This window comes from Tursiops truncatus, chromosome 10 (genome assembly GCF_011762595.2).
Source record: "Tursiops truncatus isolate mTurTru1 chromosome 10, mTurTru1.mat.Y, whole genome shotgun sequence".
Lineage (NCBI taxonomy): Eukaryota > Metazoa > Chordata > Mammalia > Artiodactyla > Delphinidae > Tursiops > Tursiops truncatus.
In genome coordinates, this window is record NC_047043.1 from 46,777,507 (window position 1) to 46,849,595 (window position 72,089).

Consider the following 72,089-nt stretch of genomic DNA (forward strand, 5'->3'; position numbering starts at 1 on the left):
ACAATGTGGTAATTTTTTGTTGTTTTTTTAAATTAATTTTTATTGGAGTATAGTTGCTTTACAATGTTGTGTTAGTTTCTACTGTACTGCAAAGTGAATCAGCTATACTTATACGTATATCCCCTCTTTTTTGGATTTCCTTCTCATTTAGGTCACCACAGAGCACTGAGTAGATTTCCCTGAGCTATACTGTAGGTTTTCATTATCTATTTTATATATAGTATTAATAATGTATATATGTCAATCCCAATCTCCCAATTCATCCCAAACCACCCCCCCTTCCTCCCTTGGTGTCCACACATTTGTTTTCTATGTCTGTGTCTCTATTTCTGCTTTGCCAATAAGATGATCTATACCATTTTTCTAGATTCCACATATATGCATTAATTTATGATATTTGTTTTTCTCTTTCTGACTTCTTCACTCTGTATGACAGTCTCTAGGTCCACCAACATCTCTGCAAATGACCCAGTTTTGTTCCCTTTTATGGCTGAGTAATATTCCATTGTATATATGTACCACGTCTTCTTTATCCATTCCTCTGTTGATGGACATTTAGGTTGCTTCCATGTCCTGGCTATTGTAAATAGTGCTGCAGTGAACATTGGTATGCATGTCTTTTTGAATTATGGTTTTCTCTGGGTATATGCACAGGAGTGGGATTCCTGGGTCATATGGTAGTTCTATTTTTAGTTCTTTAAGGAACCCTCATACTGTTCTCCATAGCGGCTGTATCAATTTACATTTCCACCAATGGTGCAAGAGGATTCCCTTTTCTCCACACCCTCTTTAGCATTTGTTATTTATACATTTTTTTATACACTTTTTAATGATGGCCATTCTGACCCATGTGAGGTGATACCTCATTGTAGTTTTGATTTGCATTTCTCTGATAATTAGTGATGTTGAGCATCTTTCCATGTGTTTGATGGCCATCTGTATGTTTGGAGAAATGTCTGTTTAGATCTTCTGCCCAGTTTTTGATTGGGTTGTGTGTTTTTTTTCCTGTCTTTTTTTTTTTTTTTTTTAACGTGCAGGCTCGGCAGCCATGGCTCACGGGCCCAGCTGCTCCGCGGCATGTGGGATCTTCCCAGACTGGGGCACGAACCCGTGTCCCCTGCATCGGCAGGCAGACTCTCAACCACTGCACCACCAGGGAAGCCCGGGTTGTGTGTTTTTTTAATAAATTTGTTTATTTTATTTATTTATTTTTGACTGCTCTGGGTCTTCATTGCTGTGTGTGGGCTTTCTTTAGTTGCGGTGAGTGGGGGTTACTCTTTGTTGTGGTGCGCAGGCTTCTCATTGCAGTGGCTTCTCTTGTTGTGGAGCACGGGCTCTAGGCACACAGGCTTCAGTAGTTGTGGTTCATGGGCTCAGTAGTTGTGGCTCGCGGGCTCTAGAGTGCAGACTCAGTAGTTGTGGTACATGGGCTTTGTTGCTCCATGGCATGTGGGATCTTCCCAGACCAGGGCTCAAACCCATGCCCCCTGCATTGACAGGTGGATTCTTAACCACTGTGCCACCAGGGAAGTCCAAGGTTGTGTGTTTTTTGATATTGAGCTTCATGAGCTGTTTGTATATTTTGGAGATTAATCCTTTGTCAGTTGCTTTGTTTGCAAATATTTTCTCCCATTCTGAGATTGTCTTTTCATCTTGTTTATGGTTTTGCTGTGCAAAAGCTTTTAAGTTTAATTAGGTCCCATTTGTTTATATTTGTTTTTATTTTCATTACTCTAGGAGGTGGGTCAAAAAGGATCTTGCTACAATTTATGTCAAAGAGTACTTTTCCTACATTTCCTCTAAGAGTTTTATAGTGTCTGGTCTTACATTCAGATATTAATCCATTTTGGGTTTATTTTTGTATATGGTGTTAGGGAGTGTTCTAATTTCATTCTTTTATATGTAGCTGTACAGTTTTCCCAGCACCACTTATTGAAGAGGCTGTCTTTTCTCCATTGTATATTCTTGCCTCCTTTGTCATAGATTAGGTGACCATAGGTGCATAAGTTTATATCTGGGCTTTCTATCCTGTTCCATTGGTCTATATTTCTGTTTTTGTGCTAGTATAATACTGTTTTGATGGCTGTAGCTTTGTAGTATAGTCTGAAGTCAGGGAGCCTGATTCCTCCAGCTCCTTTTTTCTTTTTCAAGATTGCTTTGGCTATTCGGGGTCTTTTGTGTTTCCATACAAACTGTAAAATTTTCTGTTCTAGTTCTGTGAAAAATTCCATTGAATTTGATAAGGATTGCATTGAGTCTGTTTACACATGACAACAACAACAACAACAAAGCAAAAGTGATTTACCAGTTGAATTTAGGGAAAATTAGAGTAGGTAAATTGAAATACTAGAGAAAAGTTAAAGTAAGATTTAAAAAGTTGGAATCTCAAATGCATTGTGTAAGAATTGTATTCTATACAGATGTATGGTCATAAATTTAGATCTACTCTGATTAGTAACAGAGAATAAGATTTGTCCCATGATTCACAGCACAAATACCATAAAAGCAAAAGAACTGCTTAGAAGAATCAAAACTTCTTGGTACTGAGATATAGGACAAATTTCTTCACTGAGTCCCTTGAGGAAATAACAAAGTTGGTGTTAATATAAGTAAATGTTCATTTCTATTGTCAGAATTATCACCTGTAGTAACTTGAATACAGGAGGTTTGTAAAGAGAACACTTATGAGTATCCTTGTTTTCTGTTGTTCTCTGATAATGCCATGTGTCCCCATATGGCAGACTTATCTAGATGCTTTACCAGTAAAGATGGGGAGTGTGGCTTCTTGAAAGCACCAGAAGACACGTAAGAGCTTCCCAACATCCAGCCTGGTCTCAGGAGGTCTGGTTGTAGGAGAGAGCTCTGACCAGTGCTCTTCTTGCCAGGCCCCAGGGATGGAGTCATTTGGTGGCAGTACTGAAGGTGACCCAACTTGTCCTGGCCAGTACACTGCAGACCTCTTACACTCAAGGAGCCACCTCTCCTACTGTCTGCTGTTCCTGACAATCTGCTTAGGCCTTGGTTTCCATGATATCATCCATTCTAATGGTCCTTAAAATTTCTTCTTTGTCCTCCACCTCGTTCATCCATTTTGACTGACAGTCATTGGCTTGTGGCCCATCAAAATCTCCCATGAGTCATGGGATGAAGGGTCTCCTCTCTTCCAGGCTAAGTTCTGAAATAAAGCCAGAAACAAATGGCTTGGTGCTTCCAGTTTCCTGAAGACCCACTAGTGTGCTTTTTCACCAGTGAGTTAGAAAGGCTGTGAAGTCCCTTTCTTCTTAGAAACCTGCCCCCAAATTCTCCCAAGACTCATCCAGAACCCAGTTTAGTTGAAGGGACTGTTCTGCATGTAAACTATTCCTTTCCCCAAAGCTCAGTCAAGACTATTATATAACTCAAGGACCCTGCCCCTCTCCTCCTGGGGCCAAGGGCTATAACCATGGCTTCCTCTCATCTGTTTGGGGGTCTTATCCCAATAGCTTTTACCATCACTCCTAACTAATTCAGTTATCTCATATCTAAGGAGATTTATCAAGCCCACATCTCAATAAAATCATAGCTAGCCCACCTCATCTGCCCACCAAAGTACAGCGGAACATGCTCAAATTCAACTAACTGGGCAGCCAGTAAATATTTTTAGTCTTCTACATGCCAGGCAAAACAGTGATGAAGTACCTTAGTCTCTTCCTTTAGAAGTTATATTTGAGTAACACTTCCAGTGGGTAAACAGGTTAGACTCTTTGAGACCACACTAGATGCAGAGTTTCAGGATGGAAAATTCTTCTACTGTTCCTGTAGTCTCTGAATTGGGCAAGTTCACCTGATTGATTGTAATTAGAGAGAAGTACTTAATATCTCTTTAAATATTGCAGCAAATATGTGATAGCTCCATTACAGTAGCATTTCTACTCCTTGTTAAGTCTTACTGATGGTGGGTTTTTCTATTCAACTTATATCCCTTCTCATTCCTGATGCTTTTTCCTTTCAGTCTGGCTGGGTAAATGAGGATGATAAGCCAGCATCCTTTACAGAGAGCCATGGTTAAGAACATGTGTGCATTGTAGCCAGAATTAGATTCCCAGCACTGGAAATATCCGCAGCAGTTTATTCATCCATACTACGACTTCGTTTCCTCATGTGTACGATGGGAGGAAGTAATTGCACCTCTCTCCCTTGTGAGACGAAAGCAGTGAATGAATGATTTCCATTATTATTACGTAATAACAATCACAGCATTCTAAAACTAAAATGGATCTTAGAAATCATCTATTTTAAACTAGTTGATAGGATTTTTTGACATAAAATTTCCTCCAGACTAAACAAAAGGTTTCCAACTGCACTTTGCATCTTGACCTGACTGTACAAATTGCCTTGAATATTTCAGGTTGAAGAATATTGATGACCTAAACAGGTTAAAAATAAGCTTGAACTTAGTGCCTATTAAAATAATGTTTCCTGACAAGGCTCTAATAGAAGTAAAAATAACCACAGAAGAGTCCTTTATACCAAGCTGATTCATATCCTACTTAAAAAGTGATCACCATATTTATGCCAGTCATTTACCAGATTTCCATTTCAGACAGGAAATGGCTTGAGTAAGGAATATTCTTCTCACTTGGCACTGCATAGGGTATTACAAGGCTGGCTTGGGACTGTGCCGGGGGTCCTAGAGAAAAGATAGGTTGGCATCTAATTCAGACTGAGGAGTTTTTGGGGGGTGGTCAGTAGGAGTCCAAATGGAAGATACCAGAGACTAGGGGCTTGGTTATAGAATATAGATGAAGTTAGGGAGCCAAGTATCTTAGCCCATTCATACTGCTATAACGAAAATACCAGAGATTGGTTAGCTTAAACAACATTCATTTCTCACAGTTCTTAGGCAGGGAGTCTTAAGATCAAGGTGCTGGAAGATTCTGTGTGTGAGGAGGTCCTGTTTCCTGGTTTGTAGACAGCTGTCTTCTTGCTGTGTCCTTACGTAGAGAAGGAGTGTGGGAGCTCTCCAGGGTCTCTGTTATAAGGGCACTAACCCCGTTCACTGAGAGCTCCATCCTAGCCACCCAGTTCCCTCCCAATGACCCTGACTCCAAATACCATCACATTAGGGATTAGGTTTCAACATGGGAATTTTGGGGTAACAAACATTCAGTCTATAGCAGCAAGTCTCTAAGAAAACAAGCAGGCTAACAGGCATCCATGAAGTTGGTCTGTTTCCGTCAGAGTTTATTCTTAACCATGGCATATGTCATCTCAAGGCTATTTTTGTTTGCTGGATCATGGCTGTAAATGATCTGAAAGGACCACCTAGCTTCCAGACCTTCCTATGGAAGGGGAAACACTTTCAAAAAGGCACTTTGAATAGTCCAGGGATAATCAATGTCCATATTCAGTTCAAGATTCAACTGTGAAGAAAAACCTACTAGAATTATAGATTCAAAAGGAAGTTCAGTTTTCCTATCTCTGAAGCATCCTTCAAAAAACACAAAAATCAAAACGGTCAGTGTCCAGAAGGCCATTTTGCTATTATTCAGTTCATGTAAAGATACTTTTGGGAATTCCCTGGTGGCGCAGTGGTTAAGAATCCTCCTGCCAATGAGGGGGACACGGGTTTGAGCCCTGGTCCAGGAAGATCCCCCATGCCACGGAACAACTAAGCCTATGCGCCATAACTAATGAACCTGCGTGCTAGAGCCCACGAGCCACAACTACTGAGCTTGTGTGTTGCAACTACTGAAGCCCGCACGCCTAGAGCCCATGATCCACAACAAGAGAAGCCACTACAATGAGAAGCCTGCACACCACAATGAAGAGTAGCCCCTGCTAACCACAATTAGAGAAAGCCCGTGTGCAGCCACAAAGACCCAATGCAGCCAAAAAAAAAAAAAAAAAAAAAAAAGATACTTCCTTACACTAACTTGAAATCTGCTTCCTTGCGACTTCTGTATACCCAGTGATTCTGTTTTTTTGTGGGTGGAGTGGGTAGGTAACTTCTCTGATGCTTAGCAAAGGAACATATCCTGCTTGGAAACATTCTGCTATTTATATTCTCCTTTCTCTCCAGAGCCTACCTGGCACCTCCTGAAAGAACTCTGAAGGTTGAGACAGGAGGAGATACCATATTTTATACAAAGTTTTGCACTGATGGCTGGTTTATTTCTGCCTTTTTTTTTATTCTAGTAAAATACACATAACATAAAATTTACCATCTTAACCATTTTAAAGTGTGCAGTTTAGTGGTATTCAGCACATTTAAATTGTTGTGCAGCCATCCATCTCCAGAACTCTTTTCGTCTTGCAAAACTGAAACTCTGTACCTGTTAAACAATAACTTCCCCTGTCCCTCCACCCCCTACCTTCCCCTGGTCCCTGACAGCCATCATTCTGTTCTTTGTCTCCATGACTTTGGCTACTTTAAGTACCTTATATAAGTGGAATAATACAGTATTTGTTTTTTTGTGACGGGCTTATTTCACTTAGCATAATATCCTCAAATTTCATGCATGGTATAACAGGTCATAATTTCCTTCTTCTTAAGAGCTGAATACTATTCCATTGCATGTATATAACATATTTTGCTTTTGCATGTTTCTTAAAAATTCCATACCAGAAATGGAAGAATCAGAGAACTCAGAAGACTAGATGGAACTTCAAGGTATGATCTAAATGTGTAAAAAAAAAACAGAAGAAACTTCATGAAAATGGCATTCACAAAACCACAATGACATACAGATACACACTCACTAGATTTGCTAAAATTTAAAAAGGTTGACATCACCAAGTACTGGCAAAGATGTAGATCAATGGGAACTCTGATTTGTTGCTGTTGGTTGCTGTTGCTGTTGTAATTTGGTAAAATTGATTTGGAAAACAGTTTAACAGTAGGCAATATAGCTGAACATAAAACTTCTGACAACGATTTGTCTCCTAGGTATATATCTAAAAAAGTTGTACACGTGTGCACCAAAAACATTTATGAGAATATTCATAGACCTACTATTCATAATAGTCCCAAACTGGAAAGTAGCAAAATGCCCAACTGTGGAATAGATGAACAAATTACTGGTATGTTGATACAAAGGAATGACTTATGGGAGTGAAAATGAACAAACTACTGCCACATGCAGTAGCACAAATAAATCTCACAAACATAATGTTGAGTGAGAAGCCAGATAGAAAAGCATGCCTACTGCATGATTCCATCTACCTGGAGGCCAAACTTGATCCATAGTAAGAGGAGTCAGGATCCTAGCTAACTTTGGGGAATTGGGTAACTATTGAGAGAGGAAATGAGGAGGGCTTTTGGGTTTTGGTAATGTTTTGTTTGACCTGGATGATCATTACGTGGGTACGTTTACATCTTGAAAATTCATTGAGATACATACTTGTGTGCTGTATTCTGTATGTGTGTTCCTTAAAATAAAGATATATACTTCAAAGATGATGACCATTAATTTTAAACACCATGTATGTTATATATGAATATTTATAGAACATGTGTAATTATGTCTGTATTCTTTGAGTGATAGGATTTTTTACTGTTTTTCTATTTGTGACACTGTTTTCATAATATTATTTATGAAACAGGTAATTAAATTCAAGAAGAGACTAATTAATATACTCTTTGCTTCCCAATGGATCCAAATTTCCCAAAAGATACCTTAGATAGTAGAATAGAAAAGGAACAACCATCGACAGATGAATGGATAAAGAAGATGTGGTACATATATACAATGGAATATTACTCAGCCATAAAAAAGAATGAAATAATGCCATTTACAGCAACATGGACAGACCTAGAGATTATCATACTAAGTGAAGTAAGTCAGACAAAGAAAGACAAATATCATATGATATCACTTACGTGTGGAATCTTAAAAAAATGATACTAATGAACTTACTTACAAAACAGAAACAGACTCATAGACATAGAAAACAAACTTATGGTTACCAAAGGGGAAAGGTTGGGGGGAGGGATAAATTGGGAGTTTGGGATTGACATATACACACTACTATATTTAAAATAGATAACCTGTATAGCACAGGGAATTCTGCTCAATATTCTGTAATAACCTAGATGGGAAAAGAATTTGATAAAGAATAGATACATGTATATGTATAACTGAATCACTTTGCTGTACACCTGAAACTAACACAACATTGTAAATCAACTGTAGTCTAATATAAAATAAACTTTTTTAAAATAAATAAATTAAAATTGAAAAGCAAAATGAAAAAAAAAGAAAAGGAACAAGCTAGCTGTGGGTGATGACCAGAGCAGAAGATAATGGAAAACATAACAATATCCATTTTTTAATACAAAAACATATCTTATGTTTACTTGTTGAGCCACTGATGGGAATGCTGCTATTGGGGAATCGCAGGACATTTGTCACGGAAAGGGCCTTAGAGATGACTGAGGCCACCTCCTTCATCTTACAGAGAAGATGAGAGCAAAGTCTCAGGGTCTCGCCATCTGATGATGGAAGTCAGGACAAGAATCCAGCCCTCCTGATTCTTAGGTCAGGGCTCTCCTTTCAAATCAGCCCCTTGTTGCCTCTGTGGGTCCCTGCAAAGCTGTGGCACAGACAAGGGTCAAGTGATGAAAAGTCTCACTGCGTAGACCGTTTGAAAGAGTTAACAGTTCTTGACACCTCTCTGAAGTCACACCACTTTGCAGTGTGACTTTGCAACATCTCCTTTCAAGAGGTGGCGTACCTTCCTGACTCCTTATAATGGCTTTAACATTGGGACCTACTCTGACTAGTAGAATAAGACAGAGACCATGGAGTGTCAGCTGGGAGCTGGGCCTTCAGAAGCTCTGAGCAGTTCAGCTTTGTGTCTGGAATCCTGCCTGCCATCGGGTCAGCGACCTCTGGTCAGTGACCTTGGATAAGTGACCTCAGCCAGCATGTTGGAGGATGAGAGCCCTCGAGGAGCAGAGGTGAGCTGTTCCTTCCATAGTAGGTTCAGCAGCTGACCATGGACTTCACAGCCCAGCCTCCACCAGACCTTCGCAGCTGAGCCTGGCCAAAGTGCTGACCCACAAAATTGTGGGTTAAATTAGTGTGTCTTAAGCCACTAAGTTTTAGGGTGGTTTATCCCACATCAAAAGTGAATGGACACATCACATCAACCACCATGAAGCCATGTCTCATTCATCAGTGACATTGCAAACTGGTGTCCTTTTTCTCCCATTTTATTTTTTAATTTTTAAAATTTAAACGTTTTTACTTATTCATTTTCTTTCCTCCCATTTGCAATGAGGAAACCTCTTAGAATGAAAGATACAAATTCTAAGGCGGCAAAGGAGAATTGGCATTTACGGCGTCTTGTCAAATAAGGCCTGGACACGGGCCCCTGCCCTGGAAGACCTCTGGAGAGTTGGCATCATGTGACACTCTGATGCCCATTCATTCCTGCTTTCCTTCTCCCTCAAGATAAGCAGATCCAGATATTATACACAACCTACCACTTTCCCTTTCTCCTTTATCAGCCCTCAGAGATGAGATGGCCCTTTCCCCTTAAGACCCCCTTTTATTAGGGCTGTTAGTCATTATAAAGGAGGGTCACTTTTGACCGACTCTAGTCGTGGTTAGAAGTTCAACATCCCACGCTCAGGACCCTCAGGAGCACTTGCTGGTTTGACAAATCCCTTGCAGAGATGTCCTCTGTTCTGTGGACAAGTAATTGAGCTAAGGTATAATTCTTTCAAGAGAAGTAAGTATTCATTCTGACCTTTTCTTGCTATTCTGCCTACTCCTAGTGCACAGTGTGCTCTGATGGCCGCTGTGGCCCCAAGCCAGAGGGAGGGAAGTCTCACCATATTGTTGTCAGAGCAGATAAGCAGTGGGGCACATGAAAGGGAAGCGCTCCAGGATCGCGGGCTGCCTAGGCTCAGACGCTCTCCCGATGCAGCTAACGGGGCTCATGGAAGCAGTAAAAGCAACACTCATCAGGGAATCTCAGGCTCCAGCACCCTGGTGGGAGGGTGGCTGAGCAACCAGCCAGCTGCAGCGGCCTCTAGTTCCTTAGTTCCTTCTTTAAAACACACACACGTACACACACACACAACATTGTCTCCTTCCAAGATGAGACACCTTTCAGGAGTAGGGCTGCTGCTATATAAGATTAATGAAAAATGGTTACCAGTGGCTTTGGTCTCATAATTTTTTGTTAGTTTTTTCATCTTCATGGCTGCTTCCTGCCTTTATTTTCACTGCACAGGACATTGCAGAACACCTCACAGGTGCAAGGCAATGTGCTTAGCATTACCATGAGGGCACAAAGGGAACAATGAACAGCCTTCACAGTGGTGAGCATCCGTTAAACAGCAGAGCAATATGTCTGAGCAAAGAAATGAATTATAAAGGTTGCTATTCAAAGGGGAAATGTCGAGGTGGGGCCAGAGTGCTTCTTCTCATGGAAAATCCTTATTCTGGAGAACATTTGGAGTCTCCATTCTCTTCTTGATTATAAAGGTTTTTCTCCATACTTATAGCTTGGAAACATCATTCTCTGAGAATCAACTCTGACACCAATAGATGGGCCCAACAGGGCTGGACACTGCCAGAGGCAGGGCCCCACTGGACTAGGTGGTGCCAGGAGGAAAGAGGTGTGATGAGAACAAGAGGGTGAATGCAAGCACTGCCCGAGAGACAATGAAGGAAGGAAACCTGAGAGACAGAGTTGGTTGTCTGGCATATATTCTGCATGGACAGACTTGTCACCTAGCCTATACTCTGCACAGATGCACTTACAATTTGTCTTTGCTGCTTTCCCCTTCATACCTTTCACTCTTCAGTTACTTTCTCTTTCTCATGCTGAAGGGGTGACAATCTGGCTCCTGTTCATGAGGTATAATGCTCTGGATGCTCCCTCCTCTTCTCATTTGCCAAGTTATCTTAGAAATCTCCTTGAAAAAACTCTGGGACTGGCTCAGCCCCAGGTAGGTCAGGATGAATTAGAAAACAGGACAAAAAAACAGACTTATTTTAACATCCCATTTTTCTGCCCAACCCGCTCTCCCCTCCTCCCACCAAGGAAAGGCTAAATTCAGGTTTCTGGTGATCCGCTGAAGGTGATTAGAACACGGGGTTGGTAGGTGAGTTTTATGAGAGGAAAGGCAAGGAGCTATGAAGGAGAGGTCTTACAAGCTCTGCCGAGCTTCCCCCAAACTGGGAAGGAGATGATGTGGAGCCCAGTGCTCCAGGGAGAGGGAAGGATTTCAGAGGGAAATGGCCAGCTCGACCATGATCTCAGTAGCTTCCAAAATTGGCAGAAGTTCCCATGCCACAGCTTTGCCAAGCAGCACTGAGGTGCCATGTCTCTTCTGAACATTTCCAAGGGAGCTGTTTATATTCTGGTCCATGGTGAATGGCACCCTCTGGAGCTGTTACCATAGCAGCTCCATAGGGACTGCCCAGATGATGAGCATGTTGTAGAAACCAGTACAAGGGACTAATGCTCCAGGATGCCTCCTCCACAGGTGGTGGTGGGGAGGGTGGGTGTGGGTGGGAGGGTGAACACTAGTAAACACTAAGAATCGATTTCTCTGCAACCCAAAAGGATGGGCATTCAAAGCCCATAAAATTTTTCCTTTTAAGTTTTTCAACTGAACAAAATTCACAACTACCCCACAGGTTTTCCTTGATGGGAATTCCAAATGATTCTTTTGTGTCCATTTTTGCTGCTGATTCAGAGCAGGTGCCCATTGGCTAATGACTATCCTTTCTCAGAGTCACAAAAAGAAACATGGACCATTTGGGGAAAATGAGGTCTCAAAAAACCAAAAACATGGCTTCTAGAACTGGATCCACATTTTTTTCCAGGATATAATATATTATCCATGTTATCACTGCTCCTAGTTTTCAGATATTCTTTTCTATAGTCAAAAATATATATTGAAAAACCTTACTGGAGCCAAGAGTATGAAGAATGTATTTGCCAAGGGTGCTGTAATTTAGGGTAGGTGTCAATTACAACAACAGCAGCAGAAGCAATGGCTACAACAAAGCAGTAGGTTAACCGTACAATTTAGTTTTAACTTCCTTTTGTAGTTTAAGCCACCTGTTTAACAACTTTCTCCATTTATTTCTGATTATTTCACCTTCCTAAACACAGAGGGGCAGCATAGATGATATCTATTCATCTCTTTGATTTTGTTAAGCACTCAAGCTAGTTATTATAGAATTGGGTCTCAGCCACCCTCAAGCTAGTTGTGCCATTTAATCCTTCAGGTCAGCATGAAATAAACACTTATCTCAGCTACCCATGGCAGGGGTAGGGGGAGAAGAGATTTCTGCAAGCAGATATCCCTTGCCCTAGAGGCTGCCCAACAAGCCAACAATGAAAACCAATATAGGTGATCCCTGTGTCCTGATGGTATGCAAAAGAGGCCAGCTGCCATGCAGAGAAGGGCTGAAGGGTTTAGTGAGGTGGGCAGGAGCTGGACCCGGCAGATTCTTCTACAGCCAGGTTTCTCAAGCTCAACACTATCACCATTTGGGGCAAGATAATTCTTTGACTGTGGCCCTGTCCTGTGTATTGTAAGATTTTTTTTATTTTTATAAGAGTAACCAGTTCTTTTTTTTTTTAATAAATTTATTTATTTTAGGCTGTGTTGGGTCTTTGTTGCTGCTCTTGGGCTTTCTCTAGTTGTGGTGAGCGGGGGCTACTCTTCGTTGCAGTGTCAGGGCTTCTCACTGAGGTGGCTTCTCTTGTTGCGGAGCACAGGCTCTAGGTGCACGGGCTTCAGTAGTTGTGGCACGCGGGCTCAGTAGTTGTGGCTCGCAGGCTGTAGAGCACAGGCTCGGTAGTTGTGGTGCACAGGCTTAGTTGCTCGGCGGCATGTGGGATCTTCCTGGACCAGGGATCGAACCTGTGTCCCCTGCACTGGCAGGTGGATTCTCAACCACTGTGCCACCAGGGAAGCCCAACTGTAAGATTTTTAACAGCACCCCTGGATTCTGCCCACTAGATGCCCATAAGCAGCATCCCCAGTTGTTTCAACAAAAATGTCTCCAGACATATTCTGGGGGTCAAAATCACCCCCGGTTAAGAAGCACTGTTTTACAGCAAGACTCTTAATCCCAAAATCAGTTGGGAGCTATGTTGTCAATGCTAATAAAGTGATAAAATTTGCAAATAATGCTGATTTTATAAACTAGACCAAATTTCTGTTTATCCCTCTAAAAATGTTACTGGTCATTATTGACCAAGATGTTTCTTAAATGGAGGAGACAGTGGTGATGTAACAGTTGTGAGGCATAAATGTGTGCTGAGATGCCTTTTCTCTGCTCCAGCCTGCAGTGTGCTACCAGAGAGGGACCGATCACTGTTGTGACATTTATGGGTAAATGCAGTAAATGCAAATTCTGAAGATTTGTCAAGATCTGGCCATACCACTCAACCACATTGTTTTCCTGTGGATCCATTACCTGAGTAGCAGCAAAAATAAGAAAGGTTGAGTAAAGACCGTTTCACAGCCAAAACAGTTCTTAGTTTGGCACTGTCAACTACAATGGAGAACTTTTCTGCTTCTTCACCTACCTTTGTCCTAACTGGCAGAAGAAAGCCATTTCTCACGGGAGGAATATGTTTTGCTGATCATTTCAGCTGAAGGTATCCCACAAAGAATATTTAGTAACTAGCCTTATAGAGTTAAGCAGATTGGGGATGTTAGTTAGAAAAGCTGAAATTGAGTGTCCTCCACCACACTCCAATAAAAAGAAAGTATTTAAAAATTTTTAATCTATATTTATGCTCGTGTCTCTGCTGTGACAATTGCTCAAAGAAACAGCAAATTCAATCTCTTTGGAATACACCGGTATGCTAGTGATGAGTGTCTGGCAAAAATAAATAAGATTAAAAAGAAAGCTGAGAGAAGAGCTTATCCCAACGGACAGTTCTGATGATGCCCTTTCCTGAGGACTAAATGGAGTGAGTTTCAAAGGAGCAGTTGGGTTCTTGTTCTGTCTTTGACCTTGAGTCCCCCTAGAGCCGTCACTAGCCCCACACCCAGTCTCTGAGGTTCTGTGGAGGCAGGTCTGGACCAATGGCTCCCAGGCCTGGCTGAGCATTTATTCACCTTGGGAACTTCAGAAGTTCTCAGAAATTCTAATGTGGTTTTGAGTGTGGGATCTGTGAATACGTATTTTTAAGAATTTCCTCGGGTTACTCTGACATGCAACCTACTTTGGGGTCATCTAGAATAGCCAGAGATGCTGCTGCTGATGGTGATAAAGATGATGATATCTACCCTGCATGGAGCACCTAGTGTGTACTAAATACTTTCACGCAGTGGCCCATTTTATCTTCGCAATAATCCCTGTGACTTACTATTATTGTTTCCATTTGAGGATGTGGGAACTGAGGCTCAAGGTGTTTAATTACTTGCCCAAGTTCATGCAAATGGTCCTGGAATTTTTAACCATCATGTCATTTTTCCTCCCTACCATATATTGAACTGGAAGCAGGGAGTGGGTATGAAATTATCAAGAAACATACAGATGCATGGGGAGGAGGTTTCACCAAGAACATTTGGAATTTCTCTAGAACTCTGAGTCCAGGCCTGTTTCTCAGAGTTGAGGAATGGGCAGGCTGACAGGAGCATTTTGGTGTCAAGTGAGTCTTTGCCATGTCTCAGCCAAGGCGTCTTACAGCTCCATAAACATGGAATGGAAGCTACAGAACTGCCTGGGGGAGAATGTTCATAAAAATGATATTTTTACTGAGCACCAGAAAGAACATTTTTGTCTTTAAATATGCAGAAACACTACAGCAAGTATCACAAATTCATTCTGGTGATGCAACCAACAACACTTAATTATCAGCTCCACAAGCAAATTAGGTGAGAAAAGTACTTGTCTTCTTATATTTATTTTATTCCTAAAAGAATTCAAAGAAGATAATGATTTAACTACCGCAGCATATTACTTCTTTCCTCCATCTGTTTTTTTTTTTTTTTCTCTCTCTCTCTCTCTCCCTTTTCTTTAGCCACAGGTACACCAGTTCTTTTACTTTGTTTTTGGCGTGGTCATCTGTAGAGGAGCTTGGATGCTGTGCCTTGAGGACTCCACTGGACCTCCTGGAAAACCAAGCAGAGCTAGTCCTTGAGAGAGGGTTAGGTGGCAGGACAGGGGGTGGGTTCCCAGGTGCCGCCTTGATGTGTCTATTCAGGATACAGGGGCTCCTTTCCTGAGACCTTGTGCAGGCTGCTCTCACTGTTCACAGAGGTGGCTTTGGGACACTGTGGCACTGAGGCCAATGTGTCATCTCCAAATCCTAGCTGCATACTCACCTTTTCTGGTGAGACCCTGTTTTGCGGTGAAGAGGCCTTAGAGAGCCTGCAGAATGAATCCCCTGGGTGACAGGCAGAACAGAGGGCCCACCATTGCCCCATTAAAGCCATGTTCCCCTTTACCTTCTCACTCATCACTTAGCTCTGTTCCAAAGGAATCAGTCGGAGATGCTTCTGGAAGGGAAGCTATGGCCTCCTCCTTAATATTTTCTGAAAGCAATGAAGTTTCAGCTATTTTACTAAATATGCGGGAAACAGTTCTTCTTTGTCTGTTTTCCCCATTTTACAAATCTCTGAGTTCAGTCTGTCACTGTGTGGCAGTGACAGATGGGAGGAGGCTGGCTTACGACTTTGGGGCCCTTCAAGGGACCCAGTGTATAAACCCAGTAAACCACTATAAACCACTGCTATAAACCTATAGCACTATAAACCACTGCTGGTTTATAGGTTTTCCTATAAACCACTGCCGGCCCTACCAGCAGTTATACCCTCCACAACTTTGGTTCTCCAGCTCCCAAAATTGGAACAACCAGCAATTCTAGAGTTTGTCTAGTCTAGTGTTTCTAGAATCAAATGCCAGGAATGAGTGGGCAGCACACACAGGTGTGGTGAGTCAGGAGATGACAGTGTGAGCTGGACAGCATGTGTCCCATCAACAAGGGAGCCAGCCTCAGCTCCATCACACTGCTGACATGTGGCAACAGGGACCCAGGTTGCCAGATCTTTCCATAAAATTTCAGCAATCTGGATTTTTTAGGAGAAATTTTATGAACAGTTAACGTTAGCAAATAAGTCAAGTTTCAGAAAAACATATTTTGTGGGCCAACAAAACATGTCTAGAGGCCAGATATAGTCCAAGGGCCACCAATATGCAACTTCTGCTCTAGTTCAACTTCACCTTTTTGAGGATGGATCACCCAGAGGGTACAAGCTGACTCAACCAGGTGCAGAGCCGAGGTCTGGTGTCTGAACCACGGGCAAGCTTCCTTTCCTTTATGTTTTACCCTTAATTCTCATAATTTTTATCAATTCAAAGATTTACTTCAATTAGTGGTAATTGGACACATTCCATGTGCAAAGAACTGTGCTAAATGTTTGAAATTACTGGAAAATTAAATAACTTCCCTTCCCTCAAAAGATTGATACTTCTCCCAAGAAAGGGCAGAAAAGTGGGTTTTATAATGTGTCTCCTCTGTGCCAGGCATTTCATACCCAACGTTTCAAGGAATCTTCAAAAATTCCTAAAAGGGGGCTTCCCTGGTGGCGCAGTGGTTGGGAGTCCGCCTGCCGATGCAGGGGACACGGGTTCGTGCCCCGGTCCGGGAGGATCCCACATGCCGCGGAGCGGCTGGGCCCGTGAGCCATGGCCGCTGGGCCTGCGCATCCGGAGCCTGTGCTCCGCAGCGGGAGAGGCCACAACGGTGAGAGGCCCACATACCGCAAAAAAAAAAAAAAAAAAAAAAAAAATTCTTAAAAGGTCAGCATTATTCACCATCTTCTTCCAACTGAGGTATTACAGGTCAGTGAGATTAAGTGACTCACCCAGGGTCACGCAGCTAGAACGATAAAAAGCTGAGATTCAAACTCACAGCCTCTGACGCCAGTGTCCATGCTTTTCTTTTCTTATTTTTTGCTTATCAAAATTGTGAGTATTCAATAATGAAATATTGGAACATACAGAAACAGTATTATTTAACACACGCTTTTTCTACTGGACCATACAATAATCCAGGCACCAAAACACAGCATTCACTGACGCCAGCGAGAAGAGGGTAAGAAATAAAATGTGAAGAGCATGCAAAGTTGCTGAAATGACACAGAGGCACCAGGGTGAGAGCTGGTTGGTTAAAGGCAGCTTCTTGGAGGAGGTGAGCTGTCGGCTGGAGCTGGGTGTGGACCCCTGAAAGGTAGGGCACTGAGCTTGGGTGTTCTCAGCCCCTGAACAGGTCCTGTAAAGGAAATCTGTTTTGCCTACTGTTTAAAACAGTTCGTGATGACTCAGAAACTAGGGGTGGTGGTGGCAGAAGCAGTTGAAGCCAGCTGGTCCCCTGGGAGAGGGTGCGAGAGCCTGCAGGGATTCGAGGACCCACTCAGGGTCATGTAGACCAGAGGCTCTGGCTCTGAGCTCCCCAACCCTCCTGCTCCTGGGCCCTGGCTGTCTCACACCCATCCAAGGCTCAGGCTCCACCTCAAATTACTTCGTTCCTCTATAAGCATCAAACATTTGACATTAATCATAAAAGGTCTGAACTATTCATCTGACAATTAAACATCCTCTGGGGGTATGCTGAAGGCTCGATATTTATGTTTGTGCTTTTATTTTTTCTCTTTAGTAACCCTTTCTTTGTCTCAGTGTTTTAAAATACATCAGTAAAATGTCTGCTTTCCTACCTACTGGCTCAGGCCATGGGAAAGATTAGTTCACGGAAGAAGACCTATTTATTTTATTCTCATTAAAACTACCTATGCTACAGTATCGTTTCTTCACTTTTTCCAGAGTTACAACACTTGGGAGATAGCTGTTAGGATCATCTTTATTTTTTTTCTCTCTCCTACATTTATAATGTTTGTATATATATATTTTTTCTAGGAAGCATAGTGTCTTTAGCTAATAGCCCTTGATTCCACAGCTTCTACTTATGGTGACTTGACAGATTGGTAGCATATCCAGGGTTAGGCACTGGGGAGCAATTCCCTGACAGCTGGTAAAGGGAATCAGGGCTCCCATCCGATGTGTTACGTAAAGCTTTTTAGATAAGGAATTCAAGGTGAATATATTTCTTTATGCCAGTTAGGCAGAAAACCAGGTTTACATTAAGAGGTGAATGACAATCATCGAAGATTTGTGAAAAAGCATGTGACGGTAGATAGGAATTTTCAGTTTGATTGAACTTGCTTTAAATTTTATGTTAGAGATCAGCAGTTGGTTTAAGTGATGGTTTTATTAGGAAGTTATATTTTCAATAGAAAAAACATACAATCCATTTTTAATTCAGCTGCCTCGCCTAAGGGAAGGCCACATGTTTTAGGGAACAAGGATTGCCTTTGCTTTCCTGTGTCCTGGAGGCAGCTGCCTTCATAAAGTCTTGGTTCTAGGAAGAAATAAACAACCTCTAGAGGATCAGCCTTGAAAAAGGGCTTAAGTGATCGCGGGTAGCAGATCCACCTTCCTTCATGGTGTCATTTTTGATTTATTTTTAAAAATAAAGTGATGATATCCCAACTTCAAAGGATATAAACTCCATGAAGGCTGAGCTCTTTCTCTGCTTTGTTCACTGCTGTATCTCAGGTGCCTGGACCATGCCTGGCACGCAGCGACTCTCACAGACAACCAGCAGCTGAGAGCAAGAAAATATTTGAAATTTTTTCTATTGAAAATCTCACTGTCAGATTTCTTTCTTCCTTCCTTCCTTCCTTCCTTCCTTCCTTCCTTTCCTTCTTTCTTTCTTTCTTTCTTTCTTTCTTTCTTTCTTTCTTTCTTTCTTTCTTTCTTTCTTTCTTTCTTTCTTTCTTTCTTTCTTTCTTTCTTTCTCCTTCTTTCCTTTCTTTCCTTCCTCCCTCCCTCCCTTCTTTCTTTTTCTTCTTTTTTGCTTTTGCTGAAAATTTTTCCCTTAGAGCTGCATAAATTACATATGTCCTGAATATTAATCTTGGTCTGTGCTGCCCATTTCATACTGTGGTTTCCTAAGGTGAAGTACATGATTTGCTCAGCTTACACTATAAAGTGCTTACCACAGGATAAAGGGATGTGGATGTATAATAAATTTCACTTCATAAAATAATAACATTAAAATGAAATCCTGAGTAAAATAATAAAATTAAGTCCTGATATAAAAAAAAATTAGAGAAACACAGCACTGCCTACAGGAACATATTAGGACTTCCTGGCTCATTATCATCAGTTGTGAGATATTTCCCAAGTAATTTATTGCCAACAATAAATATAGCAAACGTTTATTAATTTTTACTGCCACACATATAGCACTAAGAATCAGTGATATTTATTTATTTAGTGATTTTCTTGGTTGTATGGCTTTTTTTAAATTTCTTTTTTCTTTTTTTTAAATTGAAATATAGTTATTTACAATGTTGTGTTAATTTCTGGAACAGCAAAGTGATTCAGTTATACATATATATATACTTTTTTTTATATTCTTTTCCATTATGGTTTATCACAGGATATTAAATATAGTTCTCTGTGCTATATAGTAGGACCTTGTTGTTTATCAAGGGGGAGGCGGTTGGAGGGAGGGGTGGAGTGGGAGACTGGGGTTAGCAGATAAAAGCTATTATATATGGAATGGATACACATAACTTTTAAAAACTGCACAGCAGCCCTGTTGGAGATGAGGAGATATAGACTTTAGAGGTTAGGTAACCACCCAATGTTACCTGACTAGGAAGGGCTGGAGTCAAGATTCAGGCTCAGTCAATCTGGCTCCAAAACCAATTCTAAACCAAGGTGCTACACAGCTTTACATGTTTCTCAATGTGGTTAAAATACTAACCTCTGTAAATAAGATGCTATTATTATAAATGAGAGCAGAGTCAGGGATTTTCCTAGATTCCTGTCTCTCTCAGTCACGTACTCTTTGATTTGCCTTCTTGAGCAAGAGAAGAAGGTGGTGTGGGACCCCTGTCGTCCATCCACTGAGGGTCCTGAGTAGCTAGTGCTATCTGTACACTATCAAGGCTTTAATGATTCTAATTCTTTTTTTGGGGGGGGATCATCTAAGATGGCCTGAGACATTCTGGGTATCTCTTTCTCAGTGTTTTTTTTTTAGTTGAAGTATAGTTGATTTACAATGTTGTATTAATTACTGCTGTACAGCAACATGATTCAATTTATCATAGGATATTGAATATAATAGTTCTTTGTGTAGGACCTTGTTGTTTATCCATCCTATATATAAAAACTTACATCTACTAATCCCAACCTCTCACTCCATTCCTCCCCTAACCTCCTCCCCCTTGGCAACCACCAGTCTGTCCTCTATGTCCGTGATTCTGTGTCTGTTTCATAGATAGGTCCATTTGTGTCATATTTTAGATTCCACATATAAATGATATCATAAGGTATTTGTTAGTGATTCTCATTCTTGAAATATTGTACTTAAACCCTGGGGATGGGAGGTACATCCTGAATGACTAGAGGTCTTTTTTTCCCTCTCCAGTGTTGGTACTCATATTGGTACTCATGTTGGTACTCTGGGGATTGGTATTCTAACATGAGTACCAATCCCTAGAGTCTTAAATAAAACATGTTTCCTGAATTCTCTAGAAGAGGTAACAAAGTGAGAAATCTGCCTTCCAACTCTCACAGCAAAAATTGAAAAAGTTCTTTTGGGGTGTTTCTCTCCTTGAAGTTCCCCCAGCCTGAGTAGCCCCCATCTCTCTCTCTCCCTCCAAGTCCTGCCTGGCTTTCCCAGGCCTCTCTCCTAGGAATGGTTCCATGGTCTTTTTTTTTTTAATAGAAATCAACCTTCCAGTTTTCCCAGCTTCTCAGTTCTGTGGCTCAGCCCCACTCTGTCCCTGATCCTCACACCAAGTCCTGTCCCTGGTGACCACTGGTGACCAGGCCCTGGACTGCCTGGAGGCCGTGCCAGAGGAGAGGTTATGAATAGTTAGATGCAAGAATGTTTGTTTGTGTAGTAAAGGTATTTTTTCCCTCCAAATGTGGATATCTCCAAAAAACTGTGATAATTGTGTCACATTTATCCTGGGTTAAAGGTTGAAAACCATGTATATATAAATTATTGAATTAAAATACATTATATTGAATTAAAAATACTAAACCCCCCCCCCCGAAAACCTGATATTTGGAGCCATCATGCCAAGATAATAGTCTATCTACCGCCTCACTTTTCAGTGCGTTTGGTGTTAAGCTGTAGACATACTTCTAAGTCTCAAAGAGTGGTTTCCTTATAGGACCCAGGCCCGGTTAACCTTTTCTGCATGTTTTCCCCACCCTTCCTCCACAAAGGCCACATTAAAAACCACAACTATAACTCATCCATATGTACCCATGAGCATAAAGTACATGAACAAGTTTACAAACTTTTGAACAATGTTCATATTTACTCCACTTTTGGGTCCCTGGAATCCAATTCCACAAATAATATCACCCTGGTTCCAGAGGGTTCCGGTGTGGCTTAGCAGTCAGGGCTGTGGTAGTCTGTGACCCTCTACCGCCTGGAGGGCCGTGAGGCTGAGTCAAGCATGCTGCCTACACGCCACATGTCAAGGGTGATATGTCAACCCATTACCCATGAAAACATTCAGGGCTTGTGAGACAAATGGGTGCACAAGTGCTTTGCTGAGCTGGGCTGTTTTGTTTTTGTTGTTGTTGTTTTTGAGAGAAAAAAAGAAGTGTTTAATTTAAATTAAAATGGTTTTATTACTGATATGAAATTAGCAAAGCCCAAATCAAGTGATGGAAATATTGAATTCATTCCCTAAACAGAACCAAAATTTCTTAAACATTACCAAAATAGTTCCACTAAAGCAAAGTAGATTTACATTTCTTAATATGAGAAAACAACAAGGTAGGTTAGGTTCGTATAACAAACAATACATTCTCTATAAAGTCTCAGGAATACCCAAATGTGTTCTGGTTTGGATATGAAAGAGGGCACCACATCTAACTGGCAATGAGGTGTGTAGCAAACAAAAGCTGTTACTAAAAACAACTCAACAGCAGGCCATACGAGTATGAGGCCATCACTGTCAAAATCTTCAACTGTGACCGGCAGGACCATCATGAGGGTGGTGGTGGCGGGGGCGCGCAGATGTGGTCATGTCCAGCGATATAACGTGAGGGGGAACGCCAAAGGAAGTGAAAGCAACTAGCAGCAGGTGAAGGGTGTCCACTCTTCAGCTGTGCTGTATCAGACACAATCCTAAGAGCCAGACCCTTCTCTGCCTTTAAGATGACACTACAGTCATCCCTAAGCCAGGTTCTCTCTTGGTTCTTCTCTTCCTGTAATACATTGCCTCTCTGGTTTATGGGGGAGGCTCTCTAGGTAAACATTATACCAGATAGAAGATGAAAGAAAATCAGGACCAAGAAGACATGCTTTGGGTAACTCAGGAAAGCAGCAGTAGGAGTTGCCAGAGTGAAAAGTTAAAAGCACTGGAAACGAAAACGAAAACCAAACTCACCACTACTACCTAGCCTTCCTCTCAGGGCTGAGGTGTAGCAGGTGAGGCTTGATTACAGATCAACACAAGTCATAGGTTGAATAAATTAAGACAACTTTCAAATAAAAATCCCAAATTAATACTGAATGATATAGGCTTATGGGAATTCTTTTTTTAAGCCAAGGAATATTGAGCTGGGCTGTTTTGAAGCTGCATTTGAGGAGGGCAGCTTAGAACAACCCAGCAATTAGCCACAAATCAAAAACATTCAATAGATTCACAACCAAAAAGAAGAGAACATAAGTATAATACAAAAGGAAGTCATCAAAACACAAAAGAAAAAATACAATGGAATATTACTCAGCCATAAAAAGAAATGAAATTGAGTTATTTGTAGTGAGGTGGATGGACCTAGAGTCTGTCATACAGAGTGAAGTAAGTCAGAAAGAGAAAAACAAAAACAAATACTGTATGCTAACACATATATATGGAATCTAAAGAAAAAATTAAAAGGTCATGAAGAACCTAGGGGTAAGACGGGAATAAAGACACAGACCTACTAGAGAATGGACTTGAGGATATGGGGAGGGGGAAGGGTAAGCTGGGACAAAGTGAGAGAGTGGCATGGACATATATACACTACCAAACGTAAAATAGATAGCTAGTGGGAAGCAGCCGCATAGCACAGGGAGATCAGCTCGGTGCTTGTGACCACCTAGAGGGGTGGGATAGGGAGGGTGGGAGGGAGGGAGACGCAAGAGGGAAGAGATATGGGGACATATGTATAAGTATAAATGATTCATTTTTTTATAAAGCAGAAACTAACACACCATTGTAAAGCAATTATGCTCCAATAAAGATGTTTAAAAAAAGAAAAAGGGACAAAGAAGAAATATAAAATCAACAGGAAAACAAAGTTTAAAATGGCAATAAATACATATCTATCAATAATTACCTTAAATGTCAATGGACTAAATGCTCCAATCAAAAGACACAGAGTGGCAGATTGGATATAAAAAACAAGAGCCTATAATATGCTGCCTACAAGATACCCACTTTAGGGCAAAGGACACACATAGCTTGAAAGTGAGGGGATGGAAAAAGATATTTCATGCAAATGGAAATGAAAAGAAAGCAGGGGTCACAACACTCATATCAGACAAAATGGACTTTAAAATAAAGCCCATAAAGAAAGAACAACCCAGCATTAACTAAATTATGTCTTCACTTCTAAGTTAAAAGACAGAATTAAAGCAGATGTAGCTGAAGCTCTGGAATTGATTCTTCCTGTTAAATAAAATACATTGGTTTCTGACTTTCACAAATATTTATTCAAATATGAATGTTAAATATACTTTATTTTAGGGTGCTTCATGAGTGCATGTTTTAGTGAATAGAATTACACACACACACTCAGATAAGTCACCCAAAGTTTCAGAGAGCTTTTGCGTAGTATTTATTAGATTACAATATCTATTTAATTTATGATACTTGAATGAATATATATGAGTAAATGAATGAATGTAATTGTCTTTCCAACTCTTATTACACACTATTTGGTTGTTTTTTTAGGGGAAGAGATTGCATTGAGGTTCTCTTTACTGAATTATTTGAGCTACTTTGAAGAGTTTAAGACAGCAATATTTAATTCATGTCTTGCCTAAGAATTCTAACCACACCAATATCCAGCAGTGAACTCTCATCTCAATTTGGAGGTCTCAAAGCTACCTCAAACTAACTCGCCCAAATCAGATCTATGATCTTTCCCCAAATTTCATCAGTTTCCCACCCCAGGGAACACCAACACCATGCATCCAACTGCATAAGCAGAAAAGAGGGAGTCATTCTTAATACTCCACCTTCCCACACTCCCAAGTGTCAGTCGTTACCAAAGACTCAAGTTTACAACCTGAATAATTCTCCGGTCCAGCCCCTTCTCGTCATGACTACATACTGCCCAGCCCAACCCACCATCACCTCCTTAGCAGCTTCTTCTCTTGCTCAAGTGGCCCCTCACTGATCTTGGAAACCTTGCCTGTCACGGCTGCCCGTAAACATCCTTGCTCAGTACCGGGTCTTCCTTCCAGTCCCAACCATGCATCCCGTACATCACTTTGTGCTCCAGGTCTTTCCACAGACTGATCTTTCTTCTCTGCCCACCTCCAGTTCTGCCAGTCCCTCCCTTTAGCTTTCAGACAGTGTATCACTTCTTCTGAGAAGTCTTCCTTGACTATCCTAGATTTGGTCAGGTTTGTCAAATATATGTCCATGGTATCCTGTGTTTTTCCCTAATAGAATTTTAACCCATCCTTACTGATATATTCATTTGGGTGATTATCTGATGAATGTCTGTACCTCTCTCTGACTTGTTTATAATTTTCATGAGGCCCAGTCTTTTTTACTCACCATTCTATCCCCAGGGATAGCACAGAGCCTGGAGTGAAGTCCCTGTTCTATACATTTTGCTAGTTGTATGAACTGATGAAGATCTATGGAGCCCAGACATTCAACAAAACTCTGTTGAAGAGTTAGAAAGGACCACTGAACAGCTGTGCAGTTTTGCTGCCTTGGAGAAGGGCTCTTAGACCAGATAACTTCTTGAAAAAGCATCTCTAATTCTAGAATGTGACAAAGCTCTTGAATTCTTTGGATACAATTGCTACCTGTTGCAATACGAGGTCAGGCTGGGTCTTTCCAGAACCTGCCTTCACATCTACTTTCCTCCTGGTGGCCAGGGAGGGTCTTTGCCTCTTTGTTTCTCCACAAGGAGGAAGGAAGGTTTCAACAGCCAAATTGCAAATCACTCTATGTATCCTAGGAAAAGGCATCAGAGTCAGGTTTGGGTTGTACTGCTCAATGGCACGAATGTGTGGTGTTTCCTTTTTCTCTCTGGTGGAGGATCAGCATCATGCATTATAATTATATCTCTGTAGATGTTCTGAACACTTCACCACAAAATGTATTGATAATATGGGCTCAGGGAACTATGCAAAGGCAGGGTCTCCTCCTCTAAACTACCTCTCAACTTGCGAATGCTTTCTGAAAGATCTCTAAGCAATGACCAATCTCCATGGTGGAGTGCTCAAAGATGAACTACAATTTCTTTCACTGGAATATTCCCCTTTTGGTTGGAAGTCTTATATCATAAATGTAAACCTTCTTTCAAATGACAGCCCTTCAAACACTTTGAGACTGTTATGAAAGTTGGCCCTTTGGAAGGACATTTTTTTCTTCTAGTCTTTTTCAGTCTCTTAGTAAATGCTGGATTGGGCTATTTGTTAATACAAATGGAAACTTCAAGTTCTTGCAGCCCCAATTCCAAAGCCTAGTTTCACAAAACCCTCCTATGTTCTAAAATCTACCTGGCAATCAGTGCTCAACCAGCCCTATAAACTCTGAGCGATATTCATTGGCGAATTCAGTATAATGTTGTTAGACCTCCCCAAACCTCGTTTGTGAAAGATATCAATTCTCCATCCTCTTAAGGCTATCATGATGGAATGATCTATGATGTCCGATGTAATGATGTTCTGAATTCCTTTTTAAAAAGATGTTAAGGGCTTCCTTGGTGGCGCAGTGGTTGAGAGTCCGCCTGCCGATGCAGGGGACACGGGTTCGTGCCCCAGTCTGGGAAGATCCCACATGCCGCGGAGCGGCTGGTCCCGTGAGCCATGGCCGCTGAGCCTGCGCGTCCGGAGCCTGTGCTCCGCAACGGGAGAGGCCACAACAGTGAGAGGCCCGCGTACCGCAAAAAAAAAAAAAAAAAAAAAAAGATGTTAAGAGGTTAATTTTATTTTCTAATGTTCTCCCATTCCTGTAGGGCTGTGATCCCAGCTCACAACACTCTCCTTCTATTTGTCTCTCTGTGTCCCCTTATCAACACTGAGATGAGCCCTGCCACTTGGATGACTCATTGACATAGTTCTGGGGTCACCTGGGTTTGGTGAGGACCTGGCACACGTCTGCAAACTGTATCGTGGGGATTCGGGTGATGAATTCAGCCAGGTCCTGCGGTTTCTTTTCTCTTGAGGATTAGAGGCTAGGTCTGTCTATTTAGGTCAGAAAACCAATTAGGAAAGCTAAATGGGATGAATCCGTGATCTCAGGTGAGGCTCTGCGGTGAAGATTAGGAAGAAGGAAACTGGATTCAATCGTGGAGCTGAGCAATCTCCACTTTAGAAGGCAGACTGCCCAGGGGGCATTTAAATGCTGACAAAGGTCTATCAGGCTTCAGTCGGGCCAACTAACTTTTCCTTCTTTTACCTGTTGCTCTGACTGCATATCAAAGGGATTATTCTTCCCGGATTTTGAAAAACAAAATAAATGAATACCAATTGCTCTTAGAGACCAAAAGCTCTATCCACGTCTCAGAATGGTCAAACAGCTTTAGAAAACAGTTTTTGTTTTTGAAAGAAACCATCTCATTAGAAGTGTTTTGTAACTGGGAGGAAATACACCAAGGTGATAGCAGTGGTTGTTGTTTGGGACCTGGGCCTGTGGAAAGGCTTTTTTTTTCTTTCTGGCTTTCTGTATTTTTGGAATATTCTTCCATTATGATTATTATACAAGGTAAGAATAAAAGAAATTCACAACCACTCCCCTGAATGAAAACAATAACATTTCTTTTCCGCTGAATATAGCAAACTCAATAGTTTTAATTGAATTGTTTCTTCTCCCTCATTTCCCTGTTCCCAACAAGTCTTTCCGTTATCAACATGGGGTTTTCAGCTTAACTGGGTATGTAGGGTTCAGAAATTGCTCAAAGACTGCAAAGTGTAGAATTCCATTTTTTCCCTCCATTTTAATTTCCTTTAGCAATTTAGCACTTCTTTTCAAATCACACATACAGAAAAAACAGAGAAATTTCTTAACACCCCTTTGGCAAATCACATGGCAAGAACTGCCACTGTTTCTATTTACATGCTTTGGGCAAGTTATATTTCAAGTAAAGAGCTTCATCTCAGAGCCAAAGAATTTTTTTAAAAAGTTTTTTGTAAGCAACTAATTCTTTCAGACATGATGTACCATGAAAAGCGAAACACAACCTAGAATTTTATACAGTGATATAAGAAGAATGTACCTCTTAAGAATCTATACTGTTAAATATTATGCTTCTTAGAGAAAATACCATGAAAATACAAAATATTTTTTTATTTTTCTTAGTAGTATTTTAATATTTACATGAGCCAGAATATCAATTTTTAGTAAAAATAAAATCATATTTTATTTTCATAAAAATAAAACTATATGATTTAGATGAAACCTCCAAATCTCAAAGTCTACACTTTGAATGAAATACTACTTTTAGCAGCTACCAATAAGTTAAAAGAAAGGGTGTGATCATAAATTGGGGAAATTCACTTAGTTTTAGATAAACGTATTTTCACAATACATACTTGCAGACTTTGCTCTTGTTTGGGAGGTAAGTTATAACTTATTCAAGGAGGGAAAATATGAGGTCAAGGAAAAACAATTATTGTAAAATAAAACTTTTCCTTGCTAAACTCTGAAGGTAACAGAAATGTGAGAAACAAGGCAAGTAACTTGGATTATACGGTTTGGGATGTATTTATGTAGTTATTTATCTATAATTTGGAAATTTAGGGAAAAGAGAATTTAAATTTACACTAATTTATACAAATGTGTTTTCTTTGCTCACTCCAGGAAATTTCTAACTTTTGCCTTTTTTAATGTCGCTACAGCCCCCAATAATAGTGTCTTCTGTGTACATAGTGATTTGCAGTTTTCAAGTAGCTTCCACTTTTTTTTTCTATTAACAAGAACATCTTCAATTGGCTAAATGCAAGATTTGATGGACAGTGAAAATTCTTTTCCATTCACTTTCATTTAACTTATTTATTTTTCTTTTTATTAATTTTTTGTTTTTTTGTTTTGTTTTGTTTTGAGATGGGTTTGGAAATCTCTTGAGGGTTTTTATTTTTTTTGCATTCTATTTTTTTTAATTGAAGTATAGTTGATTTACAATGTTGTGTTAGTTTCAGGGGTACAGCAAGGTGATTCAGTTATACATATTTATATACATTCTATTTTTTTTGTTTGTTTTTTGTTTTTTTGCGGTACGCGGGCCTCTCACTGTTGTGGCCTCTCCCGTTGCGGAGCACAGGCTCCGGACGCGCAGGCTCAGCGGCCATGGCTCACGGGCCTAGCCGCTCCGCGGCATGTGGGATCTTCCCAGACCGGGGCACGAACCCGTGTCCCCTGCATCGGCAGGAGGACTCTCAACCACTGCGCCACCAGGGAAGCCCCTATACACGTTCTATTTTTAATATTCTTGTCCATTATGGTTTATCATAGGATATTGAATATTGTTCTCTATGTTTATTAATTTTAAACTATGCAATTGTTTCTTTGTTAAAAGATGAGTTCAGCCTACAAGGATTTCTTCAGCACAACCTCCTTTGCTGCCAGTGAAATGATGTTCTTTTATTTCTGAATTCATGGATCACTGTTTAGAGCTTGTCTTCACATCCAAACTCAGTGGGAAGACCTCTGGCAAGGGTGAGAGATTCAGCTCTGCTGTGGCTTTGCTGGGGGACCTGGTGCATAGACGTTTACAATTCAAAGCAATCAGAGTTTAGCTTTAGAAGTAAGTGTAGAATGAGAAGAGTCCTACCACTTTAAGAAAGCAATACACGCACACACACACAGGTCAAATGGAGGTAGTATTTCTGGTTTTATTTGATTATTTGTATTAGACTATTTTTATTATTATTATTTATTTTTATTAGCTTATGTTGCATTGGGAAGATTTCTTTAAGTATGGCATTTTCCTGATGCATTTAGAATATGATTGACCTGGTCAATATTCTTAAAGAATAATTGTTGTAGAAATTAATGTGCTCTTTCATCAACCAGTTCTGGTTGTTTTAAACCAAATCCTCTATGTAGGAATTAAGTTGGAAATGAGATCAACACTTGCTTAGGGCACTGACACTTTCTTGGGCTCTATTTTCTCATTTGTATTATAACCCTGAGAACAAGGGGTAACCTTTGCAGTGCCCGCCTTACCTTCCTATCAGCCTTCTTGTATGTACATGGTTAGATAATATCATTTTTTTGCCAAGGTGGCTAATGGTGCACCCAATATGTGTATTGTCTCTTTCAAAGGCCCCAGCTAACCACTTACATTACCATCCACTTCCCATCATGAAGTGTGAACAGAAGGGATGGATGTCACTTTTGGGCCGAAGTTTTTAAGAAGTGGGTATACCTTCTTCTATTGGTCGGAAACAGAATCCCCAAAGCCCCAGAGGGTGATAGAACCCAACATGGAAGGAACCTTGAGAGAATATAAAAAAGCAGGAACCCTGGCTCTTCCCCTCACTGGCTCTGATCTGAAGCGTGTTTTTTGGCTTAATCTTCTAGTTGGAGTAGATTAGTGGTTCTCAAAGTGAGGGGCCATAGGATTCCCAAAGATCCTTTCATGGTGCCCATGAGGGTAAAACTGTTTTTATAATATTACCAGATATTATTACATGTTCATAATCATTCTCTTAAGAGCTTGTGGGGTGTTTTCTACACAACACAGGATGACATCGTGGCTCTGATGGCTGATGGAACATGTGCATTCTTATGTTTTAAAATTTTCTTCTGTTTAATTTCTAATAAATATTAAGATGTAATTCACATAAGCAAAAGCTCCACAGGGTCATTAGTGATTTTTAAGAGTGTAAGAGCTCTTGAGACCAGACATTTGAGAATTTTTGAGCTGGATACTTTCTAAGGTTTTGGATAAGTCTTTAAAAGTTTGTGAAGTAATTGTTGTATATACACAAACTAATGATAGCATTTTTAAGTTGCTATGCCTTTTTTTCCATACCAAGTTGTGGTGGAGATTAAAATACTCTGGAATCTAGTTTTAAAAGATCTCTTTCCAGAAAAGTGTAGATACTTCTTTCTTTATGTATCAGGAATTATATTAGCATAATTCCTCTTTATGACATGGTCAGTTGCCTTAAACAAATTATAAAATAGGAAGGGTAAAAGTATATTTTCCAGAGGAATGGAATGTAATGTGCCATTCCAAACAAGTAAATCTGATGATTACATTTCTAGCAAACTGTTTGTTTGTTTTTAAAATTTTATTGGAATATAGTTGATTTACAATGTTATGTTAGTTTCAGGTGTACAGAAAAGTGATTCAGTTATATGTATACATATATTCATTCTTTCTCAGATTCTTTTCTCATATAGGTTATCACAGAATATTGAGTAGAGTTCCTTAAGCTATGCAGTAGGTCCCTGTCGGTCATCTATCTTATATATATATCTTATAGTAGTGTGTGTACATTAATCCCAAACTCCTGATTTATCCCTCCCCACTACGTTTCCCCTTTGGTAACCATAAGTTTTTTTTTGATATCTGTAAGTCTGTTTCTGTTTTATAAATAAACTCATTTGTATCATTTAAAAAAATTAAATTCCACATGTAAGTGATATCATATGATATTTGTCTTTCTCTGTTTGACTTACTTCACTGAGTATGATCATCTCCAGGTCCATCCATGTTGCTGCAAATGGCATTATTTCATTCTTTTTTATGGCTGACTAGTATTCCTCTGTATGTACCACATATTTTTTATCCATTCCTCAGCTGATGGACATTTAGGTTGTTTCCATGTCTTGGCTATTGTAAGTAGTGCTGCAGTGAACACTGGGGTGCATGCATCCATTCAGATTATGGTTTTCTCCCACTCCCCCCAGAAGTGGGATTGCTAGATCTACATTTCTAACAATCTTAATAATATACCTGCTGTGCTCATCCAGGGGTCTGGATAAAGATGCTTATTACACTGTTGATGGAAACAAACCAATACAACTTTGATTGTGTCCCTTTCTTAGAGACTTTTCATAGTTTCTTGCAGGTCCTTAGGGTTAAGCCCCATCTTCCACAAAACCCTTCTGGATGTTCTCCCTCCACTCCACTGTCCTGGCCTCACCTCTGAGCCTTCTCCCTCCAGCTTTGACTCTATTCCAGGTCCAAATTTTAAACACATTTTTGTCCAAGAAGATGATTGATTCACAATCTCAATGCACCTATGCTTCTTTTCTTTTAATTGAAGTATAGCTGATTTACAGTATTGTGTTAGTTTCAGGTGTACAGCATAGTGATTTGATTCTTTTGCAGATTATAGTCCATTATAGCTTATTACAAGATATTGGGTATAGTTTCCTGTGATAGTAAACCCTTGCTTCTTATGTATTTTATGTATAGTAATTTATATCTGTTAATCCTATACCCCTAATTTGTCCGCCCCTTCTCCCTCTCCCCTTGGTAACCATAAATTTGTTTTCTATGTCTGTGAGTCTGTTTCTGTTTTGTATATAGACTGATTTGTATTATTATTGTGTGTGTGGATATATGGATATAGATATATAGATATGCCACAAGTTCTTAAGCCAATCATCTGTTTTTGGGCACTTGGGTTGTTTCCATGTCTTGGCTATTGTAAATAGTGCTGCAATGAACATTTAGGCGCATGTATCTTTTTTTTTTTTTCAGTACGCGGGCCTCTCACTGTTGTGGCCTCTGCCGTTGCGGAGCACAGGCTCTGGACACGCAGGATCAGTGGTCATGGCTCACAGGCCCAGCTACTACGCAGCATGTGGAGTCTTCCTGGACCGGGGCACGAACCCGTGTCCCCTGCATTGGCAGGCAGACTCTCAACCACTGCGCCACCAGGGAAGCCCGGGTGCATGTATGTTTTTGAATTACGGTTTTCTTCAGATATATGCTCAGGAGTGGGATTACTGGATCATATGGTAGCTCTATTTTTAGTTTTTTAAGGAATCTCCATACTGTTTTCCATAGTGGCTGCACCAGTTTACATTCCCACCAACAGTGTAAGAGGGTTCCCTCTCCAGTATTTGTTATTTGTAGACTTTTTCATGATGGCCATTCTAACGGGTGTGAGACGATACCTCACTGTGGTTTTGATTTACATTTCTCTAATAATTAGTGATGTTGAGTGTATTTTCAAGTGCCTGTGCTCCTTACCTCTCAGCCCTTGTGATTCCCTGTTCCAGGACACCCGTGGGATCCAAAGAGAGAAACCTACTACTTATCCTATAGGATCACGATCCAGTTGTGACTGTATTCTGGCAGCAAGCCTTGCCCAACAGCCGATTTGGATAAGACATGAGGCCTCCTTATGCCATAAGGGAGATCTGCCTGTGTATGGCAACATTGTTCAGTGTGTTAAAGAAATGACTCAGAAAAGGCCTTTCCAGATAGCCAAACACAAAACACTCATGAAATATACAAAAGTGAAATCCTCAATAACCTAAATAAATGGACACTGGTACATTTAGAGAAAGGCAGTATCTGACATTTATTGAACACACACAACACACACCTCAGAGACCAGTTCAAAGTCCAGATTGCCATTTGAGGACTATAGGTATGGTTGCTAATTTATTTTGACTAATTGGTGGAGTTGATTTAAATTATGCATGATAACGTTTTACAGTATATTTCACAAAAGTAATGAAGGTGGAGTTTAAAAAGTTCTGGGCTTTTAAGCTTTTCTTGGGAAAAGATGAAAGAATGCCATTGTTTCTTTCTTTAAAACAGTATTAAAACACTAGAACTCATGGAGTAAATATAAGAGAAGTTTGTTTGTGTTTTAGGAAATGCATAGACTTCTACAGTCTTATCTAGCAGAATATCTGAAACAAAAACTGTGCAGGTCTCGTGTAGCTCATCTTCCACATGAAAACAGTTGCTGGTGAATGGGGAGGGAATCCAGGTCTTTATGTGCATGGCTTTCTGGGTTAATAGCAATGATAATGGTAACTAACATTTATTAGATGCTTACTACATTCTGAGCATTTTGTTTCCATTGTCTTTAAATGCTTATAACATCCTAGAAGTTGAATATTATTGTTTCCAATTTAATATCCTTACAGATAAGGAAACTGAGCAACAGAGAAGTTAAGTCCCTTACCTAAGGTCACACAGCAGTAAATACAGGATTTGAACCTATGTAGACTTGTTCCCTAGCCTAGCATCCTTAACCCCTAAATTATACTGTTTAGTAATCACTGAATGAACAAACTTCAAGGCCTTCCTTGAGGGGTCTTTCTTTCCATCTGTATAAAGGACTATAAACTGCAAGAACTTTCATAGAACATTTAATCAGCTCAGTACTTCAATTGAAAGAATTTCCTTTTAAATTAAGCTATTAATGTCTTTTAGGAAAACCAGAGCCAGATATAGGATACTCCTCTCTTTCATTCAATTCAACTCACCTCAGCTCAATGGGGAGAAAAGGGAACCCTACACTGTTGGTGGGAATGTAAATTGGTGTAGCCACTATGGAAAACAGTAGGGAGATTCCTCATAAAACTAAAAATAGAGCAACCCTATGACCCAGCAATCCCACTCCTGGGAATATATTGAAAAAAACCCAAAACAGTAATTTGAAAAGGTACATGCACCCCAATACTCATAGCAACATCATGTACAACTGCCAAGATATGGAAGCAACCTAAGTGCCTATCAACAGAAGTATGGATAAGGAATATGTACTACATATATATACAATGGAATACTACTCAGCCATAAAAAGAATGAAATTTGCAACAACATTGTTGGACTTGGAGGGTTTTACGCTAAGTGAAACAATTCAGAGAAAGACAAATACTGCATGATATTACTTATATGTGGAATCTAAAAAAGTACAACAAACTAGTGAATATAATAAAAAAAAAGAAACAGACTCATAGATACAGAGGACAAACTAGTGGTTACCAGTGAGAAGGGGGAAGGGGGGAAGGGCAATATAATGATAGGGAATTAAGAGGTACAAATTATTATGTATAAAATAAGTTACAAGGATATATTGTATGACACAGGGAATATAACCAATATTTTATCTTAACTGTAAATATGCTCAGGATAATCTTTAAAAATTGTGAATCATTAGGAGGATAATCTTTAAAAATTGTGAATCATTATATTGTACACTTGTAACATTTAAAATTGTATACCAATCGCACTTCAATAAAAAAAACTGAGCTCAATTAAATTCATATTATTGGATGTACATTGCATGCTGGGTTTGGGGAGGGAGATTGTAATTCAAATATCAGTAAGGCATTATCTCTGCTTTCTAGGAACACAGAATTTCTTGGGGACAGGAATAGAGGAGGCTATAACCCCAAACTATAATCGCAGGTTTGAGGTGGCATATGCTGGGTGCTGCAGTACTTCGGTCAGAGTAGGGTGGGAGTGGGCAGGTAAACTTGAAGATTTTTACCATTGTATTTCCAGCCCTAGGAGACCATAGGTTCAACAAATATTTGTCACATGAACCACTGACATCCCTTAAAGTAGTAAGTAGGATCTGAAAAGATTTCATGGAGAAGAAAGCATTTTGAAATGGATATTTTTTTAAGTTTTAGAGGAGGGGAGCATTTTATTCTGTGGCTGCAGAATATGCCAAGGACAGATACTTAATAAAAAATGTTTGAGAAGGGGATGTCTGGGACCTGCTGACTGTTGTTGAATTGAGATGAGTAGGTGATAATGATGAGGATTTAGCTGACATGTATGATACGTCTCTGGTGCGCCAGATGTTTTTAAGAACATGCTCTCATTTACTCTCCAGAAGTGCAGAGTTTGTGGTAGACACAAACGTGCTACCCAGCTCTCCCTGCAAAGAGCTGCTCCCAGCTGTGGAGAGTGCGGTCGGCTGACAGTTCCTGTTCTGCTGTCACCTCCTCCTGAGCTGGCCTCAGCTGCAGGGAGCCACCCACCAGCGTGCCCTTTCTGAGGACAGCCCAAGATAGTGACTGAATGATGCTGGAGCTACTCTGTGGGTTTTATTTGCTCCAGGGCTCCCTCCAGGGCTGGCCATGGTGGTGTTGGGCTTTCACACCAACAGGAGTCACTTCACTGTCATCCCAGATAGATGTTTTCTATCAGGAAAGCTCTGGTCATCTGTGACCCCTAGAGGAAGCCAAAGCTCCGGCCAACTGTGCCCACTCTTGGCTTGGCTGCTTAAGTCAATCTTTTAAGTTTCAGCTGAACTGAAACTCTTTCCTTGTTCCAAGCTTTCATAATACCCTTTATAGAATTGGCAACAATTTGCAATCACCTATTTGCTTCCTCCTCTCTCTGCTCCACAAAGCTATGACTACAGGGGGGCATGGGTCACCCCTAACTTCCCACCTCTGAGCACACTGCTTGATATACAGTAGGAGCTCAATTTACATTTGTTGAAGATATGAGTCATTACCTATTAACAACAACTGTTGTTGTTATTGTTGTCGTTCTAGGCTCACAGTATGTCTTTGATTATTTCCAAATGACCAAATAGGGTGGTCAGAGATCAACAGGCACTCAAAATTTCTCCTCATATTTACTGCTGAAGTCGTGTTTAATCTTCCTCAGGAGAGGTCCAGGTCCAAAGACAAGTCTGACGTCTTCCAGGAATGGAGGCTCCATGGGCGTTCTCAGATGCCTGTCCCATTGTCTGGAAACCTCTTAAGTTTGTAAGCTATTTGGTTTGTAAACTCCTTTAAAACCAAAGCCATGGGTGGCACCTTTTGACCTTGTTATATCTTCCTCTTGGGAATATTTTTCATCTTGAAATGTGGCAAGGTTATGAAATATTGAAGACATGTTCCCTTTAACATTTGCCCTACAATCTCACGCAGTAGAAAACCAGACTCAGGCGTTTCTGACATAGGTTGCTGCTCAGAGAGGCTGTTTCAACTTCATAGAGATGATGACTTTTAAAGATTTCAATTGTGCAGACTTTTTAGCTTTTCAGACTAGCCTGATCTTTTTTGTAATCATAAATATATTCTTCAATATAAAGTTAATATATTGACAACACAGAGAATTTTGAAAAAAGAGAAAACAGGAAAAAAATGTCACATTCCCAGTCATCTTATAATGCATATGAGGTGAATTTTCTGTCTGCTAAAGGCTTATTCTTTCAGAGTTGCTCTGAAACCAAACTTATCCCGGTCCTGCACAGTTGTGGATTTGGAATTAGAAAACTCAGGCTTGAGGCTCTATTGTCTAATAGCTGTGTGTGCTTCCCCAACTTACACAACCTCTCTGTATCTGGTTTTCTCCTTAGTAAAATAGGGATGGTGATTCCTGTTAGTGAGGTAGTAGAATGCATTGGGGGATCAAGCAAGATAGGGCAACCCCCCTATTAAGCGCTCTTAATATAAACATAAGTTTCTATTATCACTCATCTTTCTCTGGATTTTTTTCTGACCCTTGTGTTTATAGTGGCTGCTGCTGGTCCATCTACATCCCCTGGAGCCTCACACTGTAGCTCCCACAGGCTCATCTTCACTGCAGCATTTGCCTCTCTTTCACCCAAGGGCTTAATCTGGCAGCCAGTTCCTGGTAAATACACAAAAGACAGGTTAATATCAGAGAATAAACACCTTCAGATTGGGCTATAACCAATGACTGATGGAAACTGATCTGTATATACCCTGGTTTATCTGCTTTTTGTGGGGGAACACTTAGTCTCATAGACTACACTGGATCTCAGAGCTTCCCTGGTGTCATTAAGCTCTAGGTGCCCACAGCGATAACCAGCCCAACTATACACTATTGTTTTGGCTTCCTGAATCATTTATTGGCTCCCTTGCCTTTACTGACTCACTAGTCCACTCTCTAACTTGTATTTCCTTGGATTACCTCCCAAATAAACTACTTGTACTTGAATTCTTGTCTCAGGGCCTATTTCTGAGGGTACCCCAAACTCAGCCAGTATGAGTCACAATTGTTTCGGATAGAAATGGCAGGCATCCAATTTAACTCAGTCTAGCCCAGATTAAAATTAAGAAAGTCGGTTCACTGACTATATAATGCAATGTCAGAAGGTGACAAATCCTATTCAAGGATGATGGTTAGATCTGCTGAACTCATTGACTTGTTCTCTCTCTTTCTCAGCAGTGTTTTCCTTTATGTATGAGCTTATCTTCAGATAGAAAAGATGGTGGCTGTGAGGCTCCTCCCAGCCCACACTGCCCCTATAGCATGCAGTGCCTGAGAACGTAGACCTTTTGTCCACACCAGTATCAATTCCAGAGAAGGTGTCCTATTAACAGTATTGGGACACATGCTAACCTCCAGAATGGTCACTATGTCCAGCAGTTGAAGTATGCTGGGTGGTCACCCCAGGAAAGGGACAGCTCCAGTGGGACCACCTGGGATGAGGTGAAGTGGGTTTGGCTTCAAAAGGATGTGAGCAGTGACAAGAATCCCACAAATGAGAAAATGCTTTCTGGGGTTGCAGTGTTCGTTCTTGACGGTACCGTACATTTTTGAACCTTTTTACCCCAACAGAAGTACTTGGAACTAACAATATGACAATAGAACCAGTGAATCCTTTTCCAAGTTCAGAACAGATGGCTTAGGCGTCACCTTCTGTAATGGAGGAAAAGGAAAATATATGCATTAAACAGTAAAAATAATAATTATTTGTCAAGCACACATAAGACATGTTCTGAATTCCATGCTAAGTATTTTACACACATGATTTTATATAAATCCCAGAGACAAACCCTGTGACTAGTCATACAGATGACTAGGATTTTTATTTTATAAATGAGGAAACTGAATGAGTTTCTCAAAGTTTTTCAGCTCATAAGTGGCAGAGACATTTGCATCAAGGCTGGTGTGGTTTGAAGCCTGTGCTGCGGCCACCATGCGGCAGCGCCTGCCTGAAACTGATGCTTTGTGAACATCACCTTGGTTGGATCTATGTATACTAATGCTCATCTGCTGTTATGTTCCTTTGCAGTGTTCAGACGCAATAAAACAAACAAACAAACGAAAAAATCAAAACACTGATTGAATTCAAGTGTGGATTAACTCCTTCTTTCTTTCAAATCTCACACTTGAGGTTGGAGACTCTTTGGTCCAACACCAAAGTTTCCTTCTGAGCCAAGAACTTGCAGACCTTACACCTAGAACCACCTGGCCTAGACAAGCCTTTTAATTTAACAATAGTATAATTGGAGTTGCCCAGGTCACTACATCGATTGTCCTTTTGCAGTGAGCCTACAAAGTCTCTTGATTGAGTAGGCATTAGGTTGGATCAGATTTGATGAGGATTAATTTATGAAGTTTATTTTTTTTAATTAAAAACATTTTTAAAATTTATTTTATTTTTTATTATTTTTTTCTTTATTCTTTTTATTGTGGTAAAATATACATAACATAAAATTAACTCTCTTAATCACTTTAAATATACAGTTCAGTGGTATGAATACATTCATAACATTGTGCAACCATCACCACTATTCATATCCATAGTCCTTTTCATCTTGCAAAACTGAAACTCTATACCCATTAAATGATAACTCCCCATTTCTCTCTGCCCCCAGTCCCTGGCGACCACCATTCTACTTTCTATCTCCAATTTTGACTACTCTAAGTACCTCATATAAGTGGAATCATACCGTATTTGTCTTTTTGTGACTGACTTATTTCACTTAGTGTAATATCCTCAAGGTTCATCTATGTTGTATGTAGCCTATGTCAGAATTCCCTTCCTTTTTAAGACTGAATAATATTCTCTTGTATGTATATATCACATTTTGCTTATCTATTCATTCATTGATAGACACTTGGGTTGCTTCCCATTTTAGCTATTGTGAATAATGCTGCTATAAACATGGGTATGCAAACATCTCTTTAAGATTCTGCTTTCAATTCTTTTGGGTACATACCTGGAATTGCTGGATCAAATGGTAATTCTATTTTGAATTTTTTGAAGAATCACCATACTGTTTTTCGTAGTAGCTGTACCATTTTACACTCCCATAATTTGCGGAGTTTCTTAATCAGCTCTCTAGGACAATCTCTCTTACTGGGGCTGTAGGCTGCAGCTCTAAGTATTTTGTGCTTGATAAAAAACAGAACTGTATTTGTATTCCTTTTAGACATTTTGCAATTTTGTTGTTGTTTAAAGATGTAGGAGGTAACTGGGGTACGAGTCTAATTATCTCTGTGATCAGTTGATGAGTGAATTACCCATACATTTGAAAGTGCTAAATTCTCTCATTGGTTTGGCCAATATTTATTCATTTACTCTTGTATATCAGGGTCTGTGCTAGGTGCTGGGGACACAGCAGTGACCCAGACATAAACAAACTGCCCCACAAATAAATATATAACTACAAATTGTGATAAGGATTCTGAAAGAGTTCAAAAGGCAGATTACATCAGTCAGTTTCCAGTGTATGAACCAGAAAAAAAATCTAGATATTTTAAACTGGATGTAAGTTAATACAAGGAACTGGGTGTTTGGAGAAATCAGTGGAGGGGATGAAGGAGCAGCTTAATTTTGGGTTTCAGGAGTGTCTCCCAGAACACTGTAGAGCTGTCTCACCAGGGCTGCCACCACAGTGGAACTTAACCAGAGTCAAGAACTCACTGCCACCCACATAGGTGTCTTATCAAAGCTGCCCCTGAACACCTGGGGAGCTGCTGAGTGGATACCCAGGGCCATGATCCATAATTTAGGAAGCAGATCAAGAGGCACCATGACCACTAACGTCACTATACCCTCTCCCTCTTCACTGTCAGGAATCTGAAAACTGATACAGTACGGAAAAAACTCATGTTCTCATGATGGCGCCAGTAGCAATTGCTGGGTAGAACCAGGCCAGCATCCAGAACCTTAGCTGCAAGGGAGTCAGCAATGCAGTTAGCACATCCGTCCTCTCCAAGCATGGACAGGGAGTGGGTCCATCTAAAGGACCCAGTGCAGGATATGGATTTAGTTTGGGAAGTAGGGAAGGCTGCTTCAAGAAAGCAACATTTCAGCTGAAACATGAAAAATGAGCAGGATTTGGAACACAGTCAAGGAGTGAGAGGTGGTCCATGTAAAAGGAACAGTGAGAGAGAAGGTCTTGTGCTAAGAGGGTGCCTGGTGTGCCTGGGGAGCTGGACAGCAGCTGGTGGAGCAGGATGGGTTAGAGGGAGAACAACAGGTTGGAGGGCAGGGAAGGCCTGCTCACCTAGGGCCTTCTGGATCGCTTCTAAGATTACTACGATGGAACTCTAACTGCAGTGGAAAGTCATTGAGCTATTTAAACAGGATAGAATTGATCTGCTTTATATTTATGAAGGTTATTCTTGCTGATGTGTAACAGTGGTTTAGAGGCAGCAGGAGGAGAAATGGGGCTAGTAAGCTTAGTGAGGAGTTGTCGTTCAGATGAGGGTGATGTCAGTGCAGGTGATACAGAGAATGGAGGAACAGGAACTGCATTTTGGAGGCAGAGGGCTTGAGGCTGGGCTAGTGGAAGCAGAGGTAAGGGTGAGGGAGGAAAGAATCTAGGCGAGACTCCTGTCTCATCCGAACGGCTGGAGGGGATGCTCACACTACTTAGTGCAACGGGGAAGGCAGGTAGAGCAGGTTTGCCTCTACGACCTCAGCTCTGAGGTCACATAGTGTCACTGCTACCACAGTCACAGGTGCTCCCAGATTCCGGGTGAGGAAACAAAGGCCTCGCATCTCAATAGAAGGGGTTTTAAAGCATCGCTGCAAGAAGATCATGGGAGAAGGGAAATATTGTTATGGACATTTTAGAAAGTATAGTTTGCTACACTATCCAAAAAATAGGGTGATCTTTCCATTTATTCAAGTCTTCTGTTGTGTCTCTCTGTAGATTTTTAGATTTTTTTACTCCTAGAAATCGGGCACTTTTAGAGTAGATTACTCTGCTTTGTTGTCTTATTTGATGAGACTGTAATTGGAATAATTTCTTCAATTGTATTTCCTAACTAGTTATGGTTTACACAGAAAAGCTATGGTACTTGTGTGTTAATTTTGTAGCTGTTCACATCAGCGAATGTCTTGGCGAAGAATTAGTTTAAGACATTGCTCAATTACCGGGTCATTATTTATTTCTCACTTTTTTTTTTTTTTTTTTTTTTTTTTGCGGTGCGCAGGCCTCTCACTGTTGTGGCCTCTCCCATTGCAGAGCACAGGCTCCGGACGCACAGGCTCAGCGGCCATGGCTCACGGGCCCAGCAGCTCGGCGGCATGTGGGATCTTCCCAGACTGGGGCACGAACCCGTGTCCCCTGCCTCGGCAGGCGGACTCTCAACCACAGCGCCACCAGGGAAGCCCTGTTTCTCACTTTTGATTGTCATGTGACACGGTTTCCACAGTCTAGTCAAGCCCAAAAGAAGATAGAAATGGGTCATTCTTTCATTGTATCATTCACCAAAAGAATCTGTGATTCAAATTTGTAAATCCACCTTGTAGAGATATGTTCCTTGTCATGACAGAAGTAATTCTCCTTACAGATTTTCCTTTGTGCTTTTGGCCCTTGAGGTCTCCATTTTACAAAATGGAGGGGAGAGTTTGAAGCTGTCTGATTTATTTTAATACTGTCATAAGGAAGGCTGGACTGTAGAGCTGGGGGTGTTCCAGCATCAAAATATATTACCTTTTGTTACTAAAATAAAATATTGTTATTATATTATTACTAGTATTTATCTTTATTAGAGATGATTTTTATTTATTCTTCTTTATCTTTGCTTTTTATTTGCTTTTTTTGCTTTATTTGCTTCTTTATTTTTCAATTTCCCATATAATGCTCGCATAATAGAAAAGTGAAAAACTCATGCAAATTCCTTACAAAACATTTTGAAAACACAGGCAAGTAAAAGGAAAAAGTATAAAGTGACTTGAAATCTTGCTACCTAGAGATAAGCACTCAATATTTTGGGATCCAAATTTATAGAATTTCTTAAGTAAAAACGGGATTGTACTCTACATATCTTATTTACCCTGTTCTTGTAAATAACGAATCCCATACGAATAAATGTTCTTCAGACATAACATTTCAAAAACTGCATATTCCGAGGCTTTTCATGAATATTACTTAGAGAAGTTGACTGCATCCACACTTTGGCCAGAGGTGTAAACAATCCCCTCCCTACTCCAGCTTTCCCAGCATTGGTGACTAAAAGAGTTGGAAAATCTTATTACTGTTTTAATTGGCAGCTCCCTAATTATTAATAAGATTGATCATTTTCCCAAAAGATTCAATGGACAATTGCCTTTGCCAGAATTGCTTGAAAATTCTATCACAGTAAAACAATGGGAGAGACATCTGTATGGGTGAATTTGTAAATATTTAATATTCAAGTTGTCATATCTCTAGGTTCAGTCCCTTTAACATGCATACACTCACTAAATCCCTATTTTTAATCATTGACAGATATCTATTGATGGTCTACTATGTGACAAGCCCTGTTCTGGGTACTGGTGACAGAACAGTGAGTGGAAGTGGCAAAGCCCCTGGTGCAGACACTATGAGGAGAAACAAACAAGCAACAATGTGTGATAACACCAGGGCAGAACATGGAATATGGTTTGGGGGCTGCAGAGTGGAGGGGGGTGCTGGGTATTACAGGGGGCTCAAGGGAGACCTCTGGATGAGATGATATTTGGGTAGAGACTTAGATGAAGCAGTGAGTGCGTGAGCCATGCAGGCATCTGGGGAAGAGTGTTCCAGGCAGAGAGACCAGAAAGTGCAGATTTCCTGGGCAGGAATGTCCTGTTTTGATGGAGGAGCGGTCGGGGCAGAATGAGGGGTTGGGGCAGTGGTCCAAAGTGAGATCAGAGAGTTGGAGGGGCAAGGTCATGTGAAGGTTTGTAGGTCCTGGCCAGGAAGGACTCAGATTTATTCAGAAGGAGCTCAGAAAGGAGGTGGAGAGATTAGTATGACGCTACTGCCATGGTTTGGCTGAGCGGCCAATGGTGCACAGGGATATCAGCCATCTCTCCCAGCAGGCCTGCCCTGCTCTGCCATCCTCAGGATGGCCCAATCTCTCTCCTCTAAGGCCAGACCAGGGACAGAGGGAGTGGGTGTCTTATGAGGTTTGCTGGGTGCTAAAGGGTCTGTGTGACAGGCAATCACAATACCTAAGAGTGACAAGGCAGGATGGGTGGGTGTCACCTTCAGAAGCTGGTTTGACAAGCCTGGGTCTCACACTTTCGGGGTTGACAGGAACATGCTGGTGACTTAGAGAAAAAGCAGGTGGAGGCACCAGAACTTCAACAAAATGCCCAAAAAAGAAGTGACAGACACGGATGCGTCGTGGGTACCAAATCACTCCATACTTAATCTCTGTATGAGGTACTGAGCATCTATAAATGACAGCAAGAGGCAGCCTGGCAGGCTGCTGTGGGTTTCACTTGCCAGTTAGGGACTAGCTGGAGGTTTTTCTCATGTCTGAAATGCCACTTCTGAACACAAAAACTAAGCAAAGTGGGTTCAAAGTTCCAAGTCCAGCCCTCTACTCACAAACCAGGTCAATGAGCTGTCAAGCAGGAAAGGACTTGGAAGGACCAGGACCAAGGACCCTACGGGTAGCATTGATCATCTCCAGGGCCTGACCCAGAGACCTCATGTGGAGAGTATCACACAGAAACTTCACAGGGAGAACCAGGGCACACGAGGGGCTAGATTCCTTGTGGTGATGTGGTGGTCATTGTCCTAAGCTCTAACTTAGGGGAACAATCAGTACCAGAGCTCCCTTCACTATCCAGGCCTCTTCAAGGATGACAGAAAGCCCACCTTTTCCAGGAAGCCCTCCTGCCCATCTCAGCTCACACTCATCTCTCTTCTCTGGCTTTTGTGGACCTCTGGATGGCAACACTTGTTTAGCACTTAATTGTTCTAGAAGGTAAAATTCATGAGGCTGATGACTGTTCTGCTTATTTCTATACCCCCAGTGTAGGAACCATGGTGGTATCTCAATGAACAGTTATTAAAAGGATACATTTTCTATTTTTATAATTAAAAAAAATTGAAATATAGTTGATTTACAATGTTGTATTAATTTCTGCTATACTGCAAAGTTATTCAATTATACATATATATACATATATATGTATATATATATGCATTCTTTTTTACAATATTCTTTTCCATTATGGTTTATCACAGGATATTAAATATAGTTCCCTGTGCTATGCAGTAAGAGCTTGTTGTTTATCCATTCTATATAAAAAACTAACATCTGCTAACTCCAACCTCCCGCTCCATCCCTCCCCCAACCCCCTCCCACCAGTCTGTTCTCTATGTGAAATGTATGAATTTTAAATTCTTTTAAGGGTGTATAGATATTCTTATAAACTTAGGATGAGATCAGATCTTGTTTGTTGTCATCCCTGTCCTTTTTCTTCTTTCTCTGCCATATTATCAAGCAGACACCATCAGTGGCCCATCCATATGACCTCGGCCCACTCCAAAATCAGCTACAGAGTTCCCGTGCTTCTTTTGGCTCTGCCATAGGTGAGGGCTTGGTCCTCGTGTCCTGGACATTCTCTAAAGAGTCAAATCTGCCAGGATGACCCTCCGTCAATAAAAGATGGGAATTGGTAGATAGCTTCCAGATTCCTTGTTTCTTGGTGGAATAATTCTGTGTGCAGCCCACAGTCTCTCAGAAGCCCCCAGAGGACTGAGCCCAGCTGCTGGCAGTGGTTGCCCACATATAGTGCACCCTCACGGCTTTCTTACCTCCCCTTTCCCAGGTCATCACTGTCTTACTCTATTTCCTGGTACCACCTCCTAAATCCTAAATAAATTACTGATACCCAAATCCTCACACCAAGGGCTGCTTTGGGGGAACCCAAACTAAGACACTTACCTACGGTGCTTAGAAAAGCTGTGCATATGGGATTCCTGTGAAGATGGAGTGAAGTGATGCAAGTAAGGTGCTCAGCAGGGCTTGGTCTATGGTAAATGTCTGGCCCCATCAGCCACTATCGCTGTTGTAGTCCATGTTGACGGTGCCCAAACAATATTTGTGCATTCTTCATCTTTGAGGTGGGATTTTGAGGAGGAATTGAGGCAAAGACCAAAGGGCACCCAGAACAACAGTAATGGTGGAAATCAACGAGGAGGAACAGAGTCAAAGATCAAAGACAAAGCCATGAGAAGCAGCGCATACTAGGTGTTCGCCTGTGTGATACCAATCGCAGAAGAAGTAATACATCACCCTGGGCCAGTGGGGAGAGCTTCCCGTATTTTCAAAGCAGTGATGTAGTCCTTCAGCCAGCTGGAGTATAAGGATATTTACAAGCTGATGGCAAGGGTCTATTAAGACAAACCTGGCAGGAATGGTCAGAAATTTGGCTTCCTTTGAAGGGACAGGCAGATTCTGTACGTCTAGTTGCGGAGGAGCAGTTGGTCTAGTTTCTGAAGCCTGTGGATAGAGAAGTGGAAAGCAAAGGCATGGGCAGAGCTAGAATCCTGAGGATTCGAGAATCAGCAAAGGTTAAAGTCTGTACTTGGGTCAACAGATACATGCTACTATATATAAAATAGGTAGCCAACAAGGACCTACTGTATAGCACAGGGAACTCTACTCAGTAATCTGTAATAACCTATATGGGAAAGGAATCTGAAAAAGAATGGATATATGTATATGTATAACTGAACCACTTTGCTGTGCACCTGAAACTAACACAACATTGTAAATCAACTATACTACAATATAAAGTAAAAATTAATTAAAAAAATGTCTGTACCTGCAGAAGAAGTGTTTAAATCTTTGCACTTTGTTGACTGTCTCTGAAAGAGATCAGATCCCACACGGGACCTTGGCAGTGATTGTGAGCAGTGGCAGACCACTGGTATGCCACCATCATACCAACAAGTGTAATTGGTTCTATAGTGACTTTTCAGTACTAGGGTTTGTGCCTGACAACGTTTGATTCTGTAGAATGGAGGTCCCTTTGGAGTCCCAGTGCCTCTGTGCACAGTCAATAAACATATGTAGCAGGTGGGGAAGTAAAACAAAGCCAGTGACATCAAGGTAGGAGGGGAGAGGGAAGAAGAAAGCAGTGAGTCCTCAGCAGATGCCCTACCCGGGTTGGCTGAGTGGGGTCGGGGCCCCGGGGTGGCTGCCTTCTCTCAGTCCTGCCGGCTGGGACCAAAACAGACAAGATGTTCTCACTGATGTGGTTTCTTGCCAAACCACTGCTGTAGTTTACAGCTTACCCCAACATGGGGCAGGCTGTCTTCTCACCTGCTTTTTATGAACGGTGTGATTGCATCATTGTAAGGAAGACATAAAGTAGGCTGGGAAAGGGGAATGCAGATGTTCCACCAGTATGGACAAACTGGTCAGGTCATAAAGCACCCAGAGACCGGGTACAGGTGCTTGGGAGAAGCTGGAAAACCAAGCCATCTGAGACTTTTGGAGTTGCTCTGAACCCTGGGAGATATCTTTTGTCATATTGTGATTTAGGAAAAGAAATACATATATTTGGTTTTTGTCCCCTTTTCTGGCACAGAGCTACTAAAACCCTTGGAATTTCCTAAATAAGAGTGACAAAGGTGTCTTTTGTTATGTTAATGAAGTGACTTTTGGACCTTACCTGGGGGTGGGGCTGGAACCAACCGTGTGATTGGAGAGTTCAGTTTCCCCCTCCTCCTACAAGCCGCTGTGGAGGGAAAAGGCTGGAGATTGAGTTCAATCACAAATGGCCAAAGATTTAATCAATTGCACCTCTGTGATGAGGCCTCCATAAAACCCCAGAGCTCTGGTTGGTGAACACGTGGAGGTTTGGGGGAGGGCGCAGGAGCTCCACGCCCTTTCCCTAAACGAGGCCCTTAGGCCCTTGGCCTCTCTTCCATCCAGCTGTTCCTAAGTTGTATCCTTCTCTAATAAACCAGTGATCTAGTAAGTATACAGTGTTTCTCTGAGTTCTGTGAGCTGCTCTAGCAAACTAATTGAATCCAAGGAGGTGGTTGTTGGAACCCCTGATCTATAGCCAGTGGGTCAGAAGAACAGGTGACAACCCCTTACCCTGTGGGATCTGATGCCACCTCTGAGTAGCCGTTGTGAAGACTGGGATGAAGTATAGGACATCCCACTGGGGTCAGAGAGAAACTGCGCCGGCAGCACACACACTGGAAATTGACACCTACCTTCACCTTGGTCCCTGGGATTCCAAGTGTGCCTTAGGGGCGATTGGGGCTCATAAAGCTAGTCCCCTTTTATCTGTGAGATACTGTGGTGACCATGCAGATACCTAAGGTGTCAATAAAGTTACAGCGAGTTATTAGTTATACTTTGATCCTGGGCATGACTAATTTCCTTATGAAATTTAACCAAAAGCCTGAATCTCCTGATCGCTGTTCCGTGTGATCCAGTGGCAGAGGGAAAAGAATGGTTCTCAGGACTGTCTTGACTCTTATGAGAGCTCATGGGTAAAAACAGAAACTGAAAAGTGATGTCTGGCTTGTGTTTGACCAATAGCAGGTCACTCACCATCTCTGGGCTTCAGTACCTTCCTCTGTGGAAGAGACCCTTTGATTTCAGGATTTCTGGGTCTCCTCCCAGTCTGTTCCCTGGGGCTTCCATAGTGGGGATGGTGTGGGAGGCCCAGCTGCTGTCGCTGCTTCCACTACCTGCAGGAGGAAGTTTTGAACACTTTTTTCTTATCTCTTTCTCAGTGATTCCAATTTTAGTGCCTGTGGTAAGTGAGAAATTCAATTATTTGTCAAATATGTTTTTTATTAAATGATCCTTTTGCTGTGCAGTCATTTTAATTCCCTTTTAAAATTTTCATTCAACTCTATGACATAACTCACAGCAAGATCCTTTTTGACCCACCTCCTAGAGAAATGGAAATAAAAACAAAAATAAACAAATGGGACCTAATGAAATTTAACAGCTTTTGCACAGCAAAGAAAACCATAAACAAGATGAGAAGACAACTCTCAGAATGGGAGAAAATATTTGCAAACGAAGCAAGTGACAAAGGATTAATCTCCAAAATATACAAGCAGCTCATGCAGCTCAAAGTCAAAAAAAACAAACAACCTAATCAAAAAATGGGCAGAAGACCTAAATAGACATTTCTCCAAAAAAGATATACAGATTGCCAACAAACACATGAAAGGATGTTCAACATCACTAATCATCAGAGAAATGCAAACCAAAACCACAATGAGGTATCACCTTACTCGGGCAGAATGGCCATCACCAAAAAATCTACAAACAATAAATGCTGGAGAGGGTGTGGAGAAAAGGGAACTCTCTTGCACTGTTGGTGGGAATGTAAATTGATACAGCCACTGTGGAGAACAGTATGGAGGTTCCTTAAAAAACTATAAATAGAACTACCATACAACACAGCAATCCCACTACTGGGCATATACCCTGAGAAAACCATAATTCAGAAAGAGTCATGTACCACAATGTTAATTGCATCACTATTTACAATAGCCAGGAGACGGAACAACCTAAGTGTCTGTCGACAGATGAATGGATAAAGAAGATGTGGCACATATATACAATGGAATATTACTCAGCCATAAAAAGAAATGAAATTGAGTTGTTTGTAGTGAGGTGGATGGACCTAGAGACTGTCATACAGAATGAAGTAAGTGAGAAAGAGAAATACAAATACTGTATGCTAACATATATATATGGAATCTAAAAAAAAAATGGTTCTGATGAACCTAGGGGCAGGACAGAAATAAAGACGCAGAAGTAGAGAATGGACTTGAGGACATGGGAGGGGGAAGGGTAAGCTGGGACTAAGTGAGAGAGTAGCATTGACATATGTACACTACCAAATGTAAAATAGATAGCTAGTTGGAAGCAGCTGCATAGCACAGGGAGATCAGCTCAGTGCTTTGTGACTACCTAGAGGGGTGGGATAGGGAGGGTGGGAGGGAGATGCAAGAGGGAGGGGATATGAAGATATTATATACATATAGCTGATTCACTTTGTTATACAGCAGAAACTAACACAACATTGTAAAGCAATTATACTCCAGTAAAGATGTTTATAAATTGTTTTTGTTGTTCATAGGATCACATTAAAGTAAGATCTTTCCTACTCAAAGATTATACAAATACTCTCCTGTGGTGCTCGCTTTGGCAGCACATCTACTAAAATTGGAACAATACAGAGAAAATTAACATGGCCCCTGCACAAGGATGACACGCAAGTTCGTGAAGCATTCCATATTTTTGTGTGCTAACACATATATATGGAATCTAAAAATTAAAAAAAATGGTTCTGAAGAACCTAAGGGCAGGAAAGGAATAAAGATGCAGACATAGAGAATGGACTTGAGGACACAGGGATGGGAAAGGGTAAGCTGGGACGAAGTGAGAGAGTGGCATAGACATATATTCACTAACAAATGTAAAATAGATAGCTAGTGGGAAGCAGCTGCATAGCACAGGGAGATCAGCTCAGTGCTTTGTGACCACCTAGAGGGGTGGGATAGGGAGGGTGGGAGGGAGACGCAAGAGGGAGGAGATATGGGGATGTGTGTATACGTATAGCTGATTCACTTTGTTGTAAAGCAGAAACTAACACACCATTGTAAAGCAATTATACTCCAATAAAGATGTTAAAAAAAAAAACCCTCCTGTGGAATTTTCTGTTAGTGTTCTGATGTTTCTTAAACATCAACATTTCTAACACATTTGAAATTTATTTTAGCAAATTATTGCAAAATTTATTTTTCTCATGGTATGTAACTATTTGCCCCCAGATTGACCCACTTATTTTTGGCTATTGGATTCCCTACTGATTTGAAACGCCATTTTTATTTTATCCTAAATTCTTAGTAAAAACGAGCTTCTGAATGGGTTTTCTCCTCTGTTCCTTAGACCGTCAGTGTGACATTTTAAATTCTTATGCTGTTTAAGGTGTAGTTTGTAGCACATATGTCAGTGCTCCCCCCAGACCACCCTGGTTCCCTTTTACTCTTTGCTTCAGTGCTTTGGAGGCTGAGCTCCTGGTGGCAAACTCTGTCAATTCAATAAACAATGGCTTTAGTATTTTAAGTACAATTCCTAAAGAACATAAAGATTTTGATTTCTCAGAAACTATCCAGCAGAAATTAAACAGAAGAGTGTCTTTCTGTGTCCTTCTTAAAATTTTTAGACATATTTGAGATTTAATCATTTGTTAAATATTTATTATCTACTATATGTCAGACACTATCTCCCTCTCTCTCTACCTCTGCAAATTAGTCGAACCATAAAATTATTTTCACATATCTTTCTTAACTAAATATATCATGCACACTTTTCCATTTCAGCTTATGAAAATTCTTCCTCATTTTGTTTGGTGGCTGCATATGGGTGTGCCATAGTTATGGTCATTCTGTTCTCTCTTATTCCCAAAATGAGGTTTATCATTGCTTTATTAGGTTCAAAATTATGACAAATTCTTTAAAGCAAGGTTTTTCTTTCTAATTTTCTTAATTTGACTCATCCCTTTTTTAGCTGAATTTTGCCATCAAATAGTTTTTGCACATTTGAGAGGTTTTGTTTCTTTAATTTTGAATGCCACCATTGTTCTGGAGGAGTCTGAAGGCAGTGGGTTTCCTCTCGTGTCCATCACATGTTCATGTGCACACGCAGGAGCACTTTTCAATACGGTGACTTCAAGAGTCCGTCCTTCTCTCTCCCTCTCCCAGCTCCCCTCATTTTTTGGTATTAAATTTCCTGAATTTTCTTGTTCCTTATTGATATGTAGATTTAGTCTCCCATTGTTTGGGGAATAGCTTCTTTTATAAATATTTTTTTCAATTCCATCAGTTTTATTTTTGTTTTCAAATAGCAAATTATATGTATATTTAATCATTGTGACCTATCTTCCATATCTATTATCTTTCATCTCCTTAATAGTTTTTAACCTCTTTGTCATTTTTTTTCCTGCAATATCTTTGATTTTTTTTTTTTTTTTTTTTTTTTTTGCGGTACGCGGGCCTCTCACTGTTGTGGCCTCTCCCATTGCGGAGCACAGGCTCTGGATGCGCAGGCTCAGCGGCCATGGCTCACGGGCCCAGCCGCTCCACGGCATGTGGGATCTTCCCGGACCGGGACACGAACTCGTGTCCCCTGCATTGTCAGGCGAACTCTCAACCACTGCGCCACCAGGGAAGTCCTGATCATTTGAAAACTTTCCTCTATGACTGGGACGTTGTCTTTGGCTAAGTCCATTTTCTTTCTTGATGTTTCAAATTATGTTGCTTTCATTCTTAGTGGGTTTTCTTAAATTTTGGAAGCCGTGTAAATCACTGGGAAGTATGGCTCTCTGTTTCGAAGCTTGATATGAAGTACTTTGTCTAAGTTTATATATATATATAGAACCATGCGTACCATGGCACCTAGACAAGTTATATACATATACACCTTGTCTTTCTTTTTATTTTTTCAATTAATTAGATTTTTGGTGTATGATCTGGCTTTGCTCTGCCATTATATCTTGATTTTTGTTCCTTTTCTTTTCTTTTTTTTGGCTGCATTGGATCTTTGTTGCTGTGCATGGGCTTTCTCTAGTTCTGGCGAATGGGGGCTACTCTTCATTGTGGTGCGTGGGCTTCTCGCTGCGGTGGCTTCTTTTGTTGCAGAGCATGGGCTCTAGGCACACGAGTTTCAGTAGTTGTGGTATATGGGCTCAGTCATTGTAGCTCGTGGGCTCTAGAGAGCAGGCTTAGTAGTTATGACGTGTGGGCTTAGTTGCTCTGCGGCATGTGGGATCTTCCCAGATGAGGGCTCGAATCCGTGTCCCCTGAATTGGCAGGCGGATTCTTAACCACTGCGCCACCAGGGATACCCTAGGATGACTTGTTTTTGTCTAAAAAATGTCACCTTTAGCAGCATAGTATATGGCCCATCAGTCTCAATTATGCATCCATTTCAGAAAAACCAAAAAAGCAAAAGGTACAGGAGTGGGTTGAAGAAATCCAGTGGGTTTTGTGCCCAATTCTGCATTGTGTGGGTTCCTTATTCCCTTTAGTGAATAAATGCACTCATTGATAAATCTGACAAAAATTGGAACAAATGAAAGCAATTAGAAATACCATGTAGGAATTTGTTCACCATGATAACTTTTTTAAATTTATTTTTTTATTGAAGGATAGTTGATTTACAATGTTGTGTTAATTTCTGCTGTACAGCAAAGTGACTCAGTTATACCTATATATACATTCTTTTCTGTATACTTTTCCATCATGGTTTATTCCAGGATATTGAATATAGTTCCCTGTGCTACACGGTAGGACCTTGCTGTTTTTCCATCCTATATCTAATAGTTTGCATCTACTAATTCCAAACTCCCAATCCATCCCTTCCTCACCCGCCTCCCCTTTGGCAATCACAAGTCTGTGCTCTATGTCTGTGAGCCTGTTTCTGCTTTGTAGATAAGTTCAGTTGTGCCATATTTTAGATTCCATATATAAGTGATATCATATGGTATTTGTCTTTCTCTTTCTGACTTACTTCACTTACTATGATCATCTCTAGTTGCATCCCACCATGATAAACTAATTCTATTTCTATTTTGCAACATCAATCTTCAAAGATAATAATAAAATAGTATCTATAATAAAATAGTATCTATGATGACAATAAATTTCAGCATTTTGTACAGAAAGGATCTGTGAAGACTGCCACCAAGAAACGAGAATTTCAAAGCTTTGGTGATGTACTTCAAAGTTCCCACTACAGTTGTTATCATTGTTCTAGTGTTGAGAAATGAGATTCCAAGCAACATTTCTGCTTCTTCCTCCCAGCCACCAACCATCATGTTCACCCTTCTCTTGCTTGTCACCCTCTGGGCTGTAGGGGTCTGCCATCGCTTTTTTATGTGATTGATTTGCTCTTGCATATCATGTTTTCCAACCAGATTGAATTGGGGGTTATTTTGGAGGGGACTTTAAATATTTGCAAATGATATTTCCATAGATCAATAGCAATCTGACTTTTAAAAAGTTTTAAAGAAATCTTGACTAGATCTCCACACTTCACCTCCTCATAACATTTTCCCCTTTGCAAAAGCCTATGTAAAAAACTGAATAGTGAGAAACTCCCAGTAGCAGCCCACATATTTTCCCTCCAAATGGGCTTCTCATCTTTTAGGCAGTTTTTCACATGGTTTTGGCTTTCACGCTTTTGGTCATCTGTCATGCTTTGTTCATTAGAACAGGTGGAGATTTTGTTCTATCTTTCCAAAGCATGTAAAACAGAGAGTGTAAAATACAAGACTTTGCTTCAAAGAAATTAAGGAATGAAATGAAGTCTTAGACATATAAAGGAACTTGAAGTTTGAAGCTTTGCTCTTAGGCTCTCTTGACCTCTTTGATGAGTCAGGTTTTTTGGTTTAGGAGAGGGCTCTCTGAAGGAAGCAATGCTGTGTCCTCGAGAAGGATCCACCTTATCTTGATTTTCTGAGGGTAGAGCATCCAGAGTCTGGGGTGGTACTTTTTTTTTTTCTTAATTTTTATTTTATATTGGGCTATAGTTGATTAACAATGTTGTATAAGTTTCAGGTGTACAGCAAAGTTATTCTTTTTCAAATTCTTTCCCCATTTATGTTATTACAGAATACTGAGCAGATTTCCCTGTCTTTGTTGGTTATCTATTTTAAATATAGTAGTATGTATATGTCAATCCCAAACTCCCAATTTATCCCTCACCCCCCAACTCCCACCTTTCCCCTTTGGTAACCATAAGTTTGTTTTTGAAGTCTGTGAGTCTGTTTCTGTTTTTTAAATAAGTTCATTTGTATCATTTATTTTTTAGATTACTCATATAAGCGATATCATATGATATTTGTCTTTCTCTGTCTGACTTCCTTCACTTAGTATGATAATCTCCAGGTCCATCCATGTTGCTGCAAATGGCAGTATTTCATTACTTTTTATGGCTGAGTAATATTCCATTGTATGTATGTATCACATCTTCTTTATCCATTCATCTCTTGATGGACATTTAGGCTGCTTCCGTGTCCTGGCTATTGTAAACAGCACTGCAATGAACATTGGGGTGCATGTATCTTTTTGAATTATAGTTTCTACATATATATGCCTGGAAGTTGTATTGCTAGATCATATGGTAGCTCTATTTTAGGTTTTGTAAGGAACCTCCATACTGTTTTCCACAGTGGCTGCACCAATTTACATTCTGGGATGGTACCTTTAATTTAGCTGTGCCTTAATGCGAACCTACTAGGGATCCCCATCATTAAAACTCCCCAGGACTGAGCTTTCTCCAAGTTATAATCTTTGTTTATATATATATATATATATATATATATATATATATATATATATATATATATATAATGTGGCAGACTGCATCTTGCCTCTTCTGTGCCCAGCTCACACAGAGATTTCTGCAACTTTGGGTGCTTGAGGACCAGCGCACAAACAGCAGCAGAGAACTCATAGTCAGCAGACAGGTGGTAGCCCAGGTGGGACAGTGCTGCCTGGAATCACGTCTAGTGGGGCTGCCCAACGGAAGAGGCACCTGAGGGCATGAGGGTGCTAAACAGAATGTTTGGGGAAAAGACAGAGTGCAGATGTCATGTAGTAACTGGACCCATGTGGGAACCTCTTGGGTTGGGAGTAACTCAGGGAAGGGTTTATGGGGACCTGTGATATGTGTTAGCAGGAGCTATTAGGGAGGGGGATGGGGAGAAACCAGCAAACATCTGTTGCTATATCTTCTGAGAATAACATCTTTGAGATAAGATATATTTAATATTTCCCTCTCTAACTTAGTTAGTGAAAATATAATGGTGTAAGGGGAAATTTCATGCAAGAGTGTACGCAGAGTTTAGTGCTTCTGGTTATCTTTTCAGTAAAAGTTTTGTCACCCAACTCACAAATAACTCATATTCTCAGTAAAATGATAAGTTCCACTTCTATGGAACTCTATCCTTTCTCTATCCTTTCTATCCTTTTCAAAGGCTTCCCCATATACCCTAAAAATTGAAGGGAGTAATACCTAAACCAAGGTCTTCTAACTCCAAGTTCACTACTCTTTCTACCAAATCATGCTTATTGTAATAGTTTTTCACAATAAAACAGGTTGCATTAATTTTTATAAATTCAGATAAAATATTATTTTAAGGAATTTTAATTAAACTTAGATAAAATAGGCTAAGCCCACTTTGGTAATTTTTATAATATGAATAATGATACTCTGCACTACACAATTTTCAAAGCACTTTCAAATTTTAAATAACCTAAAGAAATGAACAGGGAAGTTATTACTGCCTGTACTTGAGACAGAAGGAAACTGAGGGGCAAGGAAATTAAATGACTTGCCTAAAATCATTCATCACTAGAGGAGATTGTGTCTTGAAACTCTGCGCCATCACAGAAGTCATCCTTATAAATATAGTTTGACCACACTTACACATTTACTGTCATTTTTAAAAATTTAACCCATCATTGTTCTTCCTTCCCATATTGTCCTGCGTTCTTTTTCTAAGTCATCTATGGTGAACCCTGAAACAAACTTGCTTCCATCTGTAATTGAATAGTTCATTGATTTCCATGAAACTAAAATGAGATCATCTCTACAAGCCACAGATGAATCTTCATCTTTGCCTCCCTCCCAATCCCAGCCTTCTTTTAAAAAGAGCAAGAAGGTTGTCAAAATTGGCACCTTTTAAATTGGCAGTGTATTAGAAAAAGAAAAACAAAAACTTGCTTAGGAAATAATTGAGGTGGGATGTCAGAGGTGTCACCTGCCATGCTACCTGGCAGGTGCTAACCTGCACGGCTGGTGTTGATACTGGCGTTGGTGTCTACTGGTCTCCTCAAGACAATGCTGGGCTTACCCCTTCATCACGGAAGACAGAATAAGAAGCTCACAGATTCTTAGCAAGAAAAAGAAAAATGGCATTCTTTTCTTCCTTCCTGTAGTAGTCAGGAAGATCTTTCATTTAAATCTTTTCAATGTAACCTATAGAAACCACTTCTAGCACTCTTTCTGAAACACACAATCCCAGGACCCTATGTTCCTTCTCCTTCAGTATCAAAATCCAGAATGCTCTCCTTGGATCTCAGTCACTGAAAGAGGCTTTTCTAAAAGGGAATAATTAAGTATCAAGCTACTGATTGAAGAGGATATTTAAAGAGACTCATTAAAGAGGATATTTTAAAATCTTTTTCCACTTTTCTGTTTACTGCTCCCCAAAGATAGCCAATATGATTCAAAGATTGGCTGAAAATTTGGGAAGAAATGGAGGAGTTGAAAGCACGTGGTGCTGATGACTTGGCCATAAACTCAGAGAACCTTTCAGTGTGGAGGCTTCATCCCCCACATTGCGAGGGGAGGAGAGCAGGAACCTGGGGACGAGTCAGATGTGAACTCTGCACGCTCGGTGAGCTGGCGTCCTCCCTCCAGTTTCAGGGGAAGTAGCATTTCCTAGTTACAGAATGGATGCTCAGTTCTGAGACTCAGGGGAAGCACATTTTAAAGTTAGGTGGTGTTTATTTCTACTGGCAGCGTCTTGTTTTTATTTGTCCCTGCAAAGTGGTTAGGCTACGGGGAGTGAGAAATAGGACTACAAAACCAGAAAGATCAAATAAAAGTCTGTTCCATAAAATAATTAGATGTGACTGATGTCAGTCATGACCACTCTGGATACCAGGACATCCATTATTCCTGCTGTTCCCATCACCTTACACCTTTTAACTCTAAAATCCAGGTATTTCAAAGAATTCCACTTGCCACTCAGACTATCTTACTGGTCACTGAGAAATAGTTTGGTGTGTAAGTAAATATGATATAAAATATGAACATTTCAGCAATATGGCCGGGTAAGAAATGAGGAAATGAATGAGTGGTGACATAGGATAGATTCTGGAGGTGACCGCTGATCTCTCAATCCTGATCCCACCACTTTCTAGGTATGTAATCTCAGGCAGGTTACTTCAGTCACCTCATCCTAAAAATGGAGATAAAAACTGTACCTATCTCATTGGATTATTGTGAAGATTAAATAAAATAGTGTCAATAACATTTTTAGTACAGTGTCTGGTAAACAATACATACTCAATAAAATGTATATGGTATTAAAATGTATATGGTATTATAGCTTTACCATTCTCTTAGACTATAAGGTCCAAACCTCTGACTTCCAAATTTATCTCTGATGACTCCTTTTCATAGTCAAAGCAAAAGCCACTATCCCCGCCTAATGGCCAATCAATAATGAAATCATTTACTCCTTCTCATCGCCCTTCATCTCCTTGTCCAGTGCCTCCTCTGAAACACACGGCACCCTTCCTCCTGGGCACAGAGTGTTCTCTAACTGCCTCTGGTATACGTTCTCCTTTCTCCGATCTATTCCACACATGTTGGCAGCCACAGCTCTGAACACTTCACTTCTTCCAAAGATTTCCTATTGTGACCAATCTTTATTTTAACAGCTCATTACTTCTATTTTTAAGATCTGCCCTCGTATGGTCTTATGATAGATTTGATTATAGGTCCCAATTCTCCACTCCACTGTAATAGGGTATAATACATTTGCCTTGTAACTTTGCTGTGCTCTCCCACTGCAGGCGGTATCTACTTCCCTAGCCCATGTAACTTGCTTTGGCAATGAAATATGAATGGATGTTGCAGGAGCAAAGATCTTAAGTGTATTTTTCACGGATTGGCTTGGTTCTTATGCTCTGGATCTGCCATGAGAAACACAATGCTACCCAGCCAAGCTCAACTGAGATCAGCCAAACCTCACTGACCTGCTGACCCATGAGCATGAGAACAAGTGCTTGGTGATGTGGGTCACTGAATGCCGGGGTGCTTTACTATACCCCATTATTGTGGAAATAGTTGACTAGTATAGACCAACTACTTTTCCAGCTTCACATCTGACTACAGTCTTGTGAAAATGCTGTAGTCTAGCTAATCGTGACAACTTGATCGTCCTGAATATGCCCTTGGCTTTTCTACCTTTAGTATCCTGGTCCTTCTTTTTGTCTTCTTGCCGACAAACATATACCCAGTATTTATTGACACTGGGCTAAATCATCATGGGTGATCTCTTTGTAATCCTCTTGAATCTCAAGGCAAGCTATCATGTCATACATGGTTTAGAATTTTTTAGTTTTACTTTTTCAACAGGAAGACAGACTCCTTTTGATAAGGGGTTCATATGTAGGAAGGGCCTCTCTGTTCTAGAAATTGATTGGTATTTTGTGTGCAGAGTCCATCCATGAGATAGAGATTCTTTTCTCTGTAGCATGGAAGGGGAAGGAAAGACTCAGAGTAGTTATGTAATTTGTTCAGAATGTAAGCAGGAGAGGCTGGGATGAGGTTTGTTCTGTTCTGTCTCTCAATACTGTGCTTTGGGCTACGCCGCCTTACCTTCTGCATCTCACAAAATTAGTAAGTAATCGCTCTACTCAACAGGCAAGTGACACAAACAATAGTGTGTTGTAAGTGTGAAGAATCTAGAACATGAAGTGCCACATCTTAGTGATTTCATCAGAGATATGATTTACAAATTTAGATTCCAAACCTTAAATAGCTCACGCTTCCCCCTATTGAGGCCTGCTCTGAATATTGTCAATGTTTGTCTCTTTAAGTTCTATAGAAGTAAGAAGAAAACCACAGAGCAACCACCCCAGGAGAGCAGAGAGAGTCTGACCTAAGCCCACAAAAGCCAAAAGCAGCAGGGTCGGAGTCAAAAGCTTGGCTTAACACTTTGTCTCCAACTCACACCCTGGCACCTACCTTCAGGCTTGGTCTATTTTAACAGCAGAGTGCTAGCCTTGAATTTTTAAAACTTAACTCTAAATCTCTTGACTCCATGTGTTTAAGATAGACTTTGCATGTTACTATTTTGAAGCAGCTATTTGTCAGAGCTGGAGAGGAGGGAGGGAATCAAAGAAGTTTAATGGGAGGGGCTTCTCTTAGAACTGAAGCTGCTGAACTGCCAAGCTCAAGGGCTGTTTCTCTTGCTGCTGTGAAGCTGACTGGCCCGATTCCAAACCAGTGTTTCTCAGCCTGGCGCTGCTGACATGTGGGGTTGGGTGACTGGGTCGCGGGGGCCATCCTGTGCATCGTAGGATATGTAGCAGCATCCTGGTCTCCACCTGTCAAATGCCAGTCATATTTTTCCCCAATGGTGACAATCAAAATGTCTACAGATATCTCCAAATGTCCCCTGGTGGCAAAATCACCCACGTTGAGAACCACTACTCTAAATGAATAAATGAGACTACGATCATTACAGTCTTTTAAACTCAGACAGGAAGGAAAACTTAAGGGATGATGGATAAACTTATCTAGAAAAATCATCCTAATAGCAATTAGATAAAATAATGAGGGAATTATTTTTCTAAAGTCTTCCTTATCAGTATTATATACATGTTAGGATAGAAAAAGAAGGTGCCAATGAAAGCGCAGACTAGCAAAGCAAACTATGTGGAAATACCCAGTAAATTAACAGTAAAGCCTACACAAAAACTTGTCTCTCTCACAGAAGGTGGATATTAGGATAGTGTACTGTCATAGGGACATAGCAGACTGAGGGCAAAAGTCTCCTTCTTGATATTAGTGTTCCATGTCCTCAGAGCCAGAAAACTTGAGAACTCTAGCCTTTTTAAGCCTCCCCTCTTGCTCCAGGGACTCTGCTTTGTGTCTTAGTACATGAGGCAGGCATTATGGTTCTCATTATATGGACAATGAGCTTGAGGCATACAGAGGCATCACTTGCTCAAGTTCACAAAGACAGAAGGAGGAACTAACCCCAGGTCTGCCTGGCTCCCAAGCCTGGGTTCTTCAGTCACTATGACATCTGCATCCCAGAGCTAGGAGAAGACCATGGATTCCATTAAGCTTCAAGAAGTAGTCTCACCTTCCACTAAATCCAGGGCTGGTTTGTCTTCTGATGCCTCTGATCACTCATGGAGTTCAAGGAGATTGTCTATTGCTCCATGGGATAGGTTGCAGAAGCCTCTGACTCAAATATTGTGTGAGTCTGCGGTTCTAATGAAAGCCACCTAGAGAAAGGAAGAAAGGCATACCGTTATTTGTATTGAGCTGGAAGGAACTATTGGGAAGGAAGCACTGAAGCTGTGGAGAAAGGTGGCTCCAGGGTTTCTGGAAGGAATTCTACATCAGTGAAGTAAGATAGGATGAGATGGAGAGAATACCATGTGTAACCTTCTAATGATGGGTCCAGCAGATCAGAAGACCCTCTAATGTGGAAAATGTGAGGGCCCAAGGGACCAGGAAGAAACAGACGTCACAAAGAGAGTCTGGTCTTTGAACCTCTGAAATTCTGTTAGCACAGTTATATTCCTTGGATTCAAGCTAAATCTAGGCATTATTCATTATTGAATAAAATGCCAGTAGATATATAACACCCCAGGCACTATTGATGGTGAGTTTCATTTTAATTTATTCTAGCTTTTTCCAAGAGCATGTTTTGTAAGGATAAGGAAAAAGTTGATTGAGGTAGGTGGACATTGACTTGGGTGGTGATATGGATCTGACCCAGAGTTCACAGAGCAGGAACGGGAGGTGAGATGCTTAGACACATCCCAATTACACTCCTTTGGTCATTTAAGAGGTGCATTTACTGCCCATCCATTGTGTGCTGGGCACTGTGCTATGTATTGGGGTGGTAGTGATGAGGAAAACAGTGGGGGGAAATAACACCTTTCAAATAAACATATAATTAAATTTATAATTAATGACTGCAATAAGGACCCTGCAGGGAAGTAGAGGGATCAATTGACAGGGCTACCTGGCTTTTTTGAGAGGTTAGGAAAGAATTCTTTGAGGATTAAATGTTTAAGCCAAGATCTACTGGGCAAGGGCACTTGGAGAAAAGAGCTTGTGCAAGGGTCCTGAGGCAAGGAGAGTCTTCAGTCTTGGGAGGAACTGAAAGTTGGCAAGAGGAAGAGTGGTAGGAGATGAAACTGAAGAAATGGGAAAGGGTTAGATCAGATCGACAGTTTTGTTCTTTATCCTAAAAGAAATGGATTGATGTGTTCGGATTCACCTTCAGAAAGATCTCTGATTGCTGTGCAGAGGCGTTTGGATGAGGCCAGGGTTGACATTTGAGGAAGCTATTGCAATAGTCCTGACAACAGAGAGGGTCACAGTGGCAGCAGAGACAGAGAGAAGCAGACAGACTGAGGAGATGCTGAAGAGGATGAGCCAGTCTCCCGGCCTCACCCCATCTGGAATCACAAGTTCTGAGTGATCGCAAAACCAGACTTTATGATATCTATTTCCTGTGACCAGTAAATGTGACACCTGGGCATCATGTTCTCTACGTCTTTCAATTTATAGGTAAAGAAACTGAGGTCTGAAAGGTGAAGTGACTTGCTCAAGATCACATGATAGAACTAGAGCCGAGGTAACGCAGACCAGCCGGTGGGGGCTGCTCAGGTTACCAAGGTCAATGAGCACAGATTCCTTACAGTCATGGAAATGTAGGATGATATGCAAGGTGGAAAGAGATGTCAGACTGAACCTCATTTCTGGCACACAGCAGGCTTTGGATGAGTGCAAGGCTGACTTAAGTGTCTCTGCTTGCCCCTCACCTGTCCCTAGACATTAGGGAGAAGAGTCGGGTCATGAATACCATCCATTATCAACTAATGTAAGAGAACTTTGAAATCTACCTGGGATGGGAAGTGGTGGTTGGTGTGCAGGGGCAGACATTTTTTAGCCTAATAAGACTTGTGTGTTGATTCATAAAAAACAGAGGGCATAAAAAGAACGTGGGTTTCTCACGTACGTTAAAGGAAGAATTGATTAAGAGAGGTTTCTTTGCTTACAAGTTGGAGAAGTATACTCTGGCTAATTTAGGCAAAAATAAAATAAAATAAAGCTAAAACACAACAACCAACAACAAACAAATGAAAAACAATCAAGCAATCCACAAACAAAACAAAGAACCACAAAGAAGGAAATTGTGAGGCTCTTGGTTGTTCAGAGAGGCAGCTGGGAGGCTGGGAGCCGGGAGCGGAGCCGCCGAGCAGGACTCAGGCTGGGCTGACTGTGATGCGCGTGGTCAGTGTGCTCTCACCGTGTCTATTTCAGGTGGGAGCGTTTGATTGGCCTGGCTCAAGAGGGTGTGGTCCCTGAACGTGCATCTCCAGGGAGTTTCAACTGAGATGAGGTATCACAGGTAACCAACCAGGTAGGGCTGCTGTCAGGAAGAGCACGTGGGTCCTAGGTAACCAAGAGCAAGAGGATACTTACAAGTGCCATCGGAAGGACAGTTCCCTTAGTGAGGTTTAGTTTCAGGGAAATCATTTCCTAGGCCACAAGGAGAGATCCTCCTTACCTCTTTCTCCTACCCTGTTTCCCCACCCCACCCTCTAGCACCTTCAGGCTCTAGGGTCAGACAGCACCCCTACCGACTGCAGACCAATAGGAAGTGATGGAGGAGAAAAGCCACAGGCTCCACTGGACCCTGTGGTTAGGACCTAACCACACGGCACAGAGATGGAAGGATGGGAGTGGCAGGGCTGGTGGGGCAGACACACGGAAGGGCTAAACGTTAAAGACAGCGACAAGTGAAGAGAGGAAGGTGAATGTTAGGGAACCTGGAAGGTCCCCAGGGCACATCTGAAGGCTCAAGGACCTCCTTTAAAGTCTCCTACCCTGTCCTGATCACCAGGAAAGTGAGATGTCCCCATATGGGGTCTGCAGTTGCCCTGACCCTGTATGGTTTTGAAACCATAATTTAAAGAACTGTTTCAATATTCCTTGGGGGCCAGTGTTTCTTGAAAAGACTGGGAAAACAGCCTTCCTCCCAGACAGATTCCATCAGCAGCCAGCGGAGGTGCTCACCATCGATCAAACTAGTTGAGCGCTGTCTTCCCATTGCTTTGTTGCCAGTGGCTTTTCCACCCATGATGAGCGCTAGAATTACTTCAGGACCATTTCAGTATGCCTGGGCCCCATTTCAACAGATCAGAGTTTACTTGGTCTGGGTTAGGACCTGAGCATCAGTATTTTTGAAAGCTCTCAGGTGAATCCAACACACAGATTCCCCAGGGTTGAGAATTCTATGTTGATTTTTCCAAGAGGAGATTTGATTAGCCCTTTCTGGTCATATCGGTGTAAAATACGCTACTGGGCAGAGCTGTTTCCTCTGGGGCCCAGCAACCATTAGGTTGCCTCTGGCTGGTGTAGTAGCACCTGGGCTACCATGACAAAAAGGACACAGAAACAGATGTGCCACAGAAGTAGAAAATATTAATGGATATCTGTAAGGCTAGTGCTGGGCTTCTCAGACTCCTTTGAGCCTTATGGAAGGCCGGTCCTACCAGGGTGCTCCCAGTACTAAATTAATGCACAGTGCAGTGCCTAAAGGTGAGACAGGCCCTCTCATTGTCCTGCGCACTCAGGGTCATCGCCTCCCAGGGGCAAACTTTCTCCCCAAGTTATTACTAGCATCTTAAGGAAGCAATAGGTCAATGAGCATGAAGAGTGGGTACATCGGACTTCCCTGGTGGCGCAGTGGTTGAGAGTCTGCCTGCTGATGCAGGCGACATGGGTTCGTGCCCCGGTCTGGGAAGATCCCACATGCTGCGGAGCGGCTGGGCCCGTGAGCCATGGCCGATGAGCCTGCACTTCCAGAGCCTGTGCTCCGCAACGGGAGAGGCCCGCGTACTGCAAAAAAAAAAAAAGAGTAGGTACATCCATAAAACAGCATCTTTGTCTTCTCCATTCCCTGAAACATTTTCTTTCCCTGGTGGGTCTGTCTCCTCCTGCTCCTGAATGAAATCTCCAACAGACTCCACTGTGAACTGCCTCTGTGTTAACAGGCTCTGGGTTCTCCTTTCCTCTTACAGAGGCCTTTCGAAAAGCCTGAGCTGGCTTCATGAAACTTCTTTCCCTGGCTCCATAGAATCCCAGCCTCTGCTCCTGAGTGCTGCCAGCAAAGCATTTGGGCAGCCCTTCTCACTCAAGGTTTTTTAAATGGGAGTCAGACCCCAGTCCACAGGCTACTTTGATTTTTTCAGGGGTGAGCCAAGCAGCAGTGCTATCTCCCAGCTTAAGGTTTTCCAAGGGGTCCTTCTGAAGACTCCATCAGGATCCTTTGTTTAGACAGGAGCAACCCTCCTCCAGCTCTCCCCCAGGGAGGGTGGTCCCCCTGATGACAACAGCTCTGTCCAAACAAATCTCTTAGTCCTGTTCACAATGTTTCAGGGATGCTTCCTCACTGGACTTGGGGGAAGAGGCAAGAACAGGTCTGCTCCCCTGACACAGGCCTCTGGTGGGGAGGGGCCCACAGGACTCACAGCAGAACTTTCTTCTGTGTTAGCCACCTACCCACATCCTCTCTCCTTCTGCCCTCTCATCCTCTTGTCACATCCTTGAATCACCTAAGGCATTCAAAGGTCTTAGGATGAGTTTTCAAATCCATTTTGTTTGTAAATCTGCATAATCTGAACTCTATCCCATGGGTGCTGAGAAATTCTAAAGTGAAAAATGGTGTGGATCTGCCCTCAGTAAGGCTGATGCGTATGGGAAAGGCAGGTAGGCATGAGCCAGAGACACCACAGCTAAACTCTCAAGGTTCTCTGGAGAGCCCATAAACAATTAAAATTGTTTCCTGTGATACCTTTACTGGGCTTATACTAGTACAAAATGTCCATCCTGACCTCTTAGCTCACTGACAGCTCATCAGTTTATACAAACATGTGCAAACTCCCTGCTTGCTAAACTCAGCTGTCTCCTCCCCACTCTTATTTCTCTCCAAAATTCTGCTTTTGCCTGTTTCTGACTACTCCATCTTCCTCACATGTGAAGGAACAATTTGCATACAAAATAACAACATGGATGGATCTAGAGATGATCATACTAAGTGAAGTAATCCAGGCAGAGAAAGACAAATATCATAGGATATTGCTTATATGCAGAATCTAAAAAAATGATACAAATGAACTTATTTACAAAACAGAAACAGACTCACAGACATAGAAAACAAACTTATGGTTACCAGGGGTGAAGGGTGGGGAGATGGATAGATTGGGAGTTTGGGATTAACATATACATACTACTATATATAAAATAGATAATCAACAAGGACCTACTGTATAGGACAGGGAACTCTGCTCAATATTCTGTAATAACCCAAATGGGAAAAGAATCTGAAAAAAATAGATACATGTATATGTATAACTGAATCACTTTGCTGTACACCTGAAACTAACACAACATTGTTAATCAACAATATTCCAATACAAAACAAAAAAAAGAAAAATAGCAGCAACGACCATAGCTGGAAATAGTCTGTGTCTTACCCCTTGACAGGGCCTCAGTCAAACATGAGGCAGGGAAAGTTCCAATAAGGACATTCTGCTGCACTGTCTTCTTAGTAGGCAATGGTGGCAGAAGCAACTGGTTGCCCCCCAATATCCATCTTCTTTTTCTTATATATTTTAGCAGTTCTGACTTTTAGGTGGCACATGGCATTGTGAAGAAAGATCTTCTTTTCTTCATAAGACTGTTTAACATCACAGGGAAGGATTAGAATTTGCCTGGCTTTGGATCACATGTCCACCTCTGGCTCCATCAACATGCCTGGAGGGTAAGTTGTCTTGGACAAGTAGTTCCTGCAAGAGCCACACAGGTGGCCTGCTTCTCAGAAAGAAAAGGGTCTGTCTCCATGAGAGACTGGCACTGGGCAGATCAAAGATAGAAGTTGGAATCAGGGCTGTTAAGATTTCTGAGGCTGGGACAAAACTCTAATTCAAAAAGATACATGTACTTCTATGTTCATAGCAGCACCATTCATAATAGCCAGGACATGGAAACAACCTAAATGTCCATCAACGGAGGAATGGATGAAGAAGATGTAGTGCAATATTCTGTATATACAATGGAATACTACTCAGCCATAAAAAAGAATGAAATAATGCCAATTGCAGCAACATGGACAGACCTAGAGATTATCATACTAAGTGAAGTAAGTCAGAAAGAGAAAGACAAATACAATATGATATCACTTATATGTGGAATCTAAAATATGACACAAATGAACTTATCTACAAAACAGAAACAGGCTCACAGAACAGATTTGTGGTTGCCGAGGAGTAGGGGGGTGGGGGAAGGAAGGACTGGGAGTTTGGAGTGAGTTAGCAGTTGCAAGCTATTATATATAAAATGGATAAACAACAAGGTCCTACTGTATAGCACAGGGAACTATATTCAATATCCTGTGATAAACCGTAATGGAAAATAATATAAAAAATAATGTATATATAATGTATAACTGAGTCACTTTGCTGTACAGCAGAAATTAACAGAACATTGTAAATCAACTATACTTCAATAAAAAAATAAATTAAAAAAATTTCTGAGGCTGATTCTCCCTCTTTGGATCCTATAGCCCTTCTTTGGTCACTGTGAAAGGTGATCTAGGCTAATTGCCAATTTGTATCTAAAGTAGGAAGGCTAAGTATTTTCTTTGATCTTGAACTTACTTTTATTTCTCACATGTGCTGCCTTGGTAAATCTACTTATTATCACTTTCTCTACTTTGCCCTATATCCTGCTTGGTCTCTGTTAGGTTTCTGTTAAAAATCTTATTCACACATTTATGTGCTTGTCTTGATTATAGAAAGTTTTATTTTTACTGCTCCCTTATCTTTCCTTTACTTCAAACCCATTGATTCAATCATCTCAAGAGAGGTCTTTCTCTCTCTCTCTCTCTCACACACACACACCACACAGAATACTATCCCGAGTGACAAAGCTGTGGAAATTAAGGCAAGGAACAACTTTCAGAGTAAGCAGACCCATCCAAAAAGTGGGGGACATGTGATTGTTGTGGGGGGGGTGAAAGGGGAATACAGCCTTAGCTTCCAGAGAAGAGAAAAAAATAGGAAATGACTAAAATGGAAAACTCATAGGACTATGAGTATGTTATTTAATGATTTGAAGGCAAATGCCAAAAATACAGCAAAAAAATGAGATGAAGGTGGTTGTTTCTGGGGAGTAGGAAGTAGTGAGAAAAAAAAGATGATTCAGGGAGCCCATAACTTTCATAATAAATCTTGTTGAATTGTTGTTAAGTCATGTGCATGATCATTTGATAAAAGTGAAAATAAAATAAAAAGGACTCTAAATATGAGCCGGTGGTCATGGATTCTGGCCTGGCTTAGCTGCATCACTCAGGTTTTCTGTTTGCCTCTCTCAGAGTCAGGTCCCCACATCCATCTTTCTCTTGGCTTCATCCCTGGTTTTGATAGCTCCTCCTATAATTACTTCCTGAGAAGGAAGTATGTAGGAGATTTTAAAATTTTAAGAAATTGTACATCTAAAAATGTGTCTAACTTACACTGAAACTTAATTGTAATGGGCATAAAATTGTAAATCATTTTCCCTCAGAATTTCTCCATTGTCTTTTAGTTTCCACTGTTATTGAGAAATCTGAAACCATTCTGAATTTTGGTCCTTTGTAAGTAAACTTTCGCTTTCTTTTCTGGAAGCTTTTGGGATTTTCGCTTTGACTCCAGTATTCTATGATTCTATAGCCTTGATAAAGATCTATTTTAATTTATTGTTGTGAAACTTGATGAGACTTTTAATTCTGGAAGTTTTTCTTTAGCTATTTCATTGATTGTTTTCCCTGTTCTATCTTTCTAGAATTTCTTTTATTTGGAGGTTTAGCTTTCTGGACACTCTCTAATTTCTAATTTGTGAATCTTTCTCTCTTATATTCCATCTTTTAGTCTTTTCACTCTACTTTCTGAGAAATTTCCTCAAAATTATCTTCTAGCACTTCTTTGAGATGTTTATTTCCCCTTTCGGATTTTTATTTTCTAAAACCCACTCTTACCTGTGTGAGCATTTTTTAAAGAGTATAATCCTGTCTTACTTCATTTATGCAGTATCTTTTCTCTCAGAGAATATTAATAGTTTTGTTCACTGTTGCCGCCTTGCTTAGACTGACTCTCATGTTGTGGTGTTTGTTCCTCAGGTGTCTGGTGATCCTTGGCTCACTCAGTACAGTGCTTGTATTGAAGAACTTAGCTTTCTTGGGTGTATTGTCAGTCACTACATGTCCTTCTGCCTTCCAGTGTCCAAAATTTTACCACTATCAAAAGAGGAGAGATTCTTTCAAAATTTATTTTAATGTAACAGCTTTATAGAGGTATAATTCATATACAAGTCACTGATTTGAAGTATATAATTCAATGGTTTTTAGTATATTCTCAGAGTTGTGCAATCATCACCACAATAAATTTTAGAACATTTTCATCACCCCCAAAATAAACCCCATACCTATTAGCAGTCATTCTCCATTTTCCCCATGTCCTTCTAGCCCCTGGCAACTACTAATCTACTTTTCTCACTCTGGATATTTCATATAAATGGAATCATACAAGATGTGGTCTTTTGTGTCTTTCTTCTTTCACTTAGCATAATTTTCAAGGTTCATTCATGTTGTAGTATATATCAGTGCTTTATTCCTTTTTTTCCTGAACACTATTCCATTTTATGGAGATACCACTTTTCATGTATGTATTCATCAGCTGATGGACTTTTAAAAAACTTTTTTTTGGAATATAGCTGATTTACAATGTTGTGTTAGTCAAAGAAGAGATATTCTTCAAAGAAGAGAATTCTGTCAATGAGAAGGGAGATAATTTTCTTTCTTGCTCTCCTTATTGATAAAAGATGCTCTTTGGAGAAGAGGCCAAAGGGGAAGTGTGCTAGGAGGGCAGGACAGGACCCTTGCTCTGTGGTCCAGAGCAATTCTGTGCTGATCTGAAACTTACAAACCCCAGTCAGAAAGCCTTTCAAACCTTCCATCTCTCTTTAGCAGACAGCTTGAGCCCCACCTACTGCAAGCTCCTGGGTATCCCTCCTTCCCCAACCCTTTTCTTCCTTAAGCAGCTTATTTTTTTTTTTATTTTAATTTTATTGAAGTATAGTTGATTTACAATGTTGTGTTTGTTTCAAGTGTACAGCTAAGTGATTCAGTTATACAAGTACATATATTCATTTTTTTTCAGATTCTTTTCTCATATAGGTTATTACAGAGTATTGAGTAGAGTTCCCTGTGCTATATAGTAGGTCTTTGTTGTTTATCTATTTTATATATAGTAGTGTATATATGTTCATCCCAAGGCCCTGATTTATTCCTTCCCCCATGTTTCCTCTTTGGTAACTATAAGTTTGTTTTGGATATCTGTAAGTCTGTTTTGTAAATATGTTCATTTGTATCATTTTTTAAAAAATTAGATTTCACTTATGAGTGATACCATATATTTGTCTTTGTCTGACTTACTTCACTTAGTATGATAATTTCTAGGTCCATCCAAGTTGCTGCAAATGGCATTATTTCATTCTTTTTATAGCTGAGTAATATTCCATTGTATATATGTACCACATCTTCTTTATCCATTCCTCTGTCAATGGGCTTTTAGGTTGTTTCCATGTCTTGGCTATTGCAAATAGTGCTGCAATGAATATTAGGGTGCATGTATCTTTCTGAATTATTGTTTTCTCCAGATATATGCCCAGGAGTGGGATTGCTGGGTCCTATGGTAATTCTATTTTTAGTTTTTTAAGGAACCTCCATACTGTTTTCCATAGTGGCTGTACCAATTTACATTCCCACCAACAGTGCAAGAGGGTTCCCTTTTCTCCATACCCTCTTTAGCATTTGTTATCTATACACGTTTTAATGATGGCCATTCTGACCAGTGTGAGGTGATACTTCATTGTAGTTTTGATTTGCATTTCTCTGATAATTAGTGATGTTGAGCATCTTTTCATGTGCTTGTTGGTCATCTGTATGTCTTTTTTGGGGAAATGCCTATTTAGATCTTCCACCCATTTTTTGATTGGGTTGTTTGTTTTTTTGACATAGAGCTGCATGACCTAAGCAGCTTATTAAAGCAACCTTCTCATCCCCCTGAATGGCTTTCTCTGAAGGAAATTTTGGAAAATACAGTTTTCTCCCTCTCATTACACTTGCAGAGATTTTAATATCTTTTAAGTGTAAATGGCCAGATGACCCATCTTTTTTTCCTGCCTCAGTCTACTCGTCTGTAAAATGGGGCTAACACTGCCTCCCCCACCACAACACTGTGACAGGAAGTTAAAGGAGGCAAATGGTCAGAGCTGTCACTCAACCCTGAGCACAGTGGAGACGCCTTCTCCCAAGGCCTACTTCACCAGGAGGCCCAGGTTGACGGTTTGCAAAAGTGAAAGTAACTTTAAACCCTATGAGATCAAAACCTAAGGTGAAAAAAACCCAGTAACTAAATTCTCACCTCGAAACCATTGTAAGTAAAACCAAAGAGGAATGAGAAGCTAGGACACTCTCCAGGCAGCACGAGCCAGCAGCCCCACTGTCTGCACAGACCCAGGGAAGGTGTGAGACTCTCACAGACTTGTCTCTGCCTCCTTCAGACCAGCGGGTGCCTGCCCCACACCTCGCTCTCTGCCTCCCCACCCCCTTCCTTCTATTTTTATAACTTAGAGAAGAACAGGAAGGGGTATACATTTTTAAGTGTTTTTCAGCACTTGGGGTCTGTCTGTGTTCTAGAAACTGGTATGGTTGTGAGCTTGTCACAGAAAATGGTTCTGACCTAGGGCAAGGGCTTCTGTCTTACAAGTCATCCCCTAGCAGGTTGGGGGACATTTGCCATCTCCTCTCCAGTTGCACAGGGAAGCCCTAGCTCACACTGCATATGACAATCAAAGCCAAAGTTCCCAAAAGACCCCAAGACGCTTTTACTTATCGGGGAAGGGGAAGGTGGCAGCAGAGCTCAGGTTTGAGACGAGTCTGTGTTACCAGGGGGCTCCACAGGGACACGGTGATACCCCAGGCTGCTGGACCACAGTCATCACTCAGCCGTCCTGACATGTACATCATTTAGAATGAAACCCTCTGTGCAAATAGACAATAGAAAATGTTTGTGGTCTCCAAATTAAATATATGTCCTTCAGGGCAGCTCCTGGGTGTCTTGTTTTTTCCCTAGCAGCCACTTTCAACTAATTCTCTATTTTTTGTCCCCCGACTTAGCTTCCAGTTCTATTTTTCTTCTTTTCTTTAGGTCAGATTACTTCTCCTAATAGGTTTGCCATATTTAGAAAATAATACAGTTAAATTTGAATTTCAGATAAACAGTGATAGAATTTTAGTACGTTCAATGTAACATTTGCACATGTGTATAGCAAAAAGTGACATGTTACTTATCTGCAATTCAATGGAACAGACTCACACTAAAAATTATTCATTGTTTATGTGAAATTCAAATTTAACTGGATCTGTATTTCATCTGGCAATGCTAACTGTAGATCTTTTTTCCTCTCCTCTTCTGTATACTTTCCAGAGAAAGACTTTCTTGAAGCCACAGGGAGAAATAAAGGAGTACAGGCACGTTAGTTCCCATGCTGTGACCTACTACGATGAATTCATATTGAACCGAGGGGCTAGGATGGTTTCAGTTTGCTGGTTAAAGGTAGGGTGAATAGAGTTGTTTTCACTTTGTTTCTCCCAAGAAATAACCTTATGATGAACATTCATAGCTTTCTCAACTGATGAGATGACCTGTGAAGCAGGATACTCAATTCTGCAGCATCAAATTCCTAGCATATGGGTTATAGAACAGACAACAGATTTGTTTTCTGAGATTGTTCTTTTAAACTGGGAGAACGTCAATTCAGGGAACAAGGCTTTCTCGAGTCAATGTTAAGTATGTAAATCATGAACCAGATGCTTCTCGAGTTACAAAGCTTCAAGGATCTCTCTCCCACCTTCACCGTATTCTAGTTCATTTGGGGAATATGTGTAAGAAGGCAGCTAAGCTTTAGAGCAGTATACTTGTTACATGAGCA

General features: G+C 40.8%; 1 long non-coding RNA gene and 1 other non-coding gene across 2 annotated transcripts; one reads left to right on the plus strand and one right to left on the minus strand.

Annotated features, from left to right (window-relative positions):
* Positions 1 to 37,845: 37,845 nt before the first annotated feature.
* On the minus strand, positions 37,846 to 47,791 carry LOC141279644 (uncharacterized). The gene is made up of 3 exons (XR_012334227.1): positions 47,745 to 47,791; positions 46,849 to 46,914; positions 37,846 to 37,862 (listed from the first exon to the last, which is right to left on the minus strand). It is a non-coding gene; the product is annotated as an uncharacterized lncRNA (long non-coding RNA).
* A 1,561-nt stretch (positions 47,792 to 49,352) lies between these two features.
* On the plus strand, positions 49,353 to 49,459 carry LOC117314044 (U6 spliceosomal RNA). The gene has a single exon (XR_004528727.1). It is a non-coding gene; the product is annotated as a U6 spliceosomal RNA (small nuclear RNA).
* The last annotated feature ends 22,630 nt before the right edge of the window (positions 49,460 to 72,089 follow it).